A 72,089-nucleotide genomic window follows, 5' to 3' on the forward strand; every position below is an offset into this window, starting at 1 on the left:
CAAAGGTTAGGCTTTATTCAGGGTCTTAGTTACGTATCCATATGCAGGGTGAATTCTTCCTCAGGAGAGAGGAATCCTCCTCCTCCCAAGGGGCAAGGAATATACAGAGCAAGAGGATGGGAGTGGAAGAGGGGAGGGACCCTTTTCCCTCCAAGGGCCCCACAGCAAGAAGAGCCCCCAGAGGGGACCCTGCATCCAGAAGAGGGCCTTCAGGCTTTCCTGTCCCTACTTAAGCTCTCCCACCGCATAGTTTGCACGTGAATACCGTGCGTGCTCTCAGCCCCTAGCTAATTAACAGCAGGTGTGCTCAGACCACTGACCAATCTCAAGGGTGGGATGCTCTCCCCAGCAAGTTTCCCACTGAGAAGAGGTGGAAATGCACGAGATAGCCCGTGTTTCATGCCTCAATTCCCAGCTGTTCCCTGGAGGGCCTCGTGAGAACTCTGAGGTTTAGAAGTCCTCACTTTTACCTGCCTGAGACTGTCCACGTGAAAACTGAGCTTACACCCCTAACATATGGGAAATTAACATGTAACATAAATACATGCAGGTATATATTTCCCATCAATTGGGAAATGGCTGAGCAAGTTGTAGTATATGATTGTGAAGGAATAATTGTGCTATAAGAAATAATGAGCAGAATACCTTCAGAAAAACCTTTGAAGACTTACATGAACTGTTGCAAAGTGCAAAAAGCAGAAAACAGTGTTCACAGTAACAACCATGTGGTACAATGATCTTCTATGAATGACTTAGCTATTTTCAGCAATAAAATCATACAAGACCATTCTGAAGGACTTATGATGAAAAATTCTGTCTACCTCCAGAGAATGAATTGATGAAGTCTGTATGCAGATTAAGCATACTTTAAAATATTTTTATTATTTTTAATCTGCATTTTCTTTTGCAACATACCTAATATGCAAATGTTTTAAATTTTAAATCAAAGTAAACCTATTTCCTGTTAAAACAACTACCTAAGAGGTAGTAGAGGAGCCCAGTTCTCCCACATATATCCCAATAAAGTTCTAAAACAAAAACAGATACAACAGTGATTAAGAGGAGACCCAACAAATATATTTCTCTTCCCAAAGCAAGACTGCACAGTTAGAAGCCAGAAGGTGCGGAGAAAGAGATAGTTCCAAGGCAGACAAAACCAAGCGTGAGGTTTGGTAGATAGTTTGAAGCCTGTAGATGCCTTTAAATGGATGCATACTCCTGGGGCCTGAACCTGACCCAGTCTTGTGTGAGTTTGGGCACTCTGAGAAGGGACACAGCAGGGGAGAAGGAAACTCTAACTCTGGTAATCTGGGCCTGAAATAGGTACCCTGTCCTGGTCTATTGAGGAAATAGTAGTACACGGTACTGGCCTCTATAGTCACTGTTCAGGGAGAACCAGCAGGGCTGTGTGCACTTTGGAGAGTCTATAGCAAGAGAAAAGGAGAGTTCAATGGCCAGATATATATTTGAGGAGGATGAAATTTGTTGGAATCCTGAAATCAGAGCAACATCCAATTGGGGCTATTAAAGTCACATCATGGCATCAAATCAACCCCCATCCCCTTGGGTAGTGCATAAGGAGAAGGACACAGAAACAGGCCTAGGTCAGCACTCACAACTGGAGTACTTAAAGAAAAAGTAGACTCCAAGGATTAAATCAGAGGGTTGGGCTGGGTCTCAGACACTCCATCTAGAATTTTAGTGTCATTAACTTCCATGTGACAGAGGGGCAAGTCCTGTCAAACCCATGGGAGGTGGTCTTGCCACAAAGAAAATGAGACTAGAGATAGTCAAACAAGACAATAATGAAATGCATTTACAGTCTCATAGGAGGATATGGTACATACACAAATAACCAAGAAAAAATAATATTCTGGTAAACATATTAGAAAGACGTACTCTGTCATGCTGTCTCTCTCCTGTTGCCTCTAAATGAGTATGAACAAATCTTATAAAATTGCTGATCCTTTTTTTTTCTGTTCCAAAATAATTCATTAAATAGGGGTTCTTAACTATAGATCTCTTCAGAATAATATTTCAAAATAATGGAAGGAAATGCCACATTTCATTTAAAGATTAGTAAAAACAAAGATGCATTTTTTTCCTATCCAAGCTTATATAACTCCTGAAATCTCTCCACTTCATTATAGAACCCAAAAAGTTTCTGTATCCACATATGTATGCATATTTTCAAATCTCTCTGTAAGGGTATGGGAGGGGGTGGTTGTATAAATTATTTAATCTACTTAAATGTCAAAATGCCTGATACCTTAAATAGGTGAGAACCTTTTTCTATTGAACCAATCTATCATAGACTTTCAACCAGTGTTTCCTAACTTTTGTTCTGTAAATCCTTTCCAGTAACAACAAAAATGTGAGAACCTCCAGGGTAATTTAACATACTACTCATGAATTCAGTAGTTTCTTACAATAACTATAATGATAAAATCTGACCCCAAACTAAAGTGCATACTGTATAATTATAATCACAAAATATATTTTATTCTACCTGTAATTATGAAAATTAAATATAAAATTGGAAAACCAATTATAAAATAATTGTGAATATTTTATGTGGCATACTCTATAATAATGAAAACAAGTCATCCATCAAGACTCATATACTTACTTTTATCTGTAAGATTTCATATTAAATATCTTTAGTTTACAAAATTTACTGGAAACATTTTTAATAAGGTACAATTTGGAAGATATTTAATGTGATGGAATAATCATATATAAATTTTACTTCAATGTTGAATGTTTTTATTTGAATAAAGGTTGTCAATATTGGATTTGACCAAGTCTTAAATCTGATTCTACAATTAGTTTCCCTATTTGATTTAAAATAATAATAAACTAAAAATAATTGCTCACAAAAATGTGAAGTGGAAAATGGTAGTTCATAAGCTGTCTTACTGAGAAATGGATTTTTTTTTTATTTTTAGTTGCCTTACCAATAAATGAAAATAAAGTTTGTTATCATATATAATATTTTTCTACTGGCTAATGACAAGAGCTGTGTTAAATGATAAATGTATGTAAAGCATAATTACATATACTTTGTTTTTAACAATGTTTGTATATAGGCTAACCTTTGTAAAGAAAGAATCTCTTCAGAGAGTTCTTTCTACTCTTCTCCTACTGGCATATGGGCTACGTTCGCACAGAAAGACTGACTGACCAGTGTTGCCAATCAGTTCACTTAAAAATCTGCTAGATAGAAGAAAAGTAACGTAAGTGAAGGATAAATTTAAATCAGAAAAATCTTTTTATTGCAATGAGAGGCAATGAGGTTTGTTTTGGCAGAATGCAGCTTGATGTTCCGTAGTGGTTTTAAGATAGCTTGCAATACTTGTGACCAGCAATGAATTTTCAAACAGCCTGACATTTGGACATTTGTGCCGTAATAATGCAAATGTTGTAATATCTCAATTAAATGATAACAGCTGAGAAGACACAACCAATTCCAGGATCACAGAGGGGCATGAAGGGGTTACTTTGCTGCAGTGCACAGAATGCAAATGAAGGTATACATGTGCATCCGTCCATCCTTTGGGAATCAACCACTTTGCTTTCATATGTTGAGACCTTGTCACAATTTAATTGCAATGAGAAATTTATAGAGACATTTGATAAAAAAATGCAAGAACACATTGGCTTAGAAAGATATGGTCCAAGTTTGATGTAATCTCTGCACAAACACCAGTATCACAATCACTGTGTACATTATCATGTTTTGAATCCTTGCAGAAACAAGCTTATGTTGCTTCAAGTATTCATGTGCTTGTTGTCACATAGGAAAATTATATTGATAAATACTTGGGCAATTATTTATTGCTTAAGGTTCCATTAATTTTCTTTTCTTTTTTGCAAGAACTCCTTGGGCTATAGTCTCAAAACCCTAAGAGGAGCCATTAAATGGTAACTACCACTTTGGACTGTGTGGGATTGAGGAGGAGGTAAAACTCCTCCATCAACTTGTTGAATAGTCAGATTGTCTGAGGAAACTACATCACACTCTATAGGATGACTATAAAATATCAAGTCAGTTCTGGCTCAAGATTTTGAATGCTTGACAGTGGAGAAATGAGAATAGTTCAGCCAAAATCCTAAGCAGAAATCAACTGAAGGCTAAGAAGAAATCAACTCTATCAAATGGAGGAAGGGAGGAAGATCAGAGCCTCAGCCCCCATGTCTCAGTCTTCTATTTCTTCCTTAACTCAAGCCATTCCTCTTGAATCTTTCCCCTCCCTGGTACCAGACATTGGAAGTCTCTTGAGCATGCACTGGCTTTATATTTGATGGACAACCCATAGGATGTGGCCAAGTTTCCTCAGGTAACCTGAACATACTTCCTATGTAATGCCACTATGTAATTTTGATCCAAGATTTTTCTCACTTAATCTAAAATATGTATTATTGATTGCTTCAATTGAGAAGTGTCCTTACCTAGCAGATCAGTGACTTGATTGATTTACTCAACCCTCCACCTTCACAGGTAGATAATGCTTAATGGCACTTAAATTGGAAAAGTGACTGCCTTCACAGAGTTCTTTCATTCCTCCAACACAGCATAAAGGGTATGAGCAGTTCAGATGTGAGAACACTATTTCACCACACAGAACACAACCACACATCAAAAGAAATTTATTTTTGACTTTTCAGAACCAAATCACCTTTTTGCCAGAATGTTCCTTTTTCTTTTCGAGTGTTTCAAGCTGTTGACTGCCTTAGGGGGAAAAAAAGGCCCTAGACCATGGAGGCAGCTTTAGTACTTTTTCGGATGTAAGCCACAATTGCCGCACTGAATGATACCAAGAATAAAATTAGGCGAATAAAGATAAAAATCAAAATTGTAAAAAGGACAAAATCAGTGTCATCATTTTCAGTAGGTCCACTATCTTTGCTTCCACCATAACCCAACTGAGTACAAAATGGTGGAGCCCAGCCAAACTGGCAATGACAATTCCTATTGTTGTTGCAAACACCTCTATAGTTACACTTCTCAGGAGTACAGTCATAACGCAACTGAACCATAGGAACACACATCTGATTTAAGCACATGGTGGTTTTGCTACACTTTGACCCATCCCACACCATTCCAAAATCTAGCCACCCCGTCCCAAAGTGATGTTCTGTCCCAAAACATATATAGTCTCTTTTGTCCTTCTTTACTGCTATTTGGTGAATTGTAATGTGCTCATCTAATTTCGGCACTGTCTTCAAACCTTCACATTGCAGCCTTCCACATATGGCAGTTGATTGTTGACAAGGCACAGCAACATATTTTTTGTCTTTTGTGTTCGCTCCTTTAGAATTGTTTTTCTTATAAGGCTCAAATCCACAGTTTCCAAATCTATCTCCTTTTATATTCAACTGTTCGTAGCAGGCATCATTAGCTTTTACAACTAGAGAAGAACCAAACATTTCTCTGCATTGTATGTGTCGGTCAGTACAATTCCCTCTAAAGCAAATGGCATTTGCGGTGCATGGCGTTCCATCTTGAACATAGGTATCAGGAGGGCAGAAGGCTGAAGTTCCATTGCAGTACTCTGGAAGATCACAGGTACTGAATGAACGTCTGCAACTTAGCCCCAGAGCACTAAAGTGACAATGTTCGCAGCATGCTCCAAATGCACACTGGGTACCAAAGGTCCGCTCACATCTCAAGTTACAACAGGGATCAAGAAGACATTCTTTAATTGAACCACAGTCACACTGTTCCAGGTAGTCTATTCTCTTATTCCCACAAAGACGAAATGCATAAGAATAAGTATCATAAACGTTTGGAGGTCTGTTTAAACACTGATCCCAGTAATTAACTAAATCAAAAAACCGTCCATAACTGCAATTACTGAGAGAATCAGAAAACAATGGATGGTCTTCCATGAGACAATGTGACCTGCGGATACAATGACAGTAAATCTGATCATGAGGTAGGCCCAAGTTATGACCTATATAATGTGCCAAGATTACTGAATAATAAAATACCCTATCATCCTGAAACCACAATAGTATTGCTGCCCAGTTACCATTGCATATTGAGTTTGGAAAAGCAGCATAGCCAGTTTCCCCTGCCTTGTTTCCAGTAACCAGGGCTGAAGTATCATGTGGAAAGTTTTTAGAGATCACTAAATTTTTCCACAATCCATAATGCTCTGCTATTTCAGCTGAAGATCCTATTAGTGGTACTTTATCAGAAAATTGCCAAAGATACAGAAAAACCAAAACTGTAAAAACTCGAAACTGCTTATAAATGGAATCAACTATATGAGTCAAAGTCACCATTTGGTCAACGTGAATGGTAAGATTTCTGTTATGAGTGTCCACTCTAGAGCTGCTAACGCAAATTGCAATTTTTAAATAGCGGACATGTGGCCACCAGTGGCTAAAGGGACCTGCCCGAGGATGAAGACCAATCTCTGAACTGGAAAGTTGTTCATTCATTTCCTCGTTGGTTAAACTGCATCGAAAAAGATTCTGCCCAGCCTCCCCTTCTTCTGGCACCAGCTGGGATAACACATGTTCAAACTGGGAAGAACTGTGGAGAGGCTCGATTTCATAGGTGAAGTCATCCAAATGCAGAGTCCCTCGGAGACCCCCTTGACAGGTGTTCAAGACAGCCATAGACGCGGGGACCCCTTCCAAGTAGCCATGGTAGTAACAGTCATTCGGCACATATGGATACTCCTCTTGGGGAGCTCCGTGTTTATCGTCCACTAGGATTGGGAGGTGTCTGGGCAGCAGGAACTTCTTGACCCGCATATGGACCACGTACCTCTTGCCACCAAAGCGCAACGCATAAGAGAGATGCCCTGGCACTTCAGCAAGGGCGCCACTGTATCCTCGGTGGGCTCTTCGGCTGCTTAGCTGTCGGGGAATCACCACTTCGAAAGAGGAGAAGCGCCACCCGGGACGGTGCTGTAGGCAGCCCGCAAGGTCCAGGAGCGCTAGCTCGAGTGCCAGGAGGAGCCAGGCTCTGAGCACAGAGGTCCCCATGAGAAGCCGCGAAAGAGGAACAGGAACAGGGGACAGCTTGAGGAGTCTCGAAGATGAAGCCAGAGGTGATTTAAGGAGACCCCTCCTGGGATACACTGAGAGTGACAAGGCTAGTCAACTGACTACTCCCTCGTAATCCTTTCTCCCTGGTTACGCAACAATCCAGAGGCAAGGCTGGGCTGGCTACAGTGGACGTTGTGTGCTAGCATGTGTGTGTGTGTGTGTGTGTGTGTGTGTGTGTGTGTGTGTGTGTGTGTGTGTGTGTGTGTGCAAGCGCTCAGGCACACACTAGTGAAGATCAAAGGAGCAAGTGTTAGTGGTGACTGCCACATTGCGCTACAGACTTGTGTACCTGTTTACATCATCTGCAAATGTAATGAGCGTACCATCTCTGCCTTTAGACAATTATAAAAATATGAAACAGTACAGGGACTTTATGTCCCTAGGTACTCCACTGGAGACTTCCTGACAAAGTTACACTGAACTCTTAGTGTAGATTTTTGAGCCCAGCGATCCAGCTAATTCCAAATTCATCTGATCATATAATGGTTAAATCCACCTCTATCTTCTTCTCAAGAATAGCATGTAGGTTTGCTCAAATATAGGTAAAATATATCTATAGCATTTCTCTTATTCATTTAGTTAGTAATGCTGTAAGAAAAATAAAAGATAGTGGTGGTGGTGGTGGTGGTGGTAGTGGTGGAAATGAAGTTAGTCTGCCAGGACTTATTTCTGATGAAGTCATGAGGCTCCTTGCAATCATCCTGGGTCATCTTCCGTGATCCTGTTGAGTATCTGGTCTTTGGATTCAGATGGCTCTGCAGGAGAAGTGAGGCTGGTGACCTGCACAGCCCTCCCTCACTCAAAACAAAGTCAAGTGTAAGTCATTTCATCATTTCTCTGATGGCATGGTCTTCTTGGGCAACAAAGCATGAACATAACATCAACAATTTTTCTATAAAGTAGTTTGCCAATCATCTCCTTAATTACATGTTCCAGGATGGGAGTTCTTAAACTAGGGGCAGTGAACTTTTTTCCTCTTTTAACATTTTTATAACTATTTCAATATAAATGGCTTCCTTTATATTCCTATGTATTTTATTTTAAGCTTTTAAAAATATTCTTCTGAGAAAGGGTCTATAGGCTTCACCAAATTACCAAAGAATTAGAGTTACAGATAGAATTAGGGTTAGAGTTAGCCAACACAGACAAGTTTAAGAACCTCTGTTCTAAAAGTTTCTCAGGAAACATGGTCCAGATCACCAGCCTGTAGTTTGTAGGCTCTTTTCCATTCCCCTTTAAAAAAATCCATTTGACCTTTTGCAAATTTATGGTACCTCTCAGGGACTGGACTTGACATTCATTTAGGAATTTAAAGATGAGGAAAATCCTTCTACCAATGCCAATAGTTATATTTTTGAAGATACCAACCTGCAGATGCCAACTGCTGTGGAGCACATGGACTCTCCATTTGTTTTATCTCTTGTTGTGACTCAATGACCATCCCATCACCATTTCTGATACTACATTTTTTGGATGGGGGTAATTTTACAGATGGTTTCTTGAGTGTCTCATTTCATTATAGTCTCAAACCTGAACCACTGGGTTAGGCCTAACACATTTTTTTCAGTAGTTCAGGTTTGTGACATATGAAATGAAACATTCACAGACCACCTTAACATTTAAACAAAAAAAAACCATTTTTTTTTAACTCAGGGATAGTATGGAAAGAATACCCAACAAGGACATAGCATAGATTCAGTCAGCCATAACTTCTCTGTCTCTGCGTATACCACAGGGGCCTACCTGGTCAGTGGCTTATGTTAAGAATGAGGAGCCCCAAAGATGGAGGAGTAGAAGGATGGACTTGCTCTAGCTCTACTCCCATAGCTCATAAAATACCTGTAAAAATGAGTCTAAACAAATTATAAAGCAGCAGAAACCACAAAATGACAGAGTGAAAGAGATTTCCAGCCTGACAGCTGGAAGGCCCACAGGAAAGGTCTATCACACTGAGCTTGGAGCAGAGCACAGCCCCGCCTTGGCTGTGCAGCACAGCATTGACAGGACTGGAGCAGACTCCAGGGCATGGAATCACAGGTAGCAGCTATGATTTCCAGATTTCTCAACCCACAAATGCCAAAGACAGCTTCAAAGGTCAGTGAGAAAGCTGTGGGTGACAAGGGGGCAGGGTCTGGCCCTAGTCCTGGCTCCAGAATGGCAGCAGTCACTTCATCAACAGCGTCCATTTTTGGAGCCCTTGGCCTAAAGACTCTGAGGGAATTGAGCCACCAATCTGGGTCCCAGTTTTGAATGGCAGTCCTGGGGTGAGGAGGAGCACTGACACTGGCCTGGTAGAGCTGGTGGTGATTGTGGAGCTGGAATCTTACTCACAGATGCTGGGCAGAACAGAGTGCTTGTGGTTGCTCCCAGACCAGAGCCCAGGCAAAGGGAGGAGTAAACTTCTCTCCCTTGATTGTGCCACCTTGGAGGAACTGAGAACTTAACAGATCCCTAGAGTATACCCTCCAGTTGACAAAGGACTCTAAAGCCAAATAACTGGCTAGAGAAAATGCCCAAAAAAAAGAGAAAAAATAAGACTATATAGAAGGTTACTTTCTTGGTGAAAAGATATTTTCTTCCATTCTTTCAGATAAGGAAGAACCAAGCATACCATCAGATGAAAACATCAAAGTCAAGGCTTCTACATCCAAAACCTCAAAAAAAAAATATGCAGCGGTCTCAGGCCATAGAAGAGCTCCAAAAGCATTTTGAAAAGCAAATAAGAGAGGTGGAGGAAAAATTGGGAAGAGAAATGAGAGCAAAGCAAGAAAATCATGAAAAGCGAGTCAACAGCTTGCTAAAGGAGACCCCAAACTGCTGAAGAAAATAATACCTTTAAAAATAGGCTAACACAATTGGCAAAAGAGGTCCAAAAATCCAATGAGGAGAAGGATGCTTTAAAAAGCACAATTAGCCAAATGGAAAAGGAGGTACAACAGTTCAGTGGAGAAAAATAATTCTTTAAAAATTTGAATGGAGCAGATAGAAGCTAATGACTTTATGAGAAACCAAGAAATTACAAAACAAAATCAAAAGAATGAAAAAATTGCAGACAATATGAAATATCTCATTGGAAAAACAACTGACCTGGAAAATAGATTCAGGAGAGTCAATTTAAAAATTGTGGGACTACCTGACAGCTATGACCTAAAAAAGAGCCTAGACATCATCTTCCAAGAAATTATCAAGGAAAACTGCCCTGATGTTCTAGACCCAGAGGGTAAAATAGAAATGGAAAGAATTCACCGATCACCTCCTGAAAGAGATCCCAAAAGAAAAACTCCTAGTAATGTTGTAGCCAAATTCCAGAGTTCCCAGATCAAGGAGAAAACATTGTAAGCAACCAGAAAGAAATAATTCAAGTACTGTGGAAATACAATCAGGATAATACAAGATCTAGCAGCTTCTACATTAAGGGATCACAGAGCTTGGAATATGATATTCCAGAAGTCAAAGGAACCAGGATTGAAAGAATTATCTACCCAGCAAAACTAAGTATAATACTTCAGAGGAAAAAATGGTCATTCAATGAAGTAGAGGACTTTCAAGCATTCTTGATGAAAAGACCAGAGCTGAATAGAAGATTTGACTTTTGAACACAAGAATCAAGAGAAGCATGAAAAGGTAAACAGGAAAGAGAAATTATACTAAAGTTGAACTGTTTACATTCCTACATGGAAAGATCATATTTGTAACTCTTGATACTTTTCTCAGTATTTGGGTAGGTGGAGGGATCACACACACACACACACACACACACAGAGGGCACAGAGTGAGTTGAATAGGAAGGGATGGTATCTAAAAAAATAAAATTAAGGGGTGAGAGAGAAATATATTGAGAGTATAAAGGGAGAAATGGAATGGGACAAATTATCTCTCATTAAAGAGACAAGAAAAAGCTTTTTCCATGGAGGGGGAAAAAGGGGAGGTGAGAGGGAAAAAATGAAGCGTACTCTCATCACATTTGACTTAAGGAGGGAATAACATGCACACTCAGTTTGATTTAAAAATCTATCTTATACTACAGGAAAGTAGGAGAGAAGGGGATAAGCGGGACGTGGGGGGATGATAGAAGGGAGGGCAAATGGGAGGAGGGGGTAATTAGAAGTAAACACTTTTGGGGAGGGACAAGGCCCAAAGAGGGAATAGAATAAATGGAAGGCTTGATAGAATGGAGGGAAATATAATTAGTCTTTCCCAACATCACTATTATGGAAATTTTTTGCATAACTACACATGTATAGTCTATATTGAATTGCCTGCCTTCTCAGTAAGGATGTATGAGGAGGGAGGAAGGGAGAGAAGGTGGAACTTAAAGTTTTGGGAACGAATGTTGAGAATTATTTTTACATGCAACTGGGAAATAAGAAATACAGGTAATGGGGTATGGAAATCTATCTTGCCCTGCAAGAAAAGAGAGGAGATGGGGATAAGGGAAGGCAGGGGTATGATAGAAGAGAGGGCAGATTGGGGGAAAAGGGTAATCAGAATGTGTGATGTCTTGGAGTGGGGGGAAGGGAGAAATGGGGAGAAAATGTGGAACTCAAAATCTTCTGGAAATGAATGTTGAAAACTATAAATAAATAAATTTTTAAAAATAAACTAAAAAAAAAAAAAAAGGAATGAGAAGACCCCTACTCTTTTTGTTAGGCATATTTATGCTTCAGTGACCAGGAAGTTATATTACCATTTTAAGCCTTAGTCCCCCAAGTTAATTAATCTCAGGGACAACTTCATTGCCCTTCAGGGATAAAACTAGCCTAGCCTATACAGGGCCTAACCTAAAACATTCCTGATTCCCACCCCCATCCCACCAATTGCTACATATTACTCTGGTCACAAGCATTCCTTATATGTGTGCCCACTCCCCATTCATGTTTCCTAGTCACATGTGTTCCCTGCCTGTGTCCCTTCCTCCCTTTTGTGGTATGGTAACCTATAAGAAGGAATGGGCCCTTTCTTATCTTTTATTTTGCTGTTCTGTTTGATTGAATGTATTCAGTTAACTAATGCTTTTTGAATTAGTCTAGTAAAAAAAAGTTGGAGTTTTTGTTCATGAGACACTAGAAATGATGTTTCTAGTGTTAATGAACTTTAACCTTCTTGGATCTGGCAGCAGCTCCTAATAAATGTTATTTTGGAAAACGATGGAAGAGTAAAATGGTAGCTGTTGCTATGAGTGATAGGACCTAGCAGCCTCCACCCCATCATATTTGTGGTCACCTATGCCACTGATTCTTAAATGACCTTCTCTGATCAACTGGGTACTCCAATGGGTTGGGATTTCCTTTTCCTTTCAGCTCTTAAGTGTTCTCCCCATCTCTGTGCTTCATGGTTGATACTTACTAAAGAGAAATCCCTATTTCCTCTATTTCTCTCTCATTAGGGTTACAAATTTTATTTTTGTGTAAGAGTAGAAGGTGATTAAGTCAATCAAGTCTTTCCCATCCCACCTGCATTTATTTAAAGTTTAACAATATGACACTAGCTGCAGCTGGTGAGGGCTACCCCTCAAATTGCTTTCTATTTCTCTAAGGAAAGTGGTGCATCTCCCAAGATCTCCAGGGCAAGGTGGCTCAGGGTGCAACTTCTTAGAGGAAAGGGTTAGTAGAGCACACCTCCCAAGAGAAGAAATGAAACATTATATCTATGAAAAAAATGCTATACTTTACCTACTCCTGGCAGGATTTGCTAAGAATAATAGAGCTCATCAGTCTGCCCTGGGGACATTCACATTTCAGTCTGATAATGGCCAGTGGATTTTGGTCTTGTCTCTGCTGGATAATCCCAGGGCATGAATCCAGAAAGTCCTGAGGGTATTAGAATGTGTCCAGGAAGGTATATGTAACTATTACACTTTCCCTTACTAAGAGTATGTGGAGAAAATATTTTATTTTTTTAAATTAATATTATTTGAACTTCTTTTTATGTGATAAAAATTGTCTAACTTAAACTTAGCATAGAAGTCAGCCAGGGAAGCCAGATGGCTGCAAAGAATGCTTAAATCATCCCACCCAGGTCTTAGGTTCACTCCAAAACTTGTAACCAGAGCAATTCACGTGTAGCAATAGTTGGATGGGGGACCTAAATGTTTGGGTCTGCTCACCAAGGTCTTGTTTTAGGCCCACCCAAAGCCTGTGTTTTGGGCTCCCCAATAACTTGTATTTTGGCTTTACCCAATTTTTATATATTTATACTTACAAAAGGTTTGTCACCTGTGTGTTTGCCCTTTGTTGCCAAAGAAGACCATGCCATCAGAGAAATAATGACATGACTTGCACACTTGACTTTGTTTTGTGTGAGAGAGAGCTGTGCAGGTCACCAGCCTCACTTCTCCTCCAGAGCCATTTGAATACAGTGACCAGAAAGATATTCATCAGAATGACTGGAGATGACCCAGGATGAGGCAGTTGGGGTTAAGTAACTTGCCCAAGGTCACACAGCTAGTGAGTGTCATGTGCCTGAGATGAAATTTGAACTCAGGTCCTCCTGACTCCTGCACTGGTGCTCTATCCACTGCACCTTGTCACCTGTATTGCAATTGCAAAGATCTGTGATTTCAACAGTATGGGTTTTCCCTCCACTGGTATATATCTATAGGGGCAGCTAGGTGGTGCAGTGGATGGAGCACTGTCATTATTTCTCTGATGGCCTAGTCTTCTTTGGCAATGAAGGATGAACACACATAGATCTGTAACTCCTCTGCAACTTAATAGGGAGATGTAGTGGTTGAAAAAAACATCACTGTTAGCTATTTTCTTCATTAGCCTCTTCCATACTAATTAACCTGTCAACAGATGAAATCAGCTATTTTTTTTATCAGAGCTTTTAGTCTGCTAGCATACCCTGGCCTTTGAGAAAGAAGGAAAAATGTGTTTATTAAGCATCTACTACTTGCCAGGCATTTATTTTTAAAAAAGGCTATATTTGATCCTCACAAAAACCTGATGAGGCAGGTGCTGCTATTTTCCCCACTTTAGAGTTGAAGAAACTGAAGGAGAGGTTAAATGACTTGCTTAAAATTATGCAGACTATAAGTATTTGAAGCCAGATTTGAACTTTCTTGACTCTTGGGCCAGTTCAGTGCTCTATCCACTGTACCAGCTAGCTGTCTCTGAAACTTGATCACCAGTGGGACATGATGAAATATTACCTAAGAATACTCATGGAATGGATTAGTTTAAATTGAGACAGAGATGACTAAGTTCATCCTGTCCCATGTAGCTCCCACTAAGTCTCAAAGATTTTAGAGCTAACTTTAACAAGAGATAAGTAAGCACGTTTTAAGCTACTGCCCCATTCATCTGAAATGGGTCAGAGCTGAGAATGGAATTCTCAGAGGAGGAAAACTGAAAAGAGAAACAAGGCAGATGACACTGTCAAAGACTTTTTGCTTTCTTCTACTTCCCACCTGCAAATTTTGTGAAATACTTGTGCATAGATTATAGCTGTCTTGAGATAAATGCTCCATCCTTAATGTATTCATCTTTGCATGTTTCTTCATAATATTGTTTATTTTATCTTCTCCCTTCATGAATAGTTAAGCTTTCTTTTTTTAACCTTACTTTTGTTTCACGTAAGCTTAAGGGAATAGGAGAGTTCTCCCATATTCAGGTCAGGATATTCTGGGAAGAGCATGAGTAGTCCTCAAGAGAGGCTAGATCTGATGGCATTGGGGAGAAAGACAGAGAGACAGAGAAAAAGGCAAAGACTGAGATACACACAGAGACAGAGGGAGAGATCTTGAATATTGATTTATTAGAAAAGGAAAAATCTCACATAGGAGTTGGTAGAGATCTCTCTCTCTCTCTCTCTCTCTCTCTCTCTCTCTCTCTCTCTCTCTCTCTCTCTCTCTTTCTTGGTGTTTCCTCACAGCCAGCTGATGAGTCAACACATCCTCTGTGGACCAGAGGTTCTTAACCTGGGGTCCTCCAGACACCCTTTCCCTCTCACCCCTCCCCCAGCCATTGGTTAGATATTAGGGAAGGAGGAGGCTCTGTAAAGTTGGATGGAAAAATTATATCTTTATTGTGACTAACTTCAGGTTTCCTTTGAAATCCTATGTATTTTATTTTTTACTTTGAAGAGCATTATTCCAAGAAGAGATTGATAGGCTTCATCAGAATGCCAAAGGAGCCTCCTTCCCCCCCACTCACACACACACACACACACACACACACACACACACACACACGGAAGGAAGGAAGGAAGGAAGGAAGGAAGGAAGGAAGGAAGGAAGGAAGGAAGGAAGGAAGGAAGGAAGCAGCATTATAAAGTACCTATTATGTGCCAGGCACTGTGCTGAGTGCTTTATGAATATTTCATTTCATCATCACAACAGTTGGGAAGTAGGTGTTACTATTTGCATTAAGTGACTTGCCCAGGGTCACAGGGCTAGTAAGTATCTGAGGTCAGATCTGAATTCAGGTCTTTTTAACTCCAGGCCCAGCTATCTTCACTGCACCAATATCCTGGAGTCTAGATAGATGCACAGTTAGATACTATTTTCTCTAATAAGAAGTTGGAAATAAATGCTACAGGTTCCCTTGAGGTACAGTCATGAATTTCCTTGAAACTTAGAACAATTTGGAGGCAAATCTAGTCAGTTGGTTCTATGGTGAGCCCTGTGGAGTCATCATTAGTTTCTAAGGGAAAAGTTCACTCTAAAACACCCAGGGCTGCCCAAATTTCCTGGTATTTCTAAATTTGTTTGATTCTGATGAATTCTTTTTATCTTTCTGCCTTAGCTGGCTTCTATGGCTTGACTTTCTTGATAATCAACAAGCTGTGGAATTGACCTCAACACAACGGTGCACCAACAAAGTCTGCTGAGCTGTGGCCAATGGCTTACAACAACACTGAATACCAAAATCTATCTATCGTAAAAGTGTTGCTCACTGTTCTCTTTGTCAACCCAGGGAAACTTCTCTCCCCAGAAGGACTCAGAAAATGACTAATTCAAATATGTTTTATATGACAAAATTCTGTTTGGTAGGCTCTTGGATGGCTCTTTGCATTCTAGCATATGAATGGACATACTATGTGTGACTGTGTTTTGAGGAAGAGTCACTAGGACTCAGGCTATCAGATTACTCTACTGAGGACTCATTGCTTCCCTCTGAAAGAGTAAACTTCATATTTCCAACTGTCTGTGGTTCCAATTAAGTCCCTAGAGCATACGTCAATGCTTCTTTTGATTAGATGTTTTTTATTTTTATGTGTGCATTTATTTTTAAACATTAATTAAATTTTCTTTGAGTTCCAAATTTCCTCCCTTTTTCCCACCCCCACCCAACCCAAGCAATATAAAAGCTATCACCTATACAAGTGAAGTAATACAAAATATTTCCCTATTAGTCCCAGTTTTCTGCTGCACTAATTTTGGTTGCATTGATTTTGTTTGTGAAAAAAATTAATTTTGTTGTAAAACAACAGCAATAAAATGAAAAACATAAAGAGTTTGAAAAATATGCTCCATTCTGCATTAAGAGTTCACCTGTCCTGTCACTGTAGGTGGATGGCATTTTTTATCATGGCTTCTTTGGAATTGTCTTGGATCATCATCTTGATCAGAGTAGCTAAGTCTTTTGCAGTTAATCATCTTTACAATATTGCAAGTTACTTAACTCTGTTTGCCTCCCGTTCCTATTTGTAAAATGAGCTGGAAAAAGAAATGGCGGAGTTGAGGAGGGAGAGCATTTCAGGTATGTGGGACAGTCAGAGAAAATGCCTGGATCCTAGAGGTGGGATACCTTGATCATGGAACAACAAGAGTATGTGATGGGAAGTAAGAAGATGGGAAAGATAGGAAGGATCTAGGTTATAAAGGACTTTGAATACTAAACAGAATTTTGTATTTGATCCTGGAAGGAATAGGCAGCCACTGGAATCTATTGAGTAGGAGGAGAGTGACATGGCTGACACTGAACTTTAGGAAAATCATTTTAGGGGCTAAAGGGAAGATACGTTGGAGTGAGGAGAGATGCTGGTAGGCAGGTCCACCAGCAGACTATTCCAATACTTCAAGAATAATGTGATAAGGGTCTGCACTACAGTAGTGATAGTGTCAGAGGACAGAAAGGCATCAGGAGATGTTGCAAAGGTAAAATCACCAGACCTCGGAAACAGATTATGGGGTTATGGGGAAAAGAGAGAGATAATGAGAAATCAAGGATAACTTCAAAGTTACAAGCCTGGGGGACTGGGAGGATGGTGTTCTCTTCCACAGTGGAGTGGAGAGAATTTGGGGAAAAGGTAATGGGCTCCATTTTGAACATACTGAGTTTGAGATGTCTACGGACCATGTAGTTCAAGACATCTAGAAGATAGAGATGTGAGCTTGGAGGTCAACAGAGAGGTTGGGATAGGATGAGTAGATTTGAGAATCATTAACATAGAGATAGTAATTAAATCCATGGAAGCTGAGGAGATCACCAAGTGAAGCAGTATAGAGATTACAGAGAACTCTAAACAGAATTCTGAGGTACACCTGTGGTTAGAGGGCATGATCTGGATGAGGATCCATAAGGGAGGCAGAAAAGGAGCAGTCAGCTAGGTAGAAGGAGAATCAGGAGAGAGAAATATCCTGGAAACCTAGAGAGAAGACAGTGCCAGGAAGGAGAGTGATCACTGTGTATCAAGAGGAGGTCAAAACGGGTACATAATTACATATAAAGGATGATAAACAAATTAGGCTACTATAAAATAGTTTACCTGTCACATCTCTGGATATGGGAAGAATTTAGGACTAAACAAGAGATAGAGAGCATTACAAAATATAAAATAGATAATTTTGATTATATAAAGTTAAATTTTTTTTTTGCACAAACAAAACCAAGTACAACCAAAATCAAGACAGCAGAAAACTGGGGAATTTTTTTTTTTTGCAGCAGGTGTCTCTGATAAAGGCCTTATTTCTCACATACATGGAGAACTGAATCAAGTTTATAAGAATAAAAGTCATTCCCCAATTGATAAATGGACAAAGGATGTGAACAGGCAGTTTTCAGACAAAGAAATCAAAGCTATCTACAGACATATGAAAAATGCTCTAAATCACTACTGATTCGGAGGAATGCAAATTAAAATAATTCTGAGGTACCACCTCACATCTATCAGATTGGCTAATATGACGAATAGCATTATTGGTAGAGCTGTGAACTGATCCAACCATTCTGAGAGCAATTTAGAATTATATCCAAAGCGCTATAAAACTGTGAATACCTTTTGATGCAGCAATACTACTGCTAAGTCTGTATCCCAAAAAGATTTTCAAAAAGCGAAAAGGATCTATTTGTACGAAGATATTTATAGCAACTTTTTTTGTGGTAGCTAAGAATTGGAAATTGAGGGGATCTCTATCAATTGGGAAATGGCTGAACAAGCTGTGGTATTTGATTGTGATGGAATGTTATTGTGCTATAAGAAATGACAAACAGGATGATTTCGGAAAAACCTGGAAAGACTTACATGAACTGATGAAAAATGAAGTGAAGAGAGCCAAGACGATGTTGTCATGGTAATAGCAACATTGTTCAATGAAGAATTGTGACTGACTTAGCTGTTCTCAGAAATACAATGATCCAAGACAGTCCCAAAAGATTGATGTTAAAAGACACTATCCACCTCTAGAGAAAAAACTGATATTTTATGAATACAGACTGGAACTTGCTATTTTTCTCTTCTTTCTTTTAATTTCTTTCTTTTTCATTTAATTTCTTTCTATTTCTCCCTCCCTCCCTTGCTTGCTTCCTTCCTTCCTTCTTTCCTTCCTTCATTCCTTTCTTTCTTTACTTCTTTCTCTCTTTTTCCAGTCTTTTGGTACAAAATGCCTAATATAGAAGTGTTTTACATGATTGTACATATATAACCTATATAGGAGTGCTTATTGTTGGAGAGAGGGATACAATTTGGAATTCAAAATGTTTTTTAAAAAGTTAAAAAAATTTTTTTAAACATATAATTAGAGAAAATACTATTTAATAAAAAGGAAAATAGAGTAAAAAAGGAGAATTAATGACAGTGTCAAAGGCTACAGAGAAGCCAAAGAGAGTGAAGACTGAGAAAATGATAATTGGATTTGGCAAATAAGCAATCATGAGTAACTTTGATTATTTTTAGTGGAATGATGAAGTCAGAAACCTGATGGTGAGTGGTTAAGAAGAGAGCTAGAAGAGAGAAAGCAGAGGTACCTGTTGTAGATAGCATTTTCAAAGAGCTTTGCTACAAATGGTAGAAGAGATAGAAGGGATAGTTAGTAGGAATGAAAGGATCAAATTAATTATTTTTTCAGGACAAGGGAGATCTGGGCATATTCATGGGTGGTAAGAAATGAACCAGGTGACAGAGAGAGATTAAAAATAAGTGAGAGAATGGAGATGACAGATTGGTTAAGAAAAAATGGGCTGAAATGGGATCATTTGAACGGGGACAAGGGGTTAGCCTTAGGAAGGAGTAAAGTCACTTCATCATGTGAGATGGGTAAGGCGGAGATGGTGGAAGAAGCTTATGAGTGAGAGGAGATGAAAAAGAAGGGAGAAGATGGAGCACGTGGGGAATGGCCTCATTTTTTTTCCTGTAAAATGTGAGGTAAGATTCTAAGCTGAGAGAGAGGTAAATAACTAGAGGCTCATTGAACAGAGTTAATTCTATTTAAATTTCCAAAAATGGCATGAATTTTGATATATTCATGGGAAACGCCTTTTGGGAAGAGAACCTTAAAGGTAGTAGTTTTTGCTACACAATCACACCAGGCAAGAAGAGATCCCAGATTTGGAACAGAGGGCTTGACCTTGTATAAGGAGCAAGAACAAATGCCAGCCTGCACAGATCCAGAGCAGACAGAGGAGAAGATCTGTATATAGAGGTGCTGGTCCAGGAAAAGGAGTGTCCACAGGCCATATGTGACTTCAAGTCAAGGTCCTCAAGTGCAACCCTTTGGCAGAATCTAAACTTCGATGCTGTGAAGTTTGGATTCAGTCAAAGTGCCACATTTGGGGACCTAGAGGGCCACATGTGCCATGAGGCCACAAATTCCTCATCCCTGGCTATATTTTGAGTAAGAAGTAAGGAAAAAAGCAAACAACAGTTGTGTGGCTCTGACCCTGATAAAGTTGGGTCTCATATCTAGCCCCCAGTCAAATCTGAAGACTGGCATAAAATAACCAGGACAGGAACCCTCACCAAAGGAGATCCTGTACTTCTGTCCCTCTGACCCTGCAGAGTTTTCCAGCTGACCAGCAACTCCTGGCAATGTATGAAAATTCCAACTAGGGCAAACCTACACGATGTTGCTCAGACTCAAACCCAGGTCAAGGACGTGGGAGAGCTCAGGAGAGAAGGCAGTAACCAGACTTCTTCCCAGCTCAGACTATTTTGTGTCCCCTGAAAGCTTGTAGTCAAAGCCATTCCTGAGATATTGAAATAACACAATGCTCAACATAATAAGAAAACAGGAACCAAGAGGACACAAAACAGGAACAAGAAGAGCCCAGCCATTCCCTCCAAAAGTGTACACAAAGTTTAAAGTCCGGAAGGAAAGCTGGAAAAAAAACAAAAAAAAAAGATTCCCACCATAAAGAATTATTGCATTGAAAGGGATGCTCAAGACACGAACACAGAAGAGAATGACTCTAAAATGGCTATAGGTAAAGTCTCAGAGAAAAATGCAGAATTCTTAGAAGAGATGAAGAGGTTCAGTTTTTTATAGAGCTAAAAATGATTTTATAAAATGAAATGAAAGCAGTATAAGAAATAATTGGAAAAGAAATGAGAACTATGGAAGAAATAATTTCTGGACCTTTTTTTTTACAATATTAAAGAAAGAGAATTAACAGCCTGATAAAAGAAGTACAAACCATATATAAACAACAGATTTCTTGAAAATTAATATGGGTCAAATAGAAGCTAATGATTACGCCAGGAGAAAAAAAAAATTATCGAAAGATTGAAAAAAATAGAAGCATAATATAATAAACAACTAACCTGGAAAACAGATCAAAAAGAGATAATTTAAGAATCACTGTAATATCTGAAAGCCATGACCCCTTACCCTCCCCACAAAAGTGCTAATAGTTCAAGAAATTATAAATGAACACCTAGATCCCTTAGAACTAAACGGCAAAGAGAAAATAGAAAGCAACTACCAGTCACTTGTTGAGATTACAAAATGAAAATTCCCAGGGACATTATAGACAAAATATAAAGCTTCTAGATCAAATTAAAAATATTCTAAGCAGTCAGAAAGAAATAATTGAAGTACTAAGGAGCCACAGTCAGATCCACACAAGACTTAGCAGCAGCCACATAAAGGATTGGAATAAGAAATTCAAGATGGCCAAAAATATAAGCTGACGAAAAAAAGAGTAGCTTACCTCAAAAACTGAGTATAGTCCTACAGAGACAAATATATTTTCATCATTACTGATGAAATTCAAGGGTGACTGATGAAAAAAACAAAACAAAAGCTGGATAGAAACATTCAAAGACATACACAGGAGTCGTGATAAATATAAGGTGAATATGAGTGAGCAGGAACTAAATAAAGATGAACCGTTTACATTTAAAGTGGAGAGAAGATACATGTATTTCCTCAAAATTCTATAATAATCAGGGATCATAGAAGGAGTCTAATAAGACAGAAGGCCTTTCAAAAATGTTTTGACAACTTAAAGGAAGAAAGGAAAGTGATGATGAAAAAGATATGTTTCAAAAGAGGGAGGGAGTGAAAAGGCAGTGGAAATTATCTCACATAATTTTGATGTGCAAGTGGAAGACTATATCAGTAAGGAGAGGAGATAACACTTGAATCTTACTCTCTTCTAAACTGGCCAAAGAAGAGAAGGATTCACAGAGAGATTTGGATGTAAAAAATACTTCTTGCCTAACAGAGAAATGAGGGAAATAAGAGAAGGGGAATATAAAAGGCAGAACAGATTATGATAGGAATTTGTACTAAGCAAAACAAACTCTAATGACAAAAGGATGGACCTGGATTTCTGAAGAGGGAGGTTAAAAGGAAATAAGAAAAAGATAATACATGTATGTTTGGGTTCTGATGAAGGAAAAGAGGGACAGAGAGAAGAAGGCAATTTCATCAAGCGTAGAGCATACTGCTCTCTCATCATCTACTTCTCATTTTTAAAGAAGTGGCTAGAAACTGGTCAACACAGTGATTAACCCCCAACACCAAAGTATCCATCAAAAAATGGACTTAGGGTACAGTTTGAGATGTATATTTTTTTGGACATAGCCGATTTGTTTTGCTAGGATATATTTGTTACAAGGGTTTTCTTTCTTCTTCAATGTGTGCGTAGGGGTGGGGAGGGATATAGGAAGAGAAGACTATATGAGAAGGAAAGATAATTGATTTTTGATAACAAAAAATGAAATTAAGCTTTTAAAAAAGTGGATGTAGATTAGATACAGCCAAGTTTATAAGGGAAACTGAAAAATCTTTGTAGAAAATTTCTCTGATAAAGTTCTCATTTCAAAGATATATAAGGAACGGATTCATATTTTACAAGAATAAGAGCCATTCTGTAATTGGTCATTGGTCAAAGGATATGAAGAGGCAGTCTTCAAAGGAAGACATTCAAGCCATCAGTAGCCACATGAAAAATTCTCCAAATCACTAACAGTGAAGAGAAATGAAATTAAAGCAACTTTGAAATTTTACTTCACATTCCTCAGATTAGAAAAGTTGACAAAAATGGAAAATTATAAAAATCAGAGAAACAGGAAAATAGATATTTAGTGCAATGTTGGTGAAGCTATAAATTGGAACACCCATTATGGAAAGCAATTTGAAAACATGCCCCCAAAGTTAACAAACTATGCATATCCTTTGGCACAATGGTACCACTACTAGGTCTAAGTCCCAAAGTTACCAAAGAAAGAGGAAAAGGAGTAATGTGTACAAAAATATTAAGAACAGCTCTTTTGTAGTGTCAAAGAACTGGAAACTAAGGAGGCACTCATTAATTGAGGAATGACTGAACAAATTATTTTACATGCATGTGACAGAGAAATCATTGCACCATTGGAAATGATGAAAGAGACATTTCAAAGAAACTTGGGAAGACTTATATGAACTGATTTAGAGTAAAGTGAACTGAATCAGGAGAACAATTTATACAATTACAACAACCATGTAATAACAACTTTGAAAGACTTGATAACTCTGATCATTAGAATAATCAACTATGATTCCAGAAGATTTATGGTGAAGCATGGTACCCACCTCCTGTCAGAGAGGCGAGGGCATCAAGATACAAAATAAGACATATATTTTAATGCAGCCTATGTGGGAGTTTGTTTTTCTTGACTATTCACATCTCTTAATAAGGGATTTTTTTATTCCCCTTTTTTGTTGTTAGTTGATGGGGAGAGAAAATAAATGCCTGTTAATTGCAAAAATAAAATGTAAAAAAGCATCAACAGAGCTTATTCCTCTTTTTCTGGGAAAACAGCACTTCAACTGATGAATCTATTCCCTTTTAAAATCATGGAGGAACCTGGGGTCAATACTCTGAATTACTCTTTTAAATTGAATTATGTGACATCTGACATAAATTTACAAGAGATTTAACTGGTGATTAGTGTTGGGCTCTTTACCTGTTTTAATTTTTCTGGTGTGTGAATGTTAATGATGTAATGTTTCTTTTTAACTTTCTTGTAATTTACTAAGATGGGGATAATTACTTTGATCGAAGCTTTAACAGAAAATTAATTTTGCTTTTCCTGGTTAAAAAATATTAAAACACTATATATTACAGTCATCATTATCCAGGCAACAACTTCAGAAGAGCAGGCAATTTAAAAAATAAAGATGGTATCCCTCCAACAGGAACAACTTGATTTGAAGCATCCATCTCCACTGATGGTTTGGATGAGCCAACATGTCCAAAAATGAAATTAGAAACTATATTTACAGCCCAGTGTAATAGGACATTTGGTGCATTCCTATAAACCCTGCTTCTGTGGAAACTGAGGCTGATGGTTAGACTGAGCTTGGAAGTGCTGAGCTGGAGTTGGTTAAGTTGATAAGATGTCTGCACTAAATTTGGCACTAATATGGTGAATCCTCAAAAGCAGGAGCCATCAGGTTGCTTAAGGAGGATCAAATCAGGCCAGGATGGAAACAGAGCTGGCTAAAACTTCCACACTGGTCAGCAATGTGCCTAGGCCTGTAAATAGCTGCCCTACTTTCCAGCCTGGATGAGAGAGGAAGACTCTGTCTCAAAAAACAATCAACAAAACTATATTTACATTCACAATTAGACTCACTTCCATTTTCAAACACACATGCAGAATATGTGTTTTCATTTCTGATGCAGTGGTACTTCCTATGAATGAACAACTTCTTACGAATGAAACTACAAGTCCCTGTACCACCTCACTTACTAGAAGTCATTTATACACTACACTATGGCCTTACGAACAGTAGACAAAAACGGGGTATAATTGTGATCATATTACTGCAGAATTCCTCTGGTGGACTGCCATGGGTAAAACTATTCTCTTTAAGCAGAATATAACTTTTTCCAAATCCTTTCATCTTTGAATGTTAGGTCATTATTCTCCCATTTACCTGGAACAAGAGAGTATGGTCAGATAGATCCTATTAAGACACAAAAACGGAAGAAAATCAAACCCATTGTCAGACAACATTTCAAGCAAAGAGCCAGGAAGGGCAAGTCTGTGTACGTGTCAGAATTGTGCTGTGGGTATTTGAAAGATCTTGCTGCTCTTACCTGCTCCTCTGGAACTTTTGTTACCCATTTACTGAGAGTGTCCCTAAATTTGCACACTGAACTCATTCTTTTAAAAAAATGTCAATGTTTAGTTAGCAAGCCTTTATTTTAGCTCCTTTCCACTCCTGACCATTGAAAAGAAGAAAAAGCATCTCATAACAAATAAACACAATCAAGTAAAACAGACCCCACATTGCTCTTGTACAAAAATGTATGTCTCATTCTGGATCTTGAATCCATCACCTTTCGTCAGGAGGTAAGAACTCAGTCTTATACCAATGTGTGGAGAAGCATTACAGACTATTGTTTTACTAAGAAAGGTTATGGCCCCTAACTAGTAAAACTGGACCAAACTTTTTTAATTTCAACATTTATGCTGAAGGGAAAACAAACTTAGTGCTATAAAAGCTTTTGGGATAGGAGAAGGTGAGGCGAGGGTAGAAATTGGATAGGAATGTGCATACTTTATAATCATGACCCAACAACTGGTTAAAAAAAAGGATCTTTTTTTTTAAATGACATCTCTAGAGAGAATAAAAAGTCTCAAACGTTTAATAGTCAACCTTTTAATGAATTCTTTCAGTGAAGTCCTTATAGCTTATATTTTCATTGATGAATCAGTTGATCTTAGATGGATTCTATTAAATAACATTGCCCTGATTGAAGATTCAAAATATATCAACAGTGTAGTTGTAAGAATAAGAAAAATGAAGGTCATTCCAATATAAAGAATCAAGAGTTTACTAAATTTCTTTTTGGGTACAGGTCCACTGTCAATGCTTCCCCCATAACCTCTTAAATTACAATAGGGAGGATTCCATCCATACAGGCAGTGGCAATTCTGATTGTGTTGCACAGGCCTCTGCCATGACATTTTGTTGCATTACATACATTCTTTTCCTCTGGAACATCAACACATTTCCTATTCTTACATATTTTCTTTGGTCCACACCTTGTTCCATCTTTCACTTCTCCAATATCAATACTTCTCATCCCAAAGTGATAATCTACCCCCCGGCAGGCGGTACCATTAACATTCATCTGAAAGATGCTGACAAAATCCTTCGTAACAGGGACATCTGTTACATTTTCACACGGTACTCTTCCACATAAAATATGATCTTCAGCACATTTCGTGTATTTGTCCCCAAAAAGGCCACAGTTACCAAAACGGTCTCCTTCCATATTTATTTTCCTGAAACATTTTAAGGAACCACTTTTTGCCTTTTGGCCAAAGATACTTTACATTGTTGGTTAAGGCTTTGGCAATATTTCTCATAACAGAAGGCTCCATTTCCACGTGGGCTTTCATTTAGCACATATGTGTCAGCTGGGCACTAAGGTGAAACTCCATTGCAGTACTCTGGAAGGTCACAGTTGCCAATGTGAGCTCTACATAATTGTCCTGCCGGAACAACCTTACAGTCTTTACAACAAGGACCTATGGAACAGTCAGCACCAGGAGACAGCCTACAATCGGTTTGGCAACAATGATCCTGCTCGCAATCCTTTTCTGGCCCACAGTCACATTCTTCTCCATTTTCTACCATCCTATTACCACAGTGACTTAAAAAGTAGACTTGTTCTTCTGGGGGGGGGGGTCAACCAAACAATGCGTATCATTGTTTAATTGTTTGTAAAAGTAATCATAGCTACAGTTACTGAAGGTTTCTACTTTAACTCTATTAGTACTCATGGTGCAATTTTTCCCTTTACGATAGCAGTTCTCCCCATCATGATGCAAGCCCAGGTTATGACCGAGTTCATGTGCAAAAAGGGCAGCAAATAAAATCAAGCTGTTGTTGGTGAAAGAGAGAAGAGCCATGGCATGATTTTCACTACAAATATTTCCTGCATAGCCTAAACCAAGGTAGATGCCGTGTGAGTTATAGGCAATTAGATGCACAGCATCATACCGCAAGCGTCCTGGAAGAGTTTTCTGTTGCCACATCTGAAAATCCAAAGCAACTGTCCACATAGGACCTATGATGTCAATTAGATTACCCTGAGTCCATATTTCTAGGCCCAGCAAAAATATATGAATTCGCAGTGGATCATATAGGATGTCAGCTATATGAACTACGTTTAAAACTTGCTCTACCACTTTTGTTTTGTTTTGATTTAAGAAGATAAATCGTTCATGGTCTACCACAACAGCCAGCTCCACAAATCTAGTGGGTGCCCAAGTGTCCCCCTTGGTTAGGGTTTCTGGCATTATGTCTGACGGTCCTTGAAAGCTGTGATGATTTAATTCCTCCTCAGTTGTGGCACATTTCATTTTAAGTCCACTGTCCTCCAATTTCTCCAAACTATATACTACATGCTGAAAAGGTGGAGAGGGGCTCAATCTCATAGGTGAGATTCTCCATCTTCAGCATCCCACAAAGGCCTCCAGAACAGGTGCTTACAGCCACCACAGACTCGGGGATGCCCTCCACAACACCCTGGTAATAGCAGTCATCCGGGATGAAGGGCAGGTCCCTTGTGAGAACTTGTTGGTCATTGTAGCTGAACACTGGGAAGTGTCAGGGCATCCAGAGCTTTCTAACTTTCAGGTGCACCACTCATTTCCGACCCTCGATGTATAGAATGTATGTATGCCTTCCTGACATCTCTGGGACGCCAGCTTGGGGAAGCATCTTCCAGGGAATCACCACTTCATAGAAGGTGAAGCGCCAGCCTGACCAGGGTTGGAGGCAGTCTGTGGGGGCCAGAAGCACCTCAAGGTTGAGCACCAGCAGAAGGGCTCTCCCTGCCACCTCCATGAGCATTCTCCAACCCGAGGTACAACAAGAACTAGAACCGCAAGGTGGGTCCAGAGCTGAAACTGCGGCTGCGAGCAAGAGCTGATTCAGGGAGTCCAAAGTTCAGAAGCTGAAACTGAGCCGCTCGGCTGTGCCCCTACCAGTCAGACAGCGTCCAGCTTCTGGCAGCGAACCCCTCAGAATCTTGGGTGGTTACTGACCTAGCCCGTGGCTGGACTGGACAGATGTCAGTCCCAACTCCCTCCCATCCGTCCTCCCTCTGTGCCCCTCCTCCTCCTCGATCCTCCCAAAGGTCACAGGTTCAGAACCCCGGGGCAGGAAAGAAAGGGTAATGACTAAGATAAGGATTAATTGGTATATGGCAATTTCTTTCCCAGCTGTAGGGTCATAGTGCAAAGCAATTTTTAAACTTTTGATTAAAATTATTTTTCTATTAGGAAGCATTTATTTCTTCCACAACCACTCACCCATCTGAAAGAAAGAGAAAAAGAAAGAAGGAAAGAAAGAAAGAGAGGAAGGAAGGAAGGAAGGAAGGAAGGAAGGAAGGAAGGAAGGAAGGAAGGAAGGAAGGAAGGAAGGAAGAAGGAAGGAAGGAAGGAAGGAAGGAAGGAAGGAAGGAAGGAAGGAAGGAAGGAAGAAAAAGAAAGAGAAAGTCATACCCTTAAGGTAGACTTAGGATGCAGAATAAGACCTATTTTGGCACATGATCAGTGTAAGAATTTATTTTTCTCGATTCTTATTTGGTCCTGTCCCTAAATAGGTCTCCATCTGCACCCCCAGTCAAACCCTTCTTTTTCAAGAGATGGGTCACAGATTTTATCGTGGTTCCTTTGTAATCATGGAGCTGAAAGGGACCATAGGGTTCATCTCTTACTCTTTACAAGGGAGGCAACTACAACCCATTAAAATGAAATGATTTGTTCCACAGATAAGTGACAGAACTGGGATTTGAATTCTGGTCTCTAAGATATAGCTTTTTTGGCTATATTAACCTTATTCTAAGGTAGAGCTCAAAGACTGTATGAGGGAAAGATAATGATGATAATAAAACAATAATATAAGAATCATGATAGCTAGTATTTAGTGTTTTAAGGTCTGCAAAGCACTTTATACGTGTGCTCATTTGATTCGATAAAACAATAATAGCTAGAATTTATATAGCACTTTAATTTTTGCCATATGCTTTATAGTTTATCTCATTTAATCCTCACAACAATCCTGTGAAGTGGGAATTATTATTATCCCCTTTTTACAGATGAGGAAACTGAGGCTGAGAGACTTGCCTAAAGTCAAACAGCTAATGAGTGTCTGAGGCAGAATTTCAACTCAGTTCTTCCTGACTCCAAGTCAAGTACTCTATACATTGTTACAAATAACTACCTAGAAATGTCATTACATAAGTATTAATTCCTGCCCTTATCTATTTGGATACTCTTTTTCAATCACATATACAGATTTGTTCATAATGTCTCTGTATATGACAACCCATTCATACCTCATTCTGTGAGATTCTGATCTATTTCCCTTAAATACTTCCTTAGAGGATCAACCCAAAGTCTTCGTTTAGGTCTTATTTAACATTTAATGGATGCCCATCCAACACTTTTACTATCTATTTATTATCCCATACTCTTGATCATCCCACCTCCTTTTCTGATCATAAATCTCTAGGATGTTTTCTTTACCTCACATACAATGAATGTCTTCATTACTTTTTAAGTAAACTGCAATTTTGATTTTTTTTAAATGTCACTTTTCCTGATTTATAGTAATATAGCATCATTGGAATAATACTGGTGTTTATTTTTTTTAGGGGGTTTTGGAGTTAGAGATCAGCTTTGAATCATTGAAACAGCTGTATAATTCCTGAAATTCAATTCAGTCTTCAGTGTTCCTCTTCTTTAATTCTAGAGATACTGACAGATGAATTCAATGGGTTGCCCATCCAGTGGCATGGAACGATCTAGACAATAGGCAATGGTTCTTGTTGAGGGGCCATATTATTTGGAGGTTTGATGCAGTTACCACAATATGATCTGGAAAAAGGAGGATCAAAGGAATTTTATCTTCTATAGGGATCCAGCTTCCATTTGGACTCTACATAGGATTTCCTCCATGGTGTGTATGGTATGTGCCTTAGTTAGGAAAGTTCAATATAAAAAAAGTCAGGAGAGTCAATCATATAATAACAAAATCAATAATATTGATTAAGCAAAATAAAATCAAAAAAATAACAAGATTGTTAAAGTCTCTACTGATTTATATCAAGAGAGACAGAAAAAAGTCTTTGATAAAATTGATACTTATATAGCTTTAAATCACTAAAATATCCAATAATGGAAGGATTTTTATTTATAATACATAATATTTATTTGAATCCAAGAAAACCTTGAGACTCAACAAAATAATTCATCACAATAATAGATAGCCTCAACAAAAGAAAGTAGAACATAAGATTAAGTCAGAAAGTCATCTATCTATCTATCTATCTATCTATATATCACTAACAAAATACAGAAAATTGATAGGAAATATCATTTATGAATGTTTGGTATGTAATAGGTATATTGTGTTGTTTTAAATGTATGCTGTATGATTGTGTGTCTGTTGTGTTAGATAAAAAACAAATGACCATTGCCCATTTGGGATGATTCATATGGGCACAAGTAATATTGTTATTTAAAACTATCGTCAAAGATTATGGAGTTTTGAACAAGAAACCGAAAATTTTGGGGGTCGAAATTGTGTTTTACTCACTGTTGTCCATCAAAACCAATTGACATAGAAGAAAAAATTGATTTAGGAAATAACTAGCTGGCTAAGAAAGTGGCTGCTGAGAGTGGGATTTAAACTTCTGAATCATGCTTAAAATATAAGTGTAAAGATGGGGGTCACTGAGTTAGTTGATCAATTGCCCCACTCCAATACCTTAATCATGTGAGAATACTTTTCTATTGAGTCCATCAATCAAAGACTTTAGACTCAGTGTGGAAAAAGTCCTGAGTCAGCTGGAGTAATGTTGCATAGGAAATGTATTCAGATTAGCTGAGGAAACTTCCTCACCCCCTGCGCATTGTTTGTAAAATATTACATCAGTTTGGGCCCAAGACATTTGAGTGTCTTAGAATAGATGTGAAAAACCAAAAGTGCTGGGCACCCTAGGGTACTCACCTATTAAGAGCTATGTAAGTACAGTCATAAAATGACAATTTTTTTGGCAATATTAAAGGAAGGATTAAAAATTGGAGAGGAATTGGAATGTATATGGTTGAATCATACAAATAAAGATGACAATATTATTTAGATTAGTGTATAGATTTAACACAATACCTATCCAAATACTACTGAGATACTTCATAGAATTAGATAAAATAATCTAAAAGTTTATAAGGGAAAGCTTTTTTTTTTTTGCCTTTACAAATATTTAATCCTCTCAACAACCCCATAAGGGAGGTGTTATTATATGTCCTATTCACTATGCCAGCAGTTCCCTCCTAATTATAGAGAGTACCCACAGTGATGAAATTGTCAATGCATTCAAATTCTGAAGCATATGATGTGAGATAGAGCTCTCGTTCCATTATTCATTGTATTTTTACCCAATTCCCCCATCATAGTCATTTTTTTTATCAAATAATGAACTTTTTCTTAAGCATTTTATAAATTTTATACTTCTAAAACATTTGTCCATTGTATGCATTTGGTGCCCTTTTGTCATCCAATCCATTTCACTGCTCTCTATTTCTGGTTTTGTTTTTCATCCATTAACAGATAGTTCTAATAATAACTGCTTTACAGTATAATTTGAGACTAAGTGGTACAGACTTCCCTTTTTTATTTTCTTATAAATGCCTTTACCTTAAAAAATGTTCTCCTATATAAAATTTTCAATTATTTTATCTAATTCTACGAAGGTACCAGACCTACGTGTCTTCATAATTCTATAAGGATCCAGTGGGATAACATATGTACTATACTTTGCAAATCTCAAAGTAGTAGATAAATACTAGCCATTGTTATCACTACTGCTGCTACTACTACTACTACTACTACTACTACTACTACTACTACTACTACTACTACTACTACTACTATTGCTGCTGCTGCTATTATTACTACTGCTACTGCTGTTGTAGTATTTATTATTACTACCACTGCTGCTATCATCACCACCACCACCACTACTGCTACTAAGACAACCACCATCACAACTGCCATTACTACTACCATTGAGTACCACTACTACCATCACCACTATTCCTATTCCCACCACCACTAGTAACACCACTACCCTTACTCCTATTCCCACCACCACCACCATCACTTACTACTACTACCACTACCACCACCACTATTAACCACCACCACCACTATGCAATTTTCCAAATGCCATTCAGCCCAGTTTCTTCCTTCTATTCAATTCTCATCTCAGTTCTTTTCTCTGTAGTGAATACCCAAGAGATATGTATAGATCCTAAATCTAGTCTGACCAAGACCCAGTCATGCCTCTTCCCCCTGACAATCATCCACAGAGTCACAGATGCCAGCCCCCAACCAGAGGCACAAAGGCTAAGCTATCCTGACTGGTAAGATATCTAGTCAGCCCCAGATCCAAGTATATTTCTTTGGGTTGACTATCATCTCCTTTGTAGTCCTGCTACCAGGCTACTACTGGATTTATTCCCCATGACCATGATGTTGCAATTGTTGGGAGTATACTATTTCTAGTTGACTCCCTCTTCAAATATGCCTATTCATACCAGGCATCTTCTTCCCTGGTTTTCTGCCTACAGCTGCCACTGCCCAGGAATTCCTGCCTTGGGTCTATGCTATTCTGATTAGTGAAAGGCTACTACATGTAGTCTACCCCATACCTATCCATAGGACTTTGAGGTAGGTAAAAATAGTAAAATGGTACAGGTGATATTTTTTGACTTATGCATAAAATGGATTTAACTGAGGCAGAGTTGTTTGAAGTCATCAGCCTCCTCTCTTCCAGAGTCATCAAAGTCCAGTGGCAAAACAAAAGCAGGGATGACTCATGACGACCCAGGATGCAATGGATAACCCTGGAGTCTTTGGTGCTTGGCCAAACTCTAAGTACTCCACAGCACTTGCTTCAGCCACCTTCATGGCCTTTGGAACAAATTGTTCTAATCCTCCCATTCTGCTAGGGGAAGTCTTCATGTGTTTGGGGCAGACATCCCCCTAATTCAGTGACAGGTTTGAGACTCTTAAGTTACCCTCTACTTGATTTAACCCATCTGCCAAAATAGTTTTACTAGGATGTGGCCACTACACATGCTACAGCTTTTTGGAGCCACAGGTGAGAGTTGGGTGAATCAGGTGAATACCAAAGGTAAATGAGCAACCCTGAAAAGGGCTCAGCAGCCCTCACATCAGAGGTACTAGTCTTCTCTGAACATTCTACATCCCAACAGAGAAAGGTATAAGAAGATTGGAAAAGGAGGGAGGGGGGAAGAAATAGATTATGAAGAATTGTGAATGCCAAATAGAGGATTTTACATTTGATCCTGGAGACAACAGGGATCCCTTGGTGTTTGTTGGCTAGGTAGTTGATATTGATTGGATTTGTGTTTTTGGAAATCACTTTCATGGTTAAATAGAAGATGGATTGAAGTACAGAGAGACTTGAGGCAGGCAGACCCATCAGCAGGCTATTACAATAGTCCAGGCATGAGGTAATGAAGGTCTGAACCAAGGTGTCAGAGAAGAGAAGGGGGCATATAGGAGAGATGTTGTAAAGACAAAATCGATAGGCCTTGGCCACAGATTGGATATGGTGGGGGGTGAGAGAGAGTGAGAAATTCAGGATGAAACCTTAGTTGTAAGCCTGGAAGATTGGGAGGACAGTGGTGCCCTTGAGAATAAAAGCCAAGTTTGGGAGAAGGGGCAAGGGTTAAAGGAGCAGGTGATGGGTTCCCCTGGTAACTTCCAAGGAAAGCAAGGCTCAGTACTGTAAGACATATGTCTGAGAAATCAAAGCAATATCCGTATTAGCTACTGAGCAGTGAACCTTGAAGAGAGTGACTCTACCATCTGTCTCCCTCTTCCTTTGACTGAATGTGTAGGGGTCTCTCTTCCCCAAACCCAACCGAAATGGTGAACTGAAAGCATATGTCAATATAATTGTTGGCTTAAGCCAATCTGAGCCTGGGCCTTTGTTGGTGTTAATTTCATAAAGGTTGGCTACTCAGGAGTAATCCTGAGATGGAAGTTTCCAGATTTGGAGGAAACCTTGGTAGTTTAAGAAATCTGGAGATCCTGGGTCCCTCATTTAGAGGTAACTGGCAGAAGGATAAGTTTCTACATCAAAGAGGTTGACCACCAGCGGGACAATGCCATGCTGAAGGCTGTAGAAAGAAACTCAAAGAAAAAAGAGACCTCCATTTTTGCCTGTCACTTTCAAAGTGTTCCTGAAATATCTATATGATGATTGTTTTTTTCATAGATAGATTATTTTTACCTCAGCAACCAACATACTTTCAGAGACTACTAATTCATTTCCTCAAGTCTTGTGGTGGCTTTGAGATTCCATCAATACCAGAATTCACATAGGTGGCAACCCTTGCCTGCCTTCTTACCCTCTTCCTGTCAGTTGCCATCCCATCTGATGCAGAAAGTGTGTGTATGTGTGTGTGTGTGTGTGTGTGTGTGTGTGTGTGTGCATGCGTGTGTGGATGCAGTGGGACACAGAAGGAGAGCATTATTCTGGGCCTTCTCTCAATAACCTTTGCAATTCGGGAATAATTCCGAAAGGTGCTAAAGGATGTTAGAACAATTAAGACTGGTTGCTAAGGGGAGGTGGTGTGTCTAAATTCTTCTTGGGTTAACACCTGTGTTATTTTCCTTTTACATAGTCTAAAGAGTGAGGAAGAGGCTGGCTGGTCAGTCTGAAACTCTCCCAAAATTAGCTGCGCCGAACATGGGATCCACTAGATGGCAGCATGAGCTCTGAAGATCTTAGACATAGGCACAATTTAAATTTGTAATTGAGGAGAGTGTTAGGGAGAGGAAAGGTGATTTACCCTTGTTGAGGGGTGTATGAGTATATGGAATAGCAGGATCCTTCATGGGAAAACTAAGAAAAAAGAAAGACCTCCTCCAGTTTTTCTCAACTTTCAAAGAGTTCCTGAAATATGTATACACTGATTTTTTTTTGATGAGTTGAATCTTTTTTACTTTAACAACCAGCATAATTTCACAGCCTTCTTTAACTTCCAATTGAAGTTGGTGTATTTGAGATATCATCAGGGTCAATATTCCATCTCCTCACAGGTCACAGCTCCAGTGTCATTCTGATCCGTTTTTTGTTATCAGTCCTCTTTCCAAACACCTTAGCTCTGAGTTCCCATCATCCTCAACCAGAAGAGCCAGCTAGGTGGCACAGTGTTTGGAGTACTGGACCTGCAATCAGGAAGACCAGAGTTCAAGTATAGCCTTAGATACTAGCTGTATCACCTTGGGCAAGCCACTTAACCTCTGTCTGCCTCAGTTTCTTCAACTGCAAAATGGACATAAAATAGCATCTACCTCCCAGGGCTGTTATGGAGATGAAATGAGCTAAATATGTGTAAAGCACTTAGCACCAGTGCCTAGCTAGTAATTTGTTGAAATCCATCAAGGTAAATGTTTTGTAAATGCAAGTTTCTTTCCTTCCTGACAGTGCCAGGGACTTCAGTGGTAAGAACTTTCTTTTCCAGGGCTTCCATAGATGTGGCTGTTCGAGAGACAGAGGCTGACAAGTGCTAGGTCCCTTCTCCACAAGAATTGATTCCCTAAGATGTCTTTAAAAGTTGGACTGTAAGCAGGGCCAGTGTATGCCCATGTGGCGCAGGGTATGGGGTGTGTGTGTGGTGGGGCTGCTATTCACAGAGCTCTTGCTTGGATTGGAAATCTTAGATTGTGCCTATCAGGGGATAATCAGGGGAGGTGTAGTTTGAATTATCCTACATGTGCCTCTTCCTGTCTGTCCCTCACCATGCCTTGCTGCTCCAGCTAGGCTGATTTACCTGCCTTGTAGGTGGCAGTTGGTTGACAGTTGGTAGGAAGAGTGATATACTTATTCATAGGAGTTGAACCCATGGATGATGACTATGGAGGTTATACTGGAAGCAAAGCTAAGGGTTTGGGGGGCGGGGGCATCTTATTCCCCAGTTAGTAATTGATGTTATCTGTGGCAAAGGTTTTCTATTCGATTTGCTTCCACCAATTATGGTTGCAGAGGCTAGGCCAGAAGTAAGGTCAGTGGTCAGCATGAGAATGGGGAGGAAATGTTATTTCCCAAGTCTCTTGGGTTCAGGGCATTGGGCTGTCTCCATAGGCTCTAAAGAGAAGTGGTTGTCAAAGTGATGGTAGTGGTTTGGCTCACCTGGCATAAGGATACAGAGGAAGAAGAGGAAACAATTTTGAGGGATGGGGTTGAAGAAAAGAATAGAGTATTTTTAAATATTGAAATACTTTAAATACTTTTAAAATTTTGTTATTAATTCATTTATTTCTAGTTTTCAACATTCATATCCACAAGATTTTGAGTTCCAAATTTTCTCCCCTCTGCCCACCCCAAGACAGCATGCATTCTGATTACCCCTTCCCCCAAATTGCCCTCTCTTCTATCATACCCTTCCCTTCTCTTATCCCTTTCTGCCTCTATTTTCTTATATGGCAAATTAGATTTCTTTACCCCATTGCCTGTATGTCTTATTTCCCAGTTGCATGGAAAAAGAATTTTTAACATTTGTTTTTAAAACTTTGAGTTCCAACTTCTCCCTTTTCCTCCCTCCCCACCCACCCTCATTGAGAAGGCTAGCAATTCATTATAGGTTACACATGTGTAGTCATGCAAAACATTTCCATAACAGTCATGTTATGAAAGACTAACTATATTTCCTCCATCCTCTCCTGCCCCCCATTTATTCTATTTTCTCTTTTGACCCTGCTGCTCCTCAAAAGTGTTTACTTCTAATTACTCCCATCCTCCCATTTACCCTTCCTTCTATCATCCCCCTCTTTAACTCCTTCCCTCTTACTTTCCTGTAATGTAAGATAGATTTGCATACCAAATTGGGTATGCATGTTATTCCCTCCTTAAGCCAAATCCGATGAGAATAAGATTCACTCTTTCCCTCTCAACTTTCCCTCTTCTCCTCCATTGAAAAAGTTTTTACTTGCGTCTTTTATGTGAGAGATAATTTGCCTTATTCTATTTCTCCTTTTCTCCTTCTCCCATTATATTCCTCTCTCACCCCTTAATTTTATTTTTTAGATATCATCCCTTCATATTCAACTCACCCTGTGCCTCTGTTGATAATATACAATCCCTCCAACTACCCTAATACTAAGAAAAGTCTCAAGAGTTACAAATATCTTTCCATGCAGAAATGTAAACAGTTCAACTTTAGTAAGTCCCTTACGATTTCCCTTTTCTGTTTACCATTTCATGCTTCTCTTGATTCTTGTGTTTGAAAGTCAAATTTTTTTATTCAAATCTGGTCTTTTCATCAAGAATACTTGAAAGTCCTCTATTTCATTGAATGAACAATGTTTCCCCTGAAGTATGATACTTAGTTTTGCTGGGTAGGTGATTCTTGGTTTTAATCCTAGCTCCTTTGTCCTTTGGAATATTATATTCCAAGTCTTTCTATCCCTTAATGTAGAAGCTGCTAGATGTTGTGTTATTCTAATTGTGTTTCCACAATACTCAAATTGTTTCTTTCTAGCTGCTTGCAGTATTTTCTCCTTGACCTGGGAGCTCTGGAATTTGGCCATAATAGAAGTTTTCCTTCTGAGATGTCTTTCAAGAGGTGATTGGTAGAGTCTTTCAATATCTATTTTACCTTCTGGTTCTGGAATATCAGGGCAGTTTTCCTTGATAATTTCTTGAAAGATGATGTTGAGGCTCTTTTTTTGATGGCTTTCAGGTAGTCCAATAATTTTTAAATTGTCTCTCCTGGATCTATTTTCCAGGTCAGTTGTTTTTCCAATGAGATATTTCACATTGTCTGCTATTTTTTTCTCATTCCTTTGGTTTTGTTTTATAATTTCTTGATTTTTCATAAAGTCATTAGTTTCCATCTGCTCCACTCTAATCTTTAAGGAATTATTTTCTTCAGTGAAGAATTTGGACCTCCTTTTCCATCTGACCAATTCTGCTTTTTAAGGCATTCTTCTCCTCATTGCCCTTTTGGATCTGTTTTGCCATTTGGGTTAGTTTGTTTTTTAAGGTGTTATTTTCTTCAGCATTTTTTGGGTCCCCTTTAGCAAGCAGTTGACTTTTTTCATAATTTTCTTTCATCACTCTCATTTCTCTTCCCAATTTTTCCTCTACTTCCCTTACTTGATTTTCAAAATCGTTTTTGAGCTTTCCATGGCCTGAGACCAATTCATATTTTTCTGGGAGACTTTGGATGGAGGAGCTTTGACTTTGTTGTCTTCTGTTTGTATATCTTGGTTTTCCTTGCCACAAATGTAAGATTCTGTAGTCTGATTCTTTTTCTGGTTTTCGCTCATTTTCCCAGCCATTTACTTGACTTTTGAGCTCTTTGTCAAGGTAGTTCCCTGCTTCCAGTGGGGGGGAGGTGTACTATCACTGACTCTATCCCCCCACAACCTGCATGCCTAGAGCTCCAGAAACAGCTGCTGCCAATGCCCCTGCTGCTACTGTGGCTGCCCTGGGCTCCTCTACCTCCTCCACCACCTTGGGGTTGGGATCAGAGCATTCTACTCTCTCACACAGGTCCCACAGGTTTTTTCCTACTGACCTTCCAATTTGTCCTCAGCATTTTGTGGTTGTGAAGTCTGGAAACTGGCACAGGTGCCAGAGTCTCAGGCACTCAAAGGCCTGCTCAGGTCCTGTCTGTGCCAGTGTGGCCCACACTAACCGTGCTATCTTAAACACTTTTTAAAATACTTAAGACCACTGCTTAGAAGTAGAACAAAATAATAAAAATACCTGAAATTTGTATAAAGAGTACCTAATGGTTTACAAATCACTTTAAATGTATTACTTTTAAATTAAAAAAATATTATTTATTTTCAGCATTCTTTCCTCTTTAAATTTTGAGTCTCAAATTCTTTCCCTCCTTCCCATCCTCTCTCTTACCCACTGAACAACAACAAGCACTGTTATATCAATTACACATATGAAATCATGCAAAACATATTTTTCTATTACCCATATTTTTTATAAAGAAAGAAAAATAAAGTGAGACAATTATAATTCAATTTGTATTCAGAGTTCATCAGTTCTCTCTTTGGAAGTGGATAGCATGTTTTCCATCATGAGTCCTTTGGATCATTATACTGGCAAGTCTTTCACCATTGATCATCATTTCAACATTGTTATTATAGTGCACAATGATCTCCCAGGTCTCACTTCATTTTGCATCAGTTCATATAGGTCTTGCCATATTTTTCTGAAACCACCCCCTTTGTTATTTCTTATAGCACAATAGTACTCCATCACAACTATATGCCACAGCTTGTTTAGCCATTCCCCAATCGATGAGCAATAATTTTCCTTTTTAAAAAATAATAGTATTTTATTTTTCCAATTACACGTAATGATAGTTTGCAATATTCATTTTTGTAGATTTTGAGTTCCAAATTTTTCTCTCCCTCTTCCCTCCACTCTCCCCAAGACAACAATCAATCTAATACAGGTTATATGTGTACAATCATATTAAACAGATTTCCACATAAGCATGTTGTGAAAAAAGAATCAGAACAAAAGGGAAAAGCCATTAAAAAAACAGTAAACAGAGTATATTTCTATCTGCTTTCAGAATCCATAGTTCTTTCTCTGGATGTGGTTAGCTTTTTCTATCATGAGTCTTTTGGAATTGTCTTGGATCATTGTATTGCTGAGAAGATCTAAGTCTATCATAGCCAATCATCATACAATGTTGCTGTTATTATGTACAATGTTCTCCTGGTTCTGCTAACTTTACTCAGTATCAGTTCATGTAAGTCTTTCCAGGTGTTCCTGAAATTTACCTATTCATCATTTCTTATATGACTATAGTATTCCAATGGGGCAGCTAAGTGGTACAGTGGATAGAGTACCAGTGCAGGAGTCAGGAGGACCTGAGCTCAAATCTCACCTCAGACATTTGACATTCACTAGCTGTGTAACTTTGGGCAAGTCACTTAACCCCAATTGCCTCATTCTGGGTCATCTCTAATCATCCTGATGAATATCTGATCACTGGATTCTGATGGCTGTGGAGGAGAAGTGAGGCTGGTGACCTGCACAGCTCTCCCTCACTCAAAGCAAAGTCCAGTGCAAGTCATTCCATTATTGCTCTGATGGCATGATCTTCTTTAGCAACAAAGGATGAACACACACATAGTATTCCATTATATTCATATATCACAACTTATTCAACCATTGTCCCATTGGTTGGGATGCCCATTGATGGGCATCCTATCAATGTCATATTCTTAGCTACTGCAAAAAAGAACTGCTATAAATATTTTTTGTACATGTCTGTCTTTTCCCCTTTTTTACAATCTCTTTGGGATGCAGACCTAGTAGTGGTATTGCTGAGTCAAAGGGTACTCATTTTTATAGCCTTTGGGCATAGTTCCAAATTGTCCTCCTGAATGGTTGGATCAGTTCACAACTCCAACAACAATGTATTACTGTTTCCAATTTTCCCACACCTCCAACATTTATCATTTTCCTTTATTGTCATATTAGTCAATCTGGTAAGTGGGAGATAGTACCTCAGAGTTATTCTAATTTACATTTCTCAGTCAATGATGAACATTTTTTCATATGAGTAGAGATAGCTTTCATTCTTCCATCTGAAAACTGCCTATTCATATCCTTTGACCATTTATCAACTGATTCCTTCAATTTTCAATTGTTTGCCACCACAAAAAGAGCTCCTATAAATACTTTTGTACAAATAGGTTCTTTATAGACCTAGCAGCAAGTCCTAGCTGAGTCAAAGGATATGCACAGTTTTTACTATACCTATTTTTCCCTCATTCCCTCCAACATTTTCGGTTTATGATAGGTATAAGGTGGTACCTTATAGTTGTTTCAGTTTTCCTGTCTCTAATTAATAGTAATTTAGAGAATTTTTTTCATGTGACTATAGATAGATTTCATTTCTTCTTCTGAAAACTGTTTATATCCTTTGGCCATTTATTAATTGAGGAATGGCTCTTACTTTTTATAAATTTGACTCAGTTCTATGCTTGGTATATATGTGAGAAATGAGGCTTTTATCAGAGAAAGTTGTGGCAATTTTTTTAATATTACTTCATTGTCTATGGTACCTTTTAGCAAAATGTACTTTTCCTGATTATTCCTTTTAATCAGGTCTATTTTTGCTTTTGAGATAGTCTGAGATAGTGATTGCCTTTTTTAGTTCAACTAAAGCATATTAGATTTTGCTTCTGCCCTTTATTTTAACTCTGTGTATGTCTTTCTGTTTCAAGTGTGTCTCTTGTAAACAATATAAAGTTGGGTTCTGGTTTCTAATTCATTCTGTTATCTACTTCCATTTTATGGGTGAGCTCATCCTATTCACATTCACAGTAATGATTACTAAATGTGTGTTTATCTCCATCCCATTTTCTTTTGTCTCCTTCCCTCTCTCTTTTTATCTTGCCCCTCCTCAAAAGTCTGTTTTGCCTATTTAATAACTGTCTTCCCTAATCTGTCCTCCCTTTGGTCATCTTCCCCCTTTCTTTTATCTCCTTCCCCTCCTATTTCCCTATTGTATAAGTTATATTTCTATATACACCTGAATGCATATACACAAATACATACGTATATATATACACACATACATATATATGTATATACATACACATATTTATACACACACACACATATATATGTTTAGTTGAGCCAATTTCAATGAGAGTAAGGTTCACACAATGCCCCCCAAATATTTTTACCTCCACTATACAAGTTTTTCCTTGTGTGCCTCTTTTTTTGTGAGAAAAATTTCCCCATTTTGCCTCTCCCTCCCCCCTGTCTTAGTGCATCACTCCTTCTCACTCCATTGGTGGGGGGATTCCAATATAATCAACTCATATCCATGCCCTCTTTGTTAATTCCTTTTAGCTGGCCTAATAATGATAAATTCCTTAGGAATTAAATGCATCATCTTCTCATATAGGAATGTAAACAGTTTAACTTCATTGAGACCCTTATGATCACTCTTTTGTGTTTATTTTCTTATGCTCCTCTTGAATCTTGTGTCTGAATATCAAATTTTCTTTTTAATTCTGGTCTTTTCATAAAATATGCTCTAAAGTCCTCTATTTCATTAAATATCCATCCTCCACAAAGGATTATGCTCAGTTTTGTTGGGTAATTTATTATTGGTTACAAACTTAGCTCCTTTGCCCTCTGGAATATCACATTCTAAGTCCTCTGCTCCTTCATCATGGAAGCCACTAAATCTTGTGTGATCTTGACTGTGGCTCCACAATATTTGAATTATTTCTTTCTGGCTACTTGAAATATTTTCTCTTTGACCTGGGAGCTCTGGAATTTGGCTATAATGTTCCTGGGAGTTTTCATTTTGGGATCTATTTTGGGAGGTGATTGGTGGATTCTTTCTATTTCTATTTTACCCTCTAAATCTAAGATATTGAGTTTTCCTTGATAATTTCTTGAAATTTTTTTCTAGCTCTTTCTTTGATCATGGCTTTCAGGTAGTCCAATAATTCTTAAATTTTGTCTCCTCGATCCAATTTCCAGGCCAGTTGTTTTTTCCAACGAGCTGTTTTATGTTTTCTTCTATTTTTCCACTCCTTCAATTTTGTTTGACTGATTCTTGATGTCTTGTAGAGTCATTAGCTTCCACTTACCCAATTCTAATTTTTAATGAATTGTTTTCTTCAGTGTACTTTTTTCTTTCCATTTTGTCAACTGTGTTTTTAAAAGAATTATTCGATTTTTCTTCTACCTCTCTTATTTGACTTTTGAAATCCTTCCTGAGCTCTTCCAAGAAGGTTTTTTGGGTTGGAGACCAGTTCATATTCCCCTTTGAAGTTTTAGATGTGGGCATATTGTGGGTATATTGTTGTCCTCTCCTGAATTTGTGTTTTGATCTTCCCTGCCACCAAGATATTTCTCTATGATCATTGTGTTTCTTTGTTATATTTTGCTCATGTTGCTTAACTTTTTTTCCTGGCATTTAAAGTTGATCTCTGCTTCTGGAGCATAGGGGCACTGTCCCAGGTTTCTTGTGCTGGGGACTAGGGGCCTGGTTACTGGTTTTGTGTGCTGGTGCCTCAGGTGCTGGCAGCTAGAGGTTGTAGGGGTCTGGTAGCTTATTTGGTGTTAAGCTGAAGCTGGTTGATATGTGCCTGATATTGGCACTTGCCTACTCCAGCACCCTGGAACTCCGGATCTTCTGCTGGTTTGCTGAAGTGGGGATTGCTGCTGGCTTGCTGGGATGCCTCCCACCCTATACTGATCTCCTTCAGCTACAACAAGAGGGACCTTTCCCTTAATCCCTCTAATGTTTGCTCATTTTTCAAGCCTATTTCTTGACTTTGAACTTTATGTTAAAATTAGGCTCTGCTCCTCTGGGGGGAAGATGATACTGTCTCAAACCTCAGGCTTTTTTGTGCTTCTGTTTTTAGGTTTAGTTCTGGGAGGGTCTTCAAATGTTTGGTGCTTCTAAAATGGTGTGGTCCTGGAAAAGCTATGGTAACTGCTCTCCTGGTCTATATCCTAATCTTTATGCAGCAAGGGCCCTTGGTTCCCTGCAGCCACAACTGCTAGGATACTTTTTGCCTTGGAACTGCAACCAAGGTCCCTGCTCCCTTGTGAGTGACCCTCACTGATCCTCTGTACTCTGGAAGTGTGACTCAGAATTGCATATGGACAATAGAGTTGTCAATTAGTTCCAGCTGTATCCAGTGGCAGCAGAGTCCTCTGGAATCTCTTTCTGACCAGTTGTCTGACCTCCTTACAATCTCTGGGCTGAGAGCCCCCAAAGCTGCTGCTGCTGCTAGCCACTGTTGCTGCCCTGCTTATGTAGTCTTTAGGCAGGCTTCCGCTCCAGTATCACAAACTTTTACTGACCTCCTAAGTTTTCTTAGTCCAGAAAAAAAATGTTTCAATCTGAGCTTCTGTTGACTTCTCTCTGCTTTTGAGGCATTCCCATAGAGCAGAGGTCAGCAAACAATGACCCAAGGGCTGAATTCCATGCAAGTAGATAATGGTAGTGAAAATGATCAAGAAGTCTATGGTAGAGCTACTGATAACAAAGCTAGAATACTTTTGAAAACTTAGAGATGGGACCAGGAATACTTGGTTTCAAATTTCTTCATGGATACTCCCTACTTGTGTGAGCATAAACAAGTCAATAATTCTCTTTTAACTTCAGTAAAATGAAATGGAAAAAGCATGTACCAGGCACTATGGTAATAAAAATACAAGGTAACAAGACAGTCTCTCTTTTATGTAGTTTACATTCTAATAGAGCAATACAACCCATAAAAGGAAGGGGAGCTACAGTTGGAAATGATGGGAAGAAGAGGGGAGTGAGAATGAGATAAGGTGAACTTTCACCTATCAGAGCCCAGGGTCCTAGAGATAGATACTACATACTGACAAGAACAGGAGGGGCAGAGTGCAAGGAGTATGGTTTGGAAGAGGAAAGTGGTGTAGTGGTCTGTTTCTAAGCAAGAAATAATGAAAACTCACCTATCAGAGCTGAAGATCTAAGAAAGCCAGAGTAAAACTAGCATTTTGGAAATGGCTGGAAAAGTAGAGATAAAAATACTCAATAGTGCCAAATCCCAAGCCTTTATTGTGAACCTCAAATTTTATCTAACAATTGTATATGTGTTTGGGAGTATTGGACAAGTGAGCAGAAAACTGTTTTACTTCCTCTTTCTGGTGTCCAGCCTCACATGGGCCACTGGTACTATTCTTTCCCAACGCCACCTTATGCCATTCCCTTGGGTATAACTTTTCTCTATTCATTCCTTAGGAAAGTGTAATAGGTTAGGTACAGGGTTCAAAGTTAGGAAGTCAAGAAAAGGTGGTGGTAGTGGTACTAGTTGTGTCATGTCCAACTCTTTGTGACCCCATTTAGGGTTTTCTTGGCAAAGATATTGGAGTGGCTTGCCATTTTCTTCTCCAGTTCATTTTATACATGAGGAAATTGAGGCAAATAGGATTAAGTGACTTACCCAAGGTCATGTAGTTAGTGTCTAAGGTCAGGCTTGACCTCAGGAAGTTGAGTTTTCTGATTCCCAGTCCAGTGCTCTATCCACCATGCCACCTTGATGCCCAAAGTCAAGAAAACCTTAGTTCAAATCCCACAATACTAGATGTGTGACCTTGAGCAAGTTACTTTAACTCTCTCTGTGCCTCAGCTTCCTAAGGCACAAATGATGGACAAAGACTTAATGGCCTTTAAGGCATCTTCTGGTTCTAATCCATCATTCTAAACTTACCATGGGAAGAAAAATTAATGAACTCAAGAGGGTCCAGAAGAGAAAAGGCAGAATGACATCCATGTCTTATGAAGTTTAGTTGCAAGAACTGGGGATGCTTAGCCCGGAGAAGACTCACAGGGAACATGAGAGTCATCTTCAAGTATTTGAGTGGCTATCATGTGGAGAAGGAAAATTTTTGTTCTCTTGGGCCCAGAAGGCAGAACCAGGAACGCTAGAGGATGTTGCAAAACCCATTTATATCAGGAAAGCCTTCCTAACACTGAGAGCTGTATAGAATGAGATGTGCAAAAGTAGAATGAGCTGTACAGAGAGATGGTGGACTTTTTCTCCTTAGAAGTGTTCAGACATAAGCTAGATGACTATTTGCTGGGTAGGTTATAGTAAGAATTCCTGCCCTGTATGAGTTGGACTAGATGACCCAAGAGATCTCTTCCAAATCGCAAATTCCGTGATGATATGATTCTGTAATATACTTGGCAAACTTCAAATCACCACATAATTGCCAATTATTGTTATTTGTCATTTTAGAACTGGAAATACAATGATCAGAATACTCCATATAATTAATTGTGTTTTTGAGCATCTATTCACCTACTGTGTTGCTAATATATCTCTACATTGCCTTGCTTGTGCTGGGGAGCATGAGGAATACAAAAGCTCAAATCTAGGCCCTGCCCTCATATAGTTTATAATTTTATGAGTCAAACCCAGAAGTGTGCTGGTAAAGGATTAACAACCGGCTGACTGGAAAAAAAATGTAAGCATAAAACATTTTTAAGTTTATGGGGATAATAATAGCACCTACCTCCCACAGTGATTGTGAGGTTTGAGAAAATATTTGTAAAGTACTCAGTGCAATGTCTCATGTTTAACAAATGTGTTGTGCCCCTTTCTTTCCCTTAGCTAATCTGTTTTTATCCATCCCATTCTTAAGTCTAGACAATCTACAAAATAACAAATCCAACTCTGTTTTGTAACATTTGTCATTTCCACTCACATTAAAAATTGAACAATCAACTCTAAAGAGTCAGTTTCAGCTGTTTCCAGTATGCTGCTGGACTCAAACCTAACATACAGGAGAACCAGCCAGCCCAGTCAAGCATACAGCCCATAAGGCTCCACAGAACCTTCTACTGAGCATTTGCCATCAATAGCTCAGCTGCTGCTCTCCACTGACATTCTAACTTGACTCATCACTAACGACAAAGTCCCACCCTCTCTTCCTTTCCTAATCCAAGTGATACTAAATTATTGGCTATTAACCACCACACAATTTATCACCAACATCAAATAATTGTTATACTAATGATAATCCCAAATTCATAGGCAATCATTCCAGGGTATCTTTTATATCAAACAAATTCTATTACACACACAGACATTTGTTGTTGTTGAGTTATTTCCAACTCTTCCTGACCCATTTTTTCTTGGCAGAGATACTGGAGTGGTTTGCATTTGTTTTTCCAGCTCATTCTACAGATGTGGAACTGAGGCAAACAGGGTTAAGTGACTTGTCCACAGTCACATAGCTAGTAAGTGTCTGAGGCTGGCTTCAAACTCATGAAGATGAATCTTCTTGATTCCAAGCACAGTGCTCTAACCACTGCACCACCTAGCTGCATCCATGCAGCAGACATAGTATAATACAAAATAACATTTTTTCTTCAATGACTAAATATGTAAATTAAATACAGTATACATTAATGTATATATTACAAAAGTGTATGTATACCCACAGCACATAAGCAAATAACCATGAACAGTTCCCAAAAAGTAATTCTAGCAATAACAAAATCAACAGACCTATTTAAATGTAGTGTATGCATATCATTAGTGTGTATGCAAATCAACAAGTGATGAAACAAAACTTTTGTTTCTCTGCAACATCACAGTTTAGCCTAGGCACCGGTCAAATGATTCTAGCTCTTTTGTGACCTGCTAACTTTTCTTTATCTGTATCTGTATCTGAGTTTATTAATGGTATAGACTGAGCATCATTATTATTGGCTCCATAATCCTGGATTCCTAATCCTGAGATTGTTGAGGGACTTTGCTGGCTACCATTGTTTCTAGCTCTATGGAATGTCTCTGTACCCTAGCAGCTATTGTCTGTGCAGAACATTTGTCTCTGGGCTAAGTGTTTCCCTGCATCTGAACTGGAGTCCTTTTCATAACTAAGAAAGATTGTTGGGTTATATAGCACAAAACACTTTCTTCACTTGAAGAACTCACCTCCTGAATTCACTTTTTCTCTGGTTCAATCTTCCTACAATTGGGAGATTAAAATCCCTTAGGACTGTCCTTTCTTTCTTCCTGCTCACCAAGGATTGTGATTAATTTTCTGACAGACAAGAGATGGTTTCATTTAATTGCGTTTATGTAGCTCTTACCACTTTGGGGGACTATTCTGTAAAATGATGAATTGATTAGTCTCTCATGAACTTGATATGGAAATGGTTTTCCATGTCTGCTGATTTATGCTCCCTAAACACCAAAGTTTCTAAGCAGAACTCAGGTATTTTGCTACACTTCTTGCTAATAAACTCAGGAGTCATACCATCATTTGCTTCTTCCGGAGTGCTTCTAAGTCAAAGTCTTATGAATCTGGTAGGTGTTCTTCAGTTTCTCTCTCACTCAAGAGATAAACTAGTTATGGGTACAATATCTGCATCCTTTACACCTGAGATCCCAAAGCACAAGTTAATTGGTAACCCTGGCTCTTTCTCAAACATAGGGTCATAGATCTAAAGTTGAAAGACACTTCTGACATCGTCTAATCCAACCCTTTCATCAAGTATTACTGAAAGCTGGCAACATAATTCCTATTGGAATTACACATCTACACTTGAAATGTCACATATTAATTCCACAACAATGGAGCATGCCTGAGAAGACAAATAGGGCTGCTATGGGACCAGCCACTGACACTGCCTCTACCATGGTGGGAAAGGGTAGGCTAGTCCAGGGCCTCTTAAACTTTTTCCACTCACAACCCATAGTTTAAGAAAAACTATGTTTTCTGAGAATAATATTCCCCTTTCTTGCTGATGATCCCCAAATCTACTTATCCAACCCTAAGTTCCAGTCTAACTGCCTATTGGATATCTCCAACTGGATGTCCCCTAAACATGTTAAAACTCAAGATTTTCAAACCTAAACTCATTATCTGCCCCTCTCTCCAAAGCCTTCTTCTTTTCTCAACTTTCTTGTGACTGTAGATGGTATTACCATCTTCCTAGTCACCAAGGCCTGCAACTTAGATGTCACGCTTGATTCCTCATTCTTTCTCACCTCCCATATCCAATGCAGGTCAGTTCTACCTTTTTAATGTCTCTCCTCCATGCCTCCTCCTTTCCACTGATACTGCTATCACCTTGGTGCAGACTCTCATCATCTTTCACCTGGATTATTCCAGTAACTTTCTGGTTAGTCTCCTTATCTCAAGTCTCTCCTCACTTCAGTCCATTCTGTTGTCAAATTGATCTTCCTAAAGTACAGGGCTCACAATGTTGCCCTCCCTTCGATAAACTTCAGTGACTCCCTATTTTCTCCAGGGCCAAGTAGAAAATCTCCTATTTGACATTCAAAGCTCTTCTTAACCTGACCCCTTTCCAATCTTCTTACAGCTTACCTCCCTCCAGCCCTGTGTACCCTGCCTCTTTGTTTTCTTCTTACAATAGGCTTTTAGCTCTATGCATCTTCACTAGCTATCCTCTATGCATGGAATTTTCTCCTTCCTGTCCTCCATCTCCAGCTGGTTCCCTGGTTTCCTGTAGGTCCCAGCTGAAGTCCAAGTCCCATCTTCTTTTCCTGACTCCCCTTACTGCTAATGTCTACCCTTTCTTAATTATCTTAGATTTATCTGATGCATGTATTTTGTTTGTGCACAGTTATTTGCAAACTGTCTCCCCCATTAGACTGTGAACTCTTTGAAAGCAGGGACATTTTTTGCCTTTCTTTGAACCCCTAACACTTAGAGCAGTGCCTGACACATAGTAGGACTTACAAATGCTTGTTGATGGACTGACCCTTCTCTACTTCTCATTCCCCTTCTCTTTCTCCCTCCCAGGGAAAGTATATAAAGCTTATTTTTTCAAGTTTACTTTTTTTTCTTTTTTTGTCTTTTCTAAAAAACAAGCATTAAGATAAAATTATGTCCTCCCCCCAAAAAACTCTTAATGGGTGATAGTTATTTCATTTTTCCAAAGACAGCTGAGAGGGAGGTTAAGGTTGGTTACACAGAAGAAAAAGAGATACAAAGAGATGGAGAGAGTCAAAATAAAAGAGAGGCAGAGAGAGATATAGAATAATAAAGATAAAGAGGAAGAGAGGAAGGCAGGGAAGGAGAGAAAGAGAAAGAGAGAGAGAGAGGGAGGGAGGGAGGGAGAGAGAGAGAGAGAGAGAGTTTTTGGTTTGGTTTGATTTTTTAATAAATCATTGGGGCTTGAATGAACCGCAGAGATTTTTACTGAATGCTTATTAAGATAAAATTAATCTGGATCCTTCATATAATCCCCTAGGCAAATAAGCTAAGAAGGATATTAGGAGAAAAGAAGCTGTTTAAGTAGGTATTTGGAGTACCTCAGAGGCAGATACCTAAATATTTTTCTCTCTGCCTCTCTTTGTTTTTCTGTTTCTCGCTGTCTCTTTATTTTTTGTAATTCTGACTTGATAAATAGTCACAAACAGGAACATTTCCATACAAAGAAGAAAACCACAAAAGAAGGATTGTATATGAAACTGTGAATCTCTATTACATATAAGGTATATTTCCAAAAAAGAATACAATAAATTCAACGTGTTAGTTTCAAAGCAGTCTTGTTTGCCTTCCTCTAAGCTTTTTTATGTTCTTTTCTGTGCATTTAAAAGAATGCTTCGATGATGCATTTTTCTTCTTTTCTTTTTCTACATTACTGTTACTAACCTACCTCTTCTTCCCTTCCCCCGACATCATGAAACTCTCCCTTGTAACAAATAGAAATGGTCCAGAAACACAAATTCATACACTGACCGTCTCCAAAACTGCGTATCCCATCCTCTACCTCTAGTTCATCTGCTCTCTAACAGGAAATGGAAAGTATGCTTTACTGTTGATCAAGGGAGACTTTTTCTGAATTCTCATAATCCCCCATACATCACCTACTTATCACTCTCCTGCATCTCAAAAATTCCTGGTCCCTACTTGCCTCCCTAACCAATCATCAAATTGCCACCCATTCAATGCCTTTAATTACTGTTTTTAGTTTAAAGCCAGCAATCTGACATCTGACATCTTTATTAATGGAGGGAGGGAATGAGGAAGGCAAATGGTGAGGGGGGAGGAAAGATGAGAGAGAGAGACAGAGACAGAGAGAGAGAGACAGAGAGAGAGAGAGAGAGAGAGAGAGAGAGAGAGAGAGAGAGAGAGAGAGAGAGAGAGAGAGAGAGAGAGAGAGAGAGAGATCCAGTACTAGGGAGAGCACCAGAGATACAAAACTTAATTTAATCACAGAGCCCCATGCTCAATTTAACAGACACAAGGACTCAGAATGGGGTCCCTGTGCAGAGAGTGGGAGGAGCAAGCAGCCCAGAGTTCCTGGGAAAGACTTAATTGTGGATGACAATGTGTAAACAGTGGGGATGAATAGGGCTTGCAGGTGTGAGCTGCTGGGGCCTACTTGGGGACTTTTTTCACACGAGTTTCAACCCCTTCACTGATGACCTGCTCCTCAGAACGTGATTAGTGTCAGCAGTTGAGAAACCGTTGAGGGTGTCAGGAGTTGGCACTTATGACTAGCTGGGGACAGAAGGAAAGGGGAAAGGAGAGGGGGGCAGGGTTGGGAATGAGACCCAATAAGGAAGAGGCCTGCCTGGAAGATACATTGGGGGTATGCCCCATTAAATGAGGGTGGAAGTTAAAGAGACAGTGTATCTTTTGTACTATGGAAGCATCAGACAAAGTCTGAGTTGTGGTAGAATGAGGAAGACTTTGTTTTAGAAACATCTAAGGGCTCTTACCCATACTAAATACAGGCTGTAAGCCACAGTCTGACATCCTCAATCCAGTTGATAGAAGTAAAAGACAGGGGAACTAGAAGGGAGATGATAATGTTTGGGCAAGGGTGGTTGGGTAGATTGCACTTTTCCTTATTCTCAGAAAAAAAAATTGTTGGGTTTAGGGGACGGGGGATCACTATTTGGTTCTGAGATCGGGTGGGCCTTTCCTAAGTGAAGTGATGGAATTCTGGTTTGAAAGATTATTTTAGTCCAGTATGAGTCTGAACTATAGGGATGATCCTTGGTGATAAGACAGGAAAGATATAAGAACTGCCAAGAGGCCAGTCTCAATCTCTTTGTGCTATTTAGGAAGATCTGAAGATCTTAGTAGGTAGGACAGAATAATGAAAAAAGTACTGGATTTAGAGGCAGGAGAAATCTGGGTTCAAATCCTAGCCCTGACATTTTGCTTGCTATTTATAAGATCCTGAACAAATCACTTAACCTATCTGAGACTGTTTCCTCATCTGTAAAATGGAGCTGATTAGTACTACTGATTTCACAAGAGTACTGCAAGGAAAGTCCTTGGAATCTCCCTACCCCAGGCTGTATCCTGGAAACTCTCTTAGCTAATTTAGTTCAAACTGATCTCCTCTCCTGTAAATGACTACAACGCTTGCTGTCTGTATCACCATTTATCACTTATTTTTTGTATTTTTGTAGTGGAAGGCAGCACACCATCCTATATGTTACTGTCTCTTCCACACTCTCTAGCTGAGGAAGGGTTAGCAACTCAATGAATATTTGTTGGGCAAATGCATTATTTTTTTGGGACTTTGAGGACAGCTTGGCAGGGATTTTTTCCTCCCCTTAGCAGCCCTCAAGTAGGAAGAATAGAGTTAAAGAAAGATTTTTGTTTGTTTGTTTTGGAAAACAAAGGTAGCAGCCTTCATTGAAGAGAGGGAGGTCCTCCCTCCCTTCCTATTGCTAGTTTTCATCTTCAGATGTTTCTTCAAGCCTTTGTCATTCCATATTGCATCCATTTCTCCATCCTGCAAAGATGGAGAAATGATGGGATTAATGAGACGGGGGCTGAAGCCTGGGATCTGAGGGTTCAGGTTCCTGGTCCTCTAGCTGCCATCCTCACCTTTTATTGGTTCCATCAACTGACCTAGGGCAAGTCACCTATTCTTATTGAATTAAATTCAACAAACATTATTAAGTACCTACAATTGGCAAAGGACTGTTTCAGGCAATGAGAATACAGAGATAAACATGAAATAGTCTTTGCCTTTTAGGAACTTAATTGTTCTTGGGGAGAGTGATGGTGGTATGGGGACATACAACATGTATAGAGAAGTGGTGTCCCAAAAATCTTAATACAGATTTCTTAATAGCTTTAACTATACAAAAAATTTTGGTATGAGGTAAGGAGTGATAAGGACAAAGGAGAAACAAAGTACTGTAGAAAAAACTAGTTGTATGAGAGCACCAGAAGAATGCTGGAGCCAGCACAAATACTACAAATCAGGGTTTGGTTTATTGTTTTGTTGATTGTCTAAACTTAAACAAGCACAGCGAAAATGGCAATAATGCAGATTAAACGGGTCACGGGTAAATTCTGCCCTTCCCCTCCCCAAGCTGGTCATTAAACATTTGCCAGTATATCACTAGAGGGAATGCTCATGTACTTCTACCTTTTGAGAGATTAGAGTTGAACTGAATCAATTTTTAAATTATCTCTCCTGGATCCATTTTCCAGGTCAGTTATTTTTCCAAGGAGATACTTCACATTGTCTTCTATTTATTCATTCTCTTGGTTTTGTTTTATGGTTTCTTGATTTCTCATAAAGTTATTAGCTTCCATTTGTTCCATTCTAATTTTTAATGAGTTAGTTTCTTCAGTAGGCTTTTGGACCTTTTTTTTTCCATTTGGCTCATTCTGCCTTGTAAGGCATTCTTCTCCTCACGGGCTTTTTGGACCTTTTTTGCCATTTGACTTAGTCTGATTTTAAATGTGTTATTTTCTTCAACATTTTCTTGGATTTTCTTTAGCAAGCTGTTGACTCACTTTTCATGATTTTCTTGCATTGTTCTCATTTCTCTTCCCAGTTTTTCCTCTGCTTCTCTTACTTGATTTTCAAAACCCTTTTTGAGCTTTTCCATGGCCTGAGACCAATGCATATTTTTCTTAGAGATTTTGGATTCAGGGACTTTGGCTTTGTTGTCTTCTTCTGACTATATGTTATGATCTTCCTCATCACAAATGACATAAGAAAATACCTCCTTACCACAAAACTAAGACTCTATAGTCTGTTTCTTTTATCCCTGTTTGCTCATTTCCCCTGCCAATTACTTGACTTTGGAGCTTTGTTAAGTGGAGGGTTCCAGAAGCAGCCCCCACTTCAGCAATGACTGCAGCTGCCCTGGGGCAGTGACTGGGGCTGGGTCACTACCATACTCCCTTCTCAACCAGGTGAGAGACCTTTCCCATTGACCTTTGAAGCTGTCTTTAGCATTTGTGGATGGAGAAGTCTGGAATCCAAGCAGCCACCAGAAGTTCAGTCCCCAAGGATGCTGGTTCTTTTTTTTTCTTTCTTCCTTTCTTTCTTCCTTCCTTCCTTTCTTTCTTTTTCTTTCTTTCTTCCTCTTCCTTCCTTCCTTCTTTCCTTTATTCCTTTCTTTCTTCCTTCCTTTCTTCCTTCCTTCCTTCCTTCCTTCCTTCCTTCCTTCCTTCCTTCCTTTCTTTCTTTCTTTCTTTCTTTCTTTCTTTCTTTCTTTCTTTCTTTCTTTCTTTCTTTCTTTCTTTCTTTCTTTCTTTCTTTTTCTTCCTTTCTTTCTTCCTTTCTTTTTCTTCTCCTGCCCCCCACCTTTTTCTAAATTAGAGTGATTTATCAAAGGATCATAGATACAGGGCTGGAAGGGACCTTGAGAGCAACCTCAGTCCAACCATCCCATTTTTTAAAATAATTTTTATAATGAATCTGACAGTCATCAACAAATATGAACATTTCCATCTATAAAGAACAGAAAAAAGGTCTGTATCCCAAAGAGATCATAAAAAATGGGAAAGGACCTATATGTGCAAAAGTATATTAAAGCAGCCCATTTTGTGGTGGCAAAATATTGGAAATTGATAGGTTGCCATCAGTTGTGGAATGGCTAAACAAGCTGTGGCATATGGATGTAATGGAATGTGCAATGAGATGATGAACAAGGAAATTTCTGAAAACCCTGGAAAGCCTTATATGAACTGATACACAGTAAAATGAGCAGAACCAGGAAAACATTGTATATAACATCAGCAACATTATTGTGATGATCAACTGTGCTGTTCTCAACAACACAATCGTCTAAGATCAGTATTAAGGACTAACAAAAAAAAATGCTGTTCACATTCAGATAAAGAACTAATGGACTCTGAATGTAAATTTAAACATACTTTTTCACTTTATTCTTTTTTGTGTTTTTTTCTTTTGATCTGTTTTTTCTTTCACAACTGTGACTAATATGGAAATATGTTTTACATGATAGCACATGTATGACCTATATAAAATTATTTGTCATTTTAGGAAGAAGGGAGGGGAAGGAGGGAGAAAAATTTGGAACTCAAAATCTTATAAAAATGAATTTTAAAATTGTCTTCACAAGTAATTGGGAAAATAAAATACAATTTTAAAAAAACAGAAAAAGGAGAATGCATATGAAACTATGAATATCTACCATGAAAAGCTTTTTTTAAAAAATGCACATAAAATTTAACATGGTAGTACCAATACTACCTTCGTAGTCTATGTCCTCTCTTGGACTTACCTCTGCCCTCTTCTGGGTATTTTTGTAGATTTCATGAATATTATTTTCTTTTTCAACTCACTCATTTTACAAATGAGGAAACCAAGACCCAGCAAGGTTAAGTCACTTGCCCAAGGCCACACAGTAAAGAAGCAAAGGTGGGATGTGCGTGTATGATTCCAGAGCCAGTGTTCTCTCTTTGTACACAAGTTCCTCCATTTTAGAGCTTGATTTGTTTCTGCCATTGCTTTCTCAAGAACCTTCTACTGACAACTAGAATCAAAATGTAAGAATTTGGTGTTCTGGGTGAGAAGCACCCATCAGATGGAAGATCTCCTTAAACCCCCTTGCCTTGCCTCCCACCCTAGACCAGACAATGTTTACATGTGAGACTTTGCTGGTTAATTATAAGAAAAACCAGTCATGCTGAGACCCAACAGAACATTTCTCTCTGTTTCTATTCATAGCAAGTCTTTAAGTTGTTTGAGTTAGGCCTCTGAATAGGGCATAAATCTGTGAAGGGTTTAACAGCCATTTCTTTATGCTCACAGTTTTGTGATAGAGGAATGGTTCTGATGGGAAAAGGGAGAAAACCTCATGTAGAATTTTCCTGAAGAAAAAAAAAGTGAACTTAGACTTCATAGTTCAGTTTTATTCAAGGTCCCTGATGCAGACTGGATCCCTAAGCAATGAAACACTCTGTGCCAAGTCAACATGTCTACTTTGAATACTGGCTCTGTACCCAGGGAAAAGATGATGAGAAATGACTGTACTGAATGACCCATGGCTACAGGCCCAGGGCTAAAGGAAACAAAACCAATCCTAAAATACCTCAGGTGAAATACAGGAAGAAGTGCTATGAACTTTTGCAAATCTGCACTAAGATCCTGGGACTCAATTAACATGTAGCTTACTTAAACATTTTGGGGGGCAATCTACAGATAAATTTTGGAAATTGATCTACAATGCGTATGCACACAAAAATGAGGTATGTGTTTCACTAATTAACAGAGGTCAATGATTATTCTTGGTGTAATAAGATCAAGAAATTTAGAGACTGTAGATTTAGAGCTTTGAAGGGAATTTAGGGGTAATCTAATCCTATATTCTCATTTTGCAGCTGGAGAAACTGAGTCTCAAAGAATTTAAGTTACTTGCCCATGGTCACACTGCTAGTGAGTGGTGGTGGTGAGATTTGAACTCTAGTCCTGTGACTTCAAAGTCACCTCTTATTTCCTATCCTTTGCCTAGGAACACACCCTAAGATAATAGCATCAAATGAGATGAGTTATGTAGAGTATTTTTACAACCTTTAAAGCAATATATATATGCTTTAAGGTGCATAAAGTACTATACAATGTTCGCTACTTATTATTGTTATTACTGTTACCATTATTATTATGATATTAAAAAATCTGTAATTGTTGAGACATTTTTCTATTTTTTGGAAATGTTTCTAAAAGCTCCATCAGGCCTTTATTTTGAGGTGACATAAGAGATCTCATTCAAAATGGGTCAATGTGAGATACAGGGTAATAACACAAAGACCCTTCCTGAATCAGTAGAATAGGGACAAGCTGTAAATCTTGTCCCTGCCCTCTTCTTCCTCCCCCATCTTACCCACCCACCAGCTACCCTAGGATAGCAGAGGTCAGTTACTTCTCATCCATTTACTTCGTGTAGCAAGAATAAGAAACTTAGGGACATTCTACACTTAGAAATAACTTCAGCAGTCATCTAGTGCTATATGCCCATTTTATAGTTGAAGAAACTGAGACCCAGAGAACTTAAGTGATTTGTCTATCAGGCATTCAGCTGTATTTGGTAATCTACTTCCTTCATACCATGCTGAGTCTAAGAGGCACTAGATTATTCTCTTGTGACTCTTACCTTGGTTAATCGCTTGCTGCTAATGAGGCCAAATCAGTTTGTTTAAGCCTCATGTGGGCCCATGTACTTGGCTCACTTGTAGGGACAACAGACTGTGCTCTCCTCCTGGTTAGCATATGGCTGAATTAGCATAAACCTATCCCACTCCTGGGAAAGCAACTCAGAGAACATACTCGCATGATGGTGGGTCAGTGAAATTTCCATAAAGGGTAGCTTATTCATCTTCCTCTTTGACAAATAGGGAACAGGAAGTCCCAGGAGAAATAAAGGACTGAAAGTCATTTCATAAACTGGAACTAGGAGCACAAAATATATCTCGTGTCCCCCCGAAATGCATAAATTTTGTTTATGCTCTGGTTAACCAGAAATAGGCAAAATATGGCATCAGGAGAGGTAGGCAGGGCTATAACTAGCAATTTTTGTACCCAGGGCAAATGGTATGAAATATTTCATGAAGAAAGTCAAAGGCAGGTGGAGGAATAGAGCTGGGCTAGGGAAGAGATCATTTGCAGTATAGCAGATAGGGGTAGGGAGAAAGTACATGCCATCTTGTAACTTATCTTAACTAACCAGTATTGCTAGTCAAATGAATAAAAAATCTGATATTTTCTAAGTGCCTGAAGGACTACCAGTGCTATCAGCACCACAAAATTCAGAACCCTGTCACAAAGCCCCGGTTGTCCTGCCATAGTTATGGTTCTGATAGCAAGGTTTTGCCAAAGAGCTACCTCTGAATTGGAATCTTTACTAGAACCTCCTGCTTGCTATAAAAAAAAAACAAAAAAAAGTTCTTAGTTTTCTTAACTCTCTATCAAAGAATTGTAATATAAATAGAATCAGAGAAACCTCATTTGTTGAGAATGTTTGGAGTTTTCAGTCCTCTTTGGAACCCAGAGAAGAAAATGAAAGCACTAAATTGACAGTAGAGTCAAAGAGACCTTATAAGGAGGTAGAGTGTGGCAGGTGATTATTTGCTCTTGTTTGAGGGGTGCTAAGAGACCAGTCCCCTCCAAAATTAGTCTGTTTGTGATGCTCCAGATTCCACTTTAATTATTTTTTTTTAGATTAAGCTGTTCATTTGCAAACTTCTCTTTTAAAATGCCAGGGTTTCTGTGGAGGAGAAACATGCATAATCAGTCTTAATATGATTAACATGATAAACTTGATTTCTAGACAGATTAGAATCAGGTAACTAAGAGAGAATGGGAGATTAGGTTTGGTGGAGGAATCAAAGGGATAGCTATTCCACTAGAAGTCTTTTTAGAAAGGATGGCACTAGCTGAAGGAGGGCAAATCTGGGTAAGATGGTGTAGAGTGCTACATGAATGTAATGGGAAAGAGGAGAGAGGTCATCTACTTTAGTAATTATGCTTGTACTTGAAGGGAAGTGGAACAATGCATAGTCCAATGCCTAGTCAATTTTAGAAGCCAGAGTAATTAAGAAAGGAAGAAAGCAAGTATTTTTCTTAATAAATGTTTTATTATTACTACATGCTAGGGACTGTGCTAAATGTTTTAGAAATATTATCTCATTTAATCCTCACAACAACTATGGGACATGGGTGCTATTATTATCCCCATTTTACAATTGAGGAAACTGAGGCAGACAGAGTTTAAGCGATTTGTACAAGATTATACAACTTGTGTCTGAGACTAGATTAAAATTCAAGTCTTCTTGACTCCAGACCTGGTACTCTATCCACTGTGCCACCTGGTAGCAGAAATATACCTGGCTAAAAGAGCGTATATGGAATCTTAATAGTTTAATTACTGTCTTTGTATCTGCTGGCCCTCATGTCTCAGTCCCTTGTCCTATCTTTTGTAAACATCTTGGATCCTCTTTCAATCTCACTGTTTTCTTATATTTGATCTGACTCAGAAGATACCCCACTTGGCCCAGTCATCTTCTCTGTCTCTATCCCTGACCCTCAGATCTCATGGATTCATAGAATGTTGGAGATGGGAGGGACCTTAGACATCGTTTAGTCCAACTCTCTTGTTTTATAAGACTCTGCAAGACTGACATACCCATTTTGAGTTGCTAGCAGACCAGAAAACTAGAAGACAAGACTCCTGTCTCCAAGTCCGGTGTACTTTACACTCCCTCACAAAATTAGATCTATCCCCCTCTGGAAAGTCAAGAACTAGTCTCACTGGAAGTGAGTTTTTGAGTCAAGGTCTGTGACTGAACTTTGACAGGGAAGAAATACGTCATAGGTTATCATGGAGGAAAGAACACTGGAATGAGAGCCAGAAAAACTGGATTCTAGTCCTGACTTCCTGACTAATTAATTTATTGACCCTGGTAAATCCTCCTACCTTTCTGGGCCTGTTTCCTCATCTGTAAAATGAGAGAATTCAGCTTTGGGATTTCTAGAGTCTCTTCGAGTTCCTACATTCTTGATTCCTTTAGAATGGTGAATAGAACTTTCTAGGTTCATAGAATTCTAGAATTGGTAGGAATCATAGAGGTCCTCTAGCCCAGCCATCTTATTTTACAAATGAGGAAACTGAGGCTCAAAGACTTTATGTCATATTTGCCAGGATATTTGGACTTTGCCCAGACTTCCTACTTCATTTTCCGATACCAAATTTTCTCTATATGGAAACATAGTTGGCACACCCCAGAGGTGAGAATTACTAATTGGAAGTGGTGGCAGGGAAATCCCCCACCCTGCCCCCTATCAGAACAATGGGAGGGAATAATGGCTGGGTGGAGGGTGAAGGTGGGGGTGGGGGAGAAGGTTAGGGACCTTTCAAAAATGGAAACCAGATGAGCAGTTCAAAAGGTAGTGAATTCTTCACGGGCACTCCTTTGTTGCAAGCATTTGAGGCCGGAGCAGCTGGACAGCTTTCTTCCTGGCCCTGACAGCAAAAACAGCATGGACACGGATAACTGCATTAGATGCACTCAGCTCCTTTCAATAAAACACTCTTTTGGAGTTACAATAGAGGAAAAATGGCAGCAACCTAAGGTTGAAGTGGAGATCTCTCTCCCTCTTCCCTCTTCTTCCCCCCTTCCCCTCCCCATTCACCCCCTAGTGAAATCATCAGGAATTCATTCTCATGATTCAGCTCATCAAAATTTAGCCACTCTGTTGTTAAAATGAAAAGAAAAAAAACAGCTCTTCCAGCCCACTTCCACAGGAAATGATGCCCTGGTGAGAACGGAGTGAAAGCTCCCCCTTAACTGGTTAGGACTCGTGTATATTGACAAGTAAGAAGTACTGTCCTAAGGAGGAAGTACTTTTGAGATATTATCTCTGTCTCTCTGTCTCTGTCTTTCTGTCTCTGTCTCTCTCCCCCACTCCCTTTCTTCCTCTTTCCTTCTCCCTCCTCTCCTTCTATTCCTCCTTTCTTTCTCTCTCTCTCCCTCCCTCCTTTCCCGCAACACCTGCGTACAACCTGTAGTGATTCATGTCTAATTCTTGGAGTTCTTTGGCTAATTGCCCCTATATGGGAGTGCTGTGGGAAAGTCTCCAAGTATACTATGTTGCTGTTCAGTCCTTGCAGACATGTCTTACTCTTTGTGACACCATTTAGGATTTTCTTTGAAAAGATATTGGAGTGGTTTGCCATTTCCTTCTCCAGCTCATTTTACAGATGAGGAAACTGAGGCAAACAGGGTTAAGTGTCTTGCCCAGGATCTCACAGCTAGTGAGTATCTAAGGCCAGCTTTGAACTCAGGTCTTTCTTACTTCAGACACAGTGCTCTATCCACTGTGCTACCTAGCTGCCCTACTCACACCATATTCATTGTTTAAATTCCTCTCCTCCATCCAAATGAGTAAAGGGATTCCCAGCTCCTTCACAGATACTCAAGGTACTAAATACATTTTGGTACTGGATGACCTTAATTTTACCCTATGCAAAATGAATATGATGCAAAGGACTCACAGATGCCCCATGAATAAATGCATAAAGTACTCAAGTAGTCCCTTAGACCACCTCTGGAAGTGAAATACATTTTGGGGATGTGCACAGCAGTTCAGCAGAACAAGCTATCAAAGACCTTCCAACCAGACTTGAATGGTTCGAGCAACTCATGTGAATAAGAAGGAAGGGACTCAAGGTTCAGCTCTCCCGACACACTTACCCCCAAAGCCTAATGACATGCCTCTAGTTCTCCAGCTATAGGGGACACCACATTGGTAATCTTTTTCCTTTTCTAAGAAGTACACTATTGAGGAAATCTCTCTCTCTAGCACAGAGATTCTTAAATGTTTTTCTGTCATGGACCCTTTTGGCCATCTGCTGAAGCCTATGGACCTCTTCTCAGAATAGCGTTTGTTTGTTTTAGACAAATTCCTCATTGAAGGAAATTCTAAATTTTAGTTAGTGGGGAAAAAAAATGAAATTTTTACCCATTTAAGTCATGGACCTCCTGTAATCTATCCATGGAGGCCAGGTTAAGAATCCCTGTACTGGGAGGATGATGTCTGAATTCTACAAACTGGGAATGAGGTGACCACCATGGTTGGGAAAGTGCAGTCTCAGGATCTCTCCTCTTAGGCCACATATATGCACATGACTGTCTCTGTCATATGCTTCTGCAGGAATTCTATTAAATGCTACCCTGATACCCACAGGCAGTAATTTACATTGTGTGTGGTGTGACTCACAATTATTTTTTTTTAAGTTGCTATACATTTAAATTTCAAAGTATGGCATACTTTTAGTTTAAGCAAATGAATTGTTCCATTTTACATTAAGTATCAAACTACATAATACAGATGCTGTAGACATGCACAGAAAGCTCAGGTTCTCTCAATGCATATGTCCCCATGGCTGCATTGCCATGTTAAGCTTGTCCTTCCTTCTCCCTCTGACTACTATTCTAGAGAATCTTTGACCTACACCAGCAACCACATCTAGCATGCCCTGCATGGTGTCTATAGTAGGTCATCTTTGTCACAAGGACAGCATGACAAGTCTGTGGTTTTATGTTTTAATTCAGATGATATGCCCTTTATTTTAAGATAAGAAAAGGAGTAGGCAATCTGAGTTATAGTAAATGTGCTGATAGAAGGAAATGTCCTCAGGGTCTTTGGTCAAGAACTTATATGAGGAAAGTAATGGTGTAACTTGTTCCCAGAAAAAATAAATTGAAAAAGAAGCAATAAAAACAGACTATGTCAGTTCAGGTCATTGTAGTCCCTATTCCAATTTCATTCTGTTTTTTAAAGTTTATATTCTAAAAGTTGCTAATTAAAAAATAAGTTAAGTTTCCATTTCCTTAATATGACGAATAAAAATAATAATATTCAGTCCAGACCTAACTCAGGCCAATCCAGTGTTTCAGGCTCAGGATTAGAATGTAATGGGAAGTTTGTGGACCACAAAATGCAATGAAAATGACTTTGCCTATAACAAAGGATTAAAAAAAAGCATATAATCCTAAGGTTAAAAAGAGAGTCATTGGGATAAAAAAAAACAACTTCACAATCTCCATGGCAACTGTCCATCGTAGGTCAGAAACAGCAGTAGGGATTCTCTAAAATCTTTGACAGTGGTTCTTTGTAGCTTGGGCCTTTTTCATCTCAGTTTGGCAGGGAAGCCAAACCAGTGACAGTCCCACTGTGTATAGCACAGGGCCTGGCACATAGTTCTTAATAAACTCTTGGTGCCCACCTGCGAAGAACAACCTCTCAACCCCCTGTAAAGGAAAATCAGTCCAACATACACAGACAGGAGGTGCTGCTCCTACCACATCCCACAAGGTCCCAAAAATGTTCTAAGGAACTGTCCACCACTAAAATAATCTTAAAGCAATCCTAGCATAAGTAGTATTGGTAGGGGAACTTAATGCACATAGCAAAACATGTGATATTAAAATAAATAATGTATAATAAATAAAGCATAAACAATATTTTTAAAGTATGGTTCATACAGTTAGGAGTGGAGGTAGGATTAATATCAGGTCTCCTGATATTAAAAAACATGACAGTAGGACCAGAAACATAAGGTTCATAGCACACAAGATACCTCCAACACTGTCATCTGTCCACATTATAGATCTGGTTCATTGTATCAAAAAAAGTCATAGACATCCTGCATGCAACATATGTTGGTAACCAGGTTGATAAGGGGATTGACCCTATGCCAACATTCACTAAACATTCCCTGATCCGTCAGCCCAAACCTCCTTCTCTCTGGGAACCTCATTACTGGCATGGTATAAAATGTTGTCCCCTTCTACTGAAGGTCTATCTTTTTATACTATGAAGATTGGATCAAAATTCTCCCTCAGCTTCATTGAAGAACTCAAGATTTTCATCAAATCAGCCAGATTAACCCCTTCTTTCAGATGAATTCCTTTCATGATTATAAAAAGACAATTCTCCCATATTATTAAAAAAACAAAGCACCTCCCAATAAATCTACCCTCTTTCCTCACCTAAACCCTTTCTAAAAAGAATCATAATGGGGTACATGAAACTTGCCAATTAAGGAGAACCTGAACTATTTTTTAAGTTGTATAGAACTTTCAGAGAGAGCCAACAATTTAAAGTACAAGTAATTCTGCATTAAAAAAATGGAATAAGGAAGGGCAGAAGGGAGTTAACTGGGAATATGTCTGAAAATGATCATTCCTTATAAGGTGAATCTTCCTGTAGAAAACTGGATCCAAGAAATTACTCAAATAGATAGCTCTTCTCTTTCTTGAGTTACCACTAAATTTATGAAGGACACAGCCTCTGGGAAATGAGATACCAACTCTAATTGTCAGGATATATTGTTAAAGTTATTGTTTCAAAAGTTCATTAGAATGTTCAGTGATAACTATTTTCTGAAAATATGGTATGGAAGAGGGAAAATTCAGTGAATATGATATCAATATGCCCAGTCTTTGACCTACTTCAATGTAAAATGGGTATCTTGATCACAGTATAGGGTGGGGGGGGGGGCTGTAGTATAAGTAAAAAGGATATGTTCTATCAGGGCTTTGATAATAGTGGATTTACCTGGTATTTCAATGCCATACCCTAAGTATTCATCCCCAGTAAAGCCAGCTCTTTTGCCCTGACATGAGGAAGAAGGCCAATATAAAGAATCAACCAGTTAGAGAACTAAACTTAACCATGCTAATACTGATCTTTCAAAAGTGGATACCCTAATTGGCATAAAAATAATTACTGAGCAAAAGCAGCTACAAAATTCTTAATTCTGTAGATTATGCAGTACCATATGTCCTCAGTATAACATTGCTGCCCCTATGCTAAGATTGATGATGGATCCAAACCCCAATCTCTACTGTGTTTGGTAGGGTATTAAACTGATGATTCAGTTCAACAGAAGGTATAATGGTACCTCTGATGAGCACAGATGCAGTATAAACTATTGAGTTCAGTGAAAAGCATCGATAAAATTCTTCCATTGGTGTTGAGGCCAGGCTTTAAGTGTTCAAATAGGTTCTTTCCAACCTATGAAGAGAGAATTGACTCTTCTAATAAGAGTTTGAATCCATTTCCTTGATTTTTAGGTGATAGACTCCAGTCACTGAAAAACAGAGTTCCTCGTGTCCTCTCAGAAAGTTTCTAGTATGTACGCCCATCCTCCCCTTTGGGGGAAACCTAAACACTAAGAGACTTTCCCAGATTAACACCAAATAGAGGGCAAAGAGTGAAATTGACCTTTGGAGATCCATCACCAGAATTTGATCCGAGTTCATGTGGTCCCAAGAACTTTTGGGAGAGGGGGGTCCCAAGCTATGGATTGGGTCTTGGAGAGAAAAAGGGTAAAAGAGGCAGGCAATTGTACCAGTTCATTGGATGATACCCTTCCTATTCAAGGACCATGCCATTGACAAGGTTGATTCCCTGAACAGTCCCCTTTAACACTTGACAGTCAAAGCGACTCTGGCTTTGGAATCTTTTGTTGCATTGTTTTGAACATGACTGTGTATGATATGGATTCATCAGATCTAGCACCTAGCTTTTTTATTTCCTAATTGAGAAATGAATGCTGAGGTTGCAGCAATATTACACAAGAAAAATAATTCAGCATAAGGCTCTCAAGTGAGAGGTTACTTATCAGCTATTTTAATAAAAATCAACCAGCAGTTTTCTTAATGTGGCAGGGAAGAGAGAGATGAAGTGTTCTAGGCTCTGTTCCTGTGACAGGGTGCACAGTTTGATCTGTGGACACTCAGACATAAATACTTGTTTGGCACAGTTCTGTGCCTCCTGGGGAAAGCACTGGTGCCAATGAGCCAGTTTCTGGAGTGTCATCTGTGTTTGAAGTGCTTTGTCTGTCTGTCCATACTTCTTTATTCTGCTTTTTAAAGAGGCAGTACTCAGGGCCTGCTTATGGCAGAATGCCAGGAATGGAGAAGTAGATTGCCCATATCCTTCAACACAAAAGCACACATACAACACAACACTAAACCAAAGCCATCTCCAGGCTGGAGTAAGACCCAGAGCAAATCCTACTAGGTGACTTTTCTCTATGGCCTTTTCATCTGAGTGAAATCTGATTAATATGAACACCAAGGTCAGCTTTTCACCAATGGAAGCATGAATAATAGCCAAGTGTAAGATGAAATAAGAAACCTAAGGGGAGGAAGCATTATTAAAGATAGACTTAGGACTCCTGTATGCATAGAAGAAGGAAAGAGATCTTTATGGCCAGGTGAAGCCTATGAACTAACTACTTTACATCTTCATGGTAGGAAGAGAGTATTTGGAGGAAGGATGGGTGCAGGTCATTGGTCATATATAATATATATGTGTGCATGTATAATATATGACTTTATGTATGTATATAATGCATGTATATATGCACAGACATATATGTACATGTAGACATATATAGACATGCACACATGCATATATGTGTGCATATGTGCATATACACACACACATCCTAGGTATCTCTCTTTTTAAAAACTTAACCACCAGAGAGTACATGATGTTCTAGGTTGCATCTTCAACCACTTAGTCTCCACAGCAGAATAGCTTTCCAGCCCCAATCTCCAAAGCTCAAAGAGCAAAACCTGGGGGCCAGCAATTACCTTAGATCATAAGAGAGTAGATTTAGTAAGTAAGTCAGTCATTCAATCAAAAAATATTAAGTGCTTACTATGTGCCAGGCACTGTGTTAAGTTGTAAGGATACAAAGAAAGGCAAAAGGACAAGAATCTCACAGTCTAATGGGAAGGACCATATAAAAACAGCTATGTACAAACAAGCTACTCATAGGGTTAAAAATCAACAGAAGTAAGGCATTAGAATTAAGGAGGGCATCAGGAAATCATCATGTTCTAAGCTAAGATTTTAGCTGAAACTTCAAGGAAGCCAAGGGGCAGAAATGAGGATTTCAGGCATAGGGGACAAACCAGTGAGATAGAGTGTCTTATTTGAGGAACAGCCAGAAGGTCAATGACACTAGATTGCAAAGTACATGCCTGGAAGGGACCTTGGAGTTCAGTTTTGAGTTTTATTGATCAACTGTTGTTGTTATTGGCCCTTCGCCTTTGAAGAGGACCAATGATATCATGGGTTGATGTCTTGACTTGTGCATGAGTTGGATTTAAGTGAAACAGTCATACAGACTCATCACCCTCATTTTCTCTTCCAGAGTCACCAAAGTCCAGTAGCCAGAAAAAAGTCAGAATAACTCCCAGAATGCAATGAATGACCTTGGTATCTTTGATATCTGACCAAGCTCTAACTGTCTTCATGCCTGTTGAAACAAATTGTTCTCAGCCCATTCTGCTTGGGGAATTCTTCACATGTTTGGGGTAGACATCCCCCTAACTCACAGCTTTGAAACTTCTAGGTTACCCTCAATATGGTTTAGCCAGTCTGCCAAGACAGTTTTATGGGATGTAGCTACTGTGCGCGCTAGACGTTCTTGGAGTCACAGGTGAGAGTTTGGTAAAGGTGGATGAGCAGCCTTGAAAAGAACTCAGTAAGTGCTTACATCAGAGGTGCTAGTCCTCTCTGAACAGCCCACTATCCCAGTGAATTAATAAGCATTTATTAAGTGACTACTTTGTGACAAGCAATATGGGAGGTGGTAGGTATACAGAGAGAAAATGAAACAGTTTCTGTCCTCAGGAAGTTGATCTCAGATCAGATGAGGAAACTGGGGCCAAAGGAGGTTAGGTGACATGTCCAAGGTCTCATGGATAATGTGACACATGGATAATATGAATGAATCTATTGTTATCTTTTGTTTTTACATTGCCTAAATTTTTCCCTGTATATTTTTCTCTCTTCTTGCCCCCTACCCAGAGAGTCATCCCTTATACCAAGGACTTAAAGAAAATAGAAAAAAATGAAGCAAAACCAATCAATATATTGAAAAACTCTGGTATTACATATAGTATTTCATATGTAGACATTCCACCTTTGCAAGGGAGTTGGGGAGGTTTCTTCTCATATCTCTTCTTTGGAACCAAGAGTCTTCTTTATAATTTGCAACATCAATTTTTGATTGTTTTGTGGTGGTAGTTCTTTTCATTTATGTTGTTGTATTCATTGCCTATTTTTTTTGACTCTGCTTATTTCACTTTTCACCACTTATGTAAGTCTTTCCATGCTTTTCTGTATCATTTTTTTTGCTGTTTCTTATAGCATGTTACTAATTCTTTATGTAAGTATACCATACTGTGTTTAGCCATTCCACAATCAATGGGCTTCCCATTTGTTTTCAGTTCTTTGCTACCACAAAAAGTTCGACCATAGATATTTTCATGTATCTGGATTCTTTCTCTTTGCCAATGACCTCTCTGAGGTTTATGGCTAGCAGTGGAATTACTGCGATGGGAGAACACTTCAGCCACTTTATTTGCCTCATTCTAAATTGCTTTTCAGAATGATTGTACTAATTCACAGCTCCACTAAAAACCTCATTAATGTGCCTGTCTTTCCACAACTCCTCCAACATGAATTATTCCCATCTTTTGTCATCTTTGCCAGTTTACCGGGTGTGAGGTGAAACTTCCTTGCTTTAATTTGCATTTCTCTTATTATTAGTGATTTGGAACATTCTTTCATATGGTAATTAACAGTTTGCAGCTCTTCTTTTGAAAACTGTTTGTTTATATCTTTTGATTGCTTATCTCTTGGGACACAGCTAAACCTAGTTCTTGAATTTCAGCTTTATTCACCTTACTAACCAATCTGCACTCTGTGATCCAGTAACACTGGCCTCTTTGCTTTTGCTCAAACAAGACTGTCCATTTTCACTGACTTTCCCTTACACGTGAAATTCTTCAGCCTTCACTGGCTTCCTTCAAGTTCCACCTAAAATCCCACCTTCTACAAGAAGCCTCTCCAGAATCTCCTTAATGCTAATGCCTTCTTTCTGTTGATTATCTCCAGTTCATTCTGTATGTATCTTGTGGGTACATAATTGTTTACACATTGTCTTCCCATTAGACTATAATTCCTAGAAAGTGAGGACTATGTTTTGTATCCCTATGATATCCTGGTACATATTGTTCAGTTGTTTTCAGTCATGCCTGACTTTTCATGACCCCATCTGAGGTTTTCTTGGCAAAGATACTGAAATAGTTTGCCATTTCTTTCTTCAGCTCATTTTGAAGTGACTTGCCCATGGTCACACAGCTAGGAAGTGTCTGGGGCTGGAGTTGAACTCCGGAAGATGAGTTTTCCTGACTCCAGGCATAGCACTCTATCCACTGTGCCACCTAACTGCCATATGCCTAGTACACAGTACTTGATCATTGTTTCTTGGCTAGCTGACTACTCATGTCATGATTTATCCGAACCTATGTAATGATTAGATGTATTCTATAATAGGAACTATGTTTTTGTCTTCTTCTATGCATACCTACCTCTTTCAAAATTGGAGAGTTGATTTTTCTTGATTATTTTGTTAAAATTTTCTTTGAAAAATCAACTTGGAGTTAGAGCTTGGAAAGTTTTAGGCTAAATGAGCATACTTTAGTGGGGTAGAAACAAAAAGGGTTTCTAGAACCCCAGGTGTTGCCAATCTATAATCTTTTATCTAGCATTTTTTCCATGTGCTCTTCATAGGTAGGAAGAGTTGAACCCAAAGAGACAGTCAATGAAATAACACAATGATTATATAATATTATATTCTGGAGTGATCTGTATTATATATAGCACGTGTATACAAACACAAGAATATGGGCACACTTCTTTATCCATGTGGGGAATATGGCTGAAAATCACAATCCTTTCCAAGTTTTAGCAGATGATTCTCATGAATTTCTGAAAAAAATGTATCAAAATATATGACTGAAAAAAATATATCACTTGATGGCCTTTGTTTTGTATTTTTTAAACACTTGTGTTAGTACAGTTTTGACCCTTTTTCTATGGGGAGGGGTGGATAGTTTATGTGAAAAAATAGGTAATTTTAGTTGTTGTTCAGTCATATCTAACTCTGTGACTCATTTGGGCTTTTCTTGGCAAAGATACTGGGATGGTTTAGCCATTTCCTTTTCTAGCTCATTTTACAGATGAGGAACTGAGGCAAACAGGGTTAAGTGATTTGACCAGGGTCACATAGGTAGCTAATATCTGAGGCTGGATTTGAACTCAGGTCTTCTTGATTCCAAGCCCTGTGTTCTGTCCACTGAGTCACCTAGCTGCCCTGTCATCTTAGTACATTCCCCTATATACATATGTCTCTGGTCAAGGAGTGGAATATTGTTGTCTGGTCAGACTTGAACCCTTTTCCCCAGAGGGAAGATATAGTTTATATTGACAAAAACAAAAACTGAAAGAACCCCTGAGCTGCCTCTTTAAATTCAGCTCAAAGTTGGGATAAGGATATTCTTGAGGACTTACAATCGACGAATATCTTGACTGCATACTTTGTTCTCATAATAATACCTTGTAGTTTGGTTAAGTTTTCTGAGTATGATCTTTTCTTCCCTTGAAATCAATAAGTGAGTCATTATAATAGCTAACTTTGACTTTCTTCAAACTTAGCTATATGGGTTCTTAAAGAATAGATCCATACAGAAATCACCAGTCTTATAATGAAAGTCTTTCTAGTTGATAGGACCTGTCAGATCTTGTGCTCCACTCTCAGGCACATGAGGACTCAGAGTTATTTACATGCCTTGATGAAGCATTGGGATAGGACTCTAGTGGAGGACACACAACTTCATGGGAAGCTGGGTGGCACAGTGGATAGAGTGAAAGTCCTGAAGTCAAAAAGAATCATCTTTCTGAATTCAAATTCAGCTTCAGACACTTATTAGCTATGTTACCCTAGACAGGATACTTAATTCTGGTTGTCACAATTCTTGATCTGTAAAGTGAGCTTGAGAAGGAAACGGCAAACCACTCCAGTGTTTTTGCTAAGAAAACTAAATTGAGTCATGAAGAGTTGGACATGACTGAACAATCACAAAATATATTTTAAGGCAGTGGATCAAGGGTTGGGTCTGAAATCAGGAAGATCATCTTCCTGAGGTCAAATCCAACCTCAGACACGAACTAGCTGTGTCACCCCGGGTAAGTCATTTCACCCTGTTTACCTCAGTTTCTTCATCTGTAAAATGAACTGGAGAAGGAAATGGAAAATCACTCCAGTATCTTTGCCAAAAAAAAAAAAAATTCCAAATGGGGTCATGAGAAGTCAGACGTGACTGAAAAATAACCAAACAATAACAACATGTACTAGGTATCACACTTGGTAGTAGGAGTACAAAACATGGCTCTTGCTCTCAGTGAGTTCATAGTCTAACGGGGAGACAATATGAAAACAAGAAATACAAATATACACATTGATGCAAATAATGTACATGAATGTACATGTACATGTACAAATAAATGTACATGAATGTATATACAAAGGCATAAAACACACAAATACATTTACATTAAGGAATATATACACATCTGCACATATAAAATGTATACACACAGCACACACAAATAAAAGTGAACTCCCCAATGAATAGGTGTGCACATGTTCATACATACAGACTAAAAGTTTTTTCTTTACATAGAATATACTTTCTCTATTTGTCCCTTTAACCATTGCATCTTGTAATTTCACTTTCATCGCTTAAAGGAACATTTTTTTAAAAACAAGCTTTGTTGGTGCTTTTTGTTTGAAAAATAATTAAAATAATATTAATATTGTATTATATTAATATTACACATGTTATTATATTAATTATATTTATATTAATAATATTAAAAATAGTTAAGCAAAGAAACCCAACGCATTGACAACATTCTGCTCTCATTGTCCTACACCCTGTTGAGAGGAGGAGGAAAGAATGTTTCATTACCTACTCTGTAAGATGAAGATCCAGTTATAACAAAGTTGGAAGGAACCTCAGGGATTACCTAGTCCAATGCCCTAATTTTATATCTGAAATAAATGAGACTTGAGGCAAGTTACAGGGAGTAAAAGTCAAGGTGGAATTTGAACCAAGGTCTTCTGATTCCACTGGTTTTTGTACTAGACCACAGTGCTTCCAATCAATGGACACCCACTTCGTTTCCAGTTCTTTACTTCCCTATGAAGTATTTCTACAAAGATTTTGAGATTTATTAGATCTCTGTTTCTGGCTTGTACTTCAAGAAGGTATATACCTTGTATTGAGATCACTGGTTCAAAGGGTATGAACAGTTTCGTGATTTCTCTCACGTAATTCCAAACTGTTTTCCAGAAAGAGCTAGTTCAGTTCATAGCTAAAGGACTGGTTTTTAAAACAGGGAAGACATGGAAATATCTCTTCTCTCCCCTTCCCCCACTTCCCCCCTGCCTGACTTTCCCTTCCACTGAGGGGGTTACCCTGGCTTCTTTTGCAGAGATAAGTTGTGCTCTCTGACTTCATTAGCCTTTCCACTCCCCCCACCCCTTGCCCCCCATCCTGGGACAAAAAAGTAGGGCCTTACTGTTCAAAAGCACACATGGAGTCCCCATTAATACTAGCCCTAATTGTGTCAATTCAAAGCCCTTAATAGCTCTAATTAAAACCTGTCTTGTGCAGGGCACTGAACAGTAACAAAGCTGTCATCCCAAACAATCACATAACAGAGTGGGAGCAAAAGGGAAAAAAAATGTTACTCCTGCAATTTTGGGTGGTGGTTGTTATGGGAAGGGTCACTGGGAGAGGATTAAGGTGGTGGTGGGGGGGATTTTTCAGAAGTGTTCCTATCGTTGGATCACAGTTTGAAATCTGAAGACCTTTAACCACTTTCTCCCACCCTCACCCCCTTTTATGTCCTTTGCCTTGCAAGTAACACCTGCAAACAAAAGTCCTAAGGGCCATGGTCACCAGACACATGGATACCACAAGTTGATTGAGACATCTGAAGGAAAACACAATATGCATACCACACACACCAAAAGCAGAGAGAGGTTCCTTCTCCCTACGACCTTGTCCTTTAGGATCCGGCAGTGCTTTCCTGTGGGT

The 72,089-nt window shown here is 38.9% G+C and overlaps 2 protein-coding genes across 2 annotated transcripts; both read right to left on the reverse strand.

Moving 5' to 3' along the window:
* Positions 1–3,313: 3,313 nt before the first annotated feature.
* On the reverse strand, positions 3,314–7,240 carry LOC140517743 (disintegrin and metalloproteinase domain-containing protein 20-like). The gene has a single exon (XM_072629248.1). The coding sequence runs from the start codon at positions 7,000–7,002 to the stop codon at positions 4,753–4,755; it is 2,250 nt and encodes a 749-aa protein (XP_072485349.1). The 5' UTR covers positions 7,003–7,240; the 3' UTR covers positions 3,314–4,752.
* A 19,145-nt stretch (positions 7,241–26,385) lies between these two features.
* On the reverse strand, positions 26,386–31,832 carry LOC140517193 (disintegrin and metalloproteinase domain-containing protein 20-like). Its single transcript, XM_072628226.1, has 3 exons — positions 31,700–31,832; positions 27,227–27,333; positions 26,386–27,141 (listed from the first exon to the last, which is right to left on the reverse strand). Exons 1-3 carry the CDS (start codon positions 31,830–31,832, stop codon positions 26,386–26,388), a joined length of 996 nt encoding a protein of 331 aa, XP_072484327.1.
* Positions 31,833–72,089: the final 40,257 nt, after the last annotated feature.

The sequence above is a fragment of the Notamacropus eugenii genome, chromosome 1, assembly GCF_028372415.1.
Source record: "Notamacropus eugenii isolate mMacEug1 chromosome 1, mMacEug1.pri_v2, whole genome shotgun sequence".
In the NCBI taxonomy this organism is placed as follows: Eukaryota; Metazoa; Chordata; class Mammalia; order Diprotodontia; family Macropodidae; genus Notamacropus; species Notamacropus eugenii.

Coding starts and splice junctions, on each gene's coding strand:
- LOC140517193 (XM_072628226.1), bottom strand. CDS start 31,832: ATGGTAGTAGTGGTACTCAATGGTAGTAGTAATGGCAGTTGTGATGGT. Junction 27,334..31,699: donor CTACAACAGCAGTAGCAGTA/GTAATAATAGCA, acceptor GACACTTCCCAG/TGTTCAGCTACAATGACCAA. Junction 27,142..27,226: donor TCCCCGAGTCTGTGGTGGCT/GTAAGCACCTGT, acceptor CCACCTTTTCAG/CATGTAGTATATAGTTTGGA.
- LOC140517743 (XM_072629248.1), bottom strand. CDS start 7,002: ATGGGGACCTCTGTGCTCAGAGCCTGGCTCCTCCTGGCACTCGAGCTA.